This window comes from Vigna umbellata, chromosome 9, assembly GCF_029865625.1.
Source record: "Vigna umbellata cultivar VRB3 chromosome 9, Vumbellata_1.0, whole genome shotgun sequence".
In the NCBI taxonomy this organism is placed as follows: Eukaryota; Viridiplantae; Streptophyta; class Magnoliopsida; order Fabales; family Fabaceae; genus Vigna; species Vigna umbellata.
The window spans coordinates 2,999,693-3,071,781 of NC_142173.1; the positions used below are offsets into that span (position 1 = coordinate 2,999,693).

The 72,089-nt window shown below is 35.5% G+C and overlaps 2 protein-coding genes, 1 long non-coding RNA gene and 2 pseudogenes across 3 annotated transcripts; 2 read left to right on the forward strand and 3 right to left on the reverse strand.

Moving 5' to 3' along the window:
* Window positions 1-14,344: 14,344 nt before the first annotated feature.
* On the forward strand, window positions 14,345-16,209 carry LOC148192320 (uncharacterized). Its single transcript, XM_088099858.1, has 5 exons — window positions 14,345-14,844; window positions 14,917-15,043; window positions 15,122-15,400; window positions 15,492-15,596; window positions 15,676-16,209. The coding sequence occupies exons 1-5, from the start codon at window positions 14,345-14,347 to the stop codon at window positions 16,207-16,209; spliced, it is 1,545 nt and encodes a 514-aa protein (XP_087955984.1).
* A 766-nt stretch (window positions 16,210-16,975) lies between these two features.
* LOC148192321 (uncharacterized) lies at window positions 16,976-17,594 on the reverse strand. The gene is made up of 2 exons (XR_015781959.1): window positions 17,289-17,594; window positions 16,976-17,142 (listed from the first exon to the last, which is right to left on the reverse strand). It is a non-coding gene; the product is annotated as an uncharacterized LOC148192321 (long non-coding RNA).
* Window positions 17,595-27,263: 9,669 nt separating this feature from the next.
* Window positions 27,264-27,896, reverse strand: LOC148192322 (uncharacterized). The gene has a single exon (XM_088098588.1). The coding sequence runs from the start codon at window positions 27,894-27,896 to the stop codon at window positions 27,264-27,266; it is 633 nt and encodes a 210-aa protein (XP_087954714.1).
* A 20,798-nt stretch (window positions 27,897-48,694) lies between these two features.
* On the reverse strand, window positions 48,695-49,478 carry LOC148192323 (small ribosomal subunit protein uS5c pseudogene; annotated as a pseudogene).
* Window positions 49,479-53,884: 4,406 nt separating this feature from the next.
* On the forward strand, window positions 53,885-55,400 carry LOC148192324 (transcription termination factor MTERF15, mitochondrial pseudogene; annotated as a pseudogene).
* Window positions 55,401-72,089: the final 16,689 nt, after the last annotated feature.

Here is a 72,089-nt window from a genome sequence, read left to right on the forward strand (position 1 = left end):
TTATTATTGTACGAGAAGTTAGCTTGTTTGGCTTATGGATAATTATTTAAAAAATAAAATAAATTTTAAGTTTTTAAAAATTTGAATCTTTTTATTTAAGTTCTTTCTTTTAAATAATAGAAATTTAATTAAAATATTTTAAAAACGTAAGGAAAAAACCTTCAAATGAAAATTTAATTAAAAAAATTATATAAAATACAACACATAATTAAATTAATAAATAAATATTATATTTCATGAAATTAAATATTTAATACCATAAAATATATTTAATGAATATGTCCTAAACACAATGTTTTTATATTTAATATATATATATATATATATATATATATATATATATATATATATATTATAAGGATGTCTTGATGGAAAAATTTTCCTATTAAAGAATGATAAATTTTTATTACTGCTATAGAATTTGAAACAGAAGATAATAAAATTTTTAGCACATATTTCTTAGTATAAGTAATAATTATTTTTAAACACGTTAGATCAGTTAAGAATATAAAAAATTATAAAATAATAATAATAATGTGACTTCACACTATTATTCGAATGGACTCAGTTTTTTTTTCTTTTAGGATGTCGAAATAAGTTAAGGTATGTTACTTGGTTTTATAGTTAGAGTTTAGTTTAATTGAGTTAAGATATGTTATGTGTCAAGCTAGGTTATCTTTAAAAGTAATTTAATCATAGTATCTATTAAATATATTTTTGACTTGAACTAAACTATTTTAAAATTTATAAAATACTAAAACTCTTAAAATTGTCACCTTAATTCAGATTACATTCTTTGGATAAAATTTTGTCTTAAAACACTATAATAACTAAGAAGGGATGTTACACATTCATAGTTTTAATTTATATTATATCTTAATACATTCCTCACACACCTTAAATATCACTACTTTTTGTTAGAATATTTTGTAATTTTCTTCCTTAATGGAAAGTGATGATAATGTTGTTAAAATAAATTTTTTAATTTTATTAATTTTATTAATACTCAAGTTTCAATAGTACAAACACTACAAGAAATTGGTGTATTACCGAAGGGTTTTTACAGACGGCCTCTTGCCCTTCGGTAAAAGTGTGTTACCGACGGTCGGATAGATCATTACCGAAGGCCATGGTGAAATGCACTCATTACCGAAGGCCTTTTTTCGATGGTCTTTGGGCCGTCGGTATTGGCTTTGATGAATTAACTTACCGAAGGATATATGACCCTCGGTAAGGTGCTGGTGTAATTAAACCCCAGGGGACTTGGTTTCCCTCTGCTAACTTTCATTTTTCGAGCCAAAATTTACCCTTTCTTTCTTCGAACCCTCACCAGCATTCCCCCTTTGTCGGAGACATCAAGCCCTCACTAGCTTTCCCGTTTGTTCGAGCCATTGAACTGTCACCAACATTCCCCAAATTTGAGAGGTTTTGTTGTCGGACGTCGTCTCAGTCCTTCGCGCAAGCATTCTGCGGTGGCGGTTCGTTCTGTGGTTGCAGGGGCTGCGTGACAAATTCGTTGTCGGTGCGTCAGGAGGGTTTCGTGGAGGAGGCGACAACGGTGACGAGGGGCTTCGTGGTGCGTGGAGGGGGCAACAACCGAAGACAACACAGCTGCTCGACTTGTCTCGCGTCAATTTGTAAGTCTCTTCACTCCTCATTTCTCCTATTTTTCATCTTCTTTTCACTGTTTTGCTTTAATTTTTAGCTTTGTGAATTTGTTCTGAACTTGTTCTAAACCATTTAACCATAGAAAATATTAGTTGGATGTCATATTTTATAATTTTTACTAATTTTCCTATTTTTAGCTTTAATTCTGCTCATATGTTGTCTTGTAAAAGGTAGACATTCACATTATTCTTCACATTATTGTTCAAATGGCTTGATGAAATGGTACTGATTTCTAGCTCATACATCAGGTGATGGTACCCTATTGGAAAACATAGACATATGTATAGATGATTTAACGGATGGCAAAGTGTTCATTACTTTTTTTTATTTAATTTTCGTTCTATCCTATACTTGAGAAGTGTCCAGCAACACAAATTTGATCTTCCACTAGAACCATTTTTTTCATGCAAATGTAAAACTACAAATATGTTGTGCAGAATCGAAAGTTTTATTGAACATGCAATCCTTCATAAAAAACTTTATGTTGCTTGTCATATAGCTATTGCTTGAGCAAATTCTAGATAGATACAACTCCAATTTAGAAGTGAACTTTTTTTTGTGGTCATTTATTTTATCAGGCAAAATTGAACCTTGAGCTGGAAAAGTTGAGAATTGAGCTAAGACATGTCGAAGGACTTCATGTAGTAGCTCAAAGTGAGAAAGTTGAAGCATCCCAAAAGGTAACATCTGTTTTCTTATTGCCAAAAACACTTTCTTGTACCTAATAAGTACAATAATTTAATGGGACCCTTGCACCGTAGCATACCTAAGTTGTTTCCTTGTTAGGTTCTTTGCTTTGACATCCATAAAGATACATTACCCTATTATACCAATTGGAAGATGAATTCACCTTCCGTATTCGGATTTGAAGATGCTCTCTTTAGTGTAGTGTGTGCTTTCTTGCTGCCAAAGAGTGAAAGTGTTCTTCTTATAATAGTAGGGTTGGGCACCTTGGACTTAAAAAGAGACCTAAAGTTGAAAAATGAAGTCAGTTAACAAGGAAGAGGGAGAGGATTACCGAGCACGTTGTATGGGTGGTGTGTGAGCTTTGTTAGCAAAGGGTAACAATGTTCTTTGACTTGGTCTGAACTGTTTTTTTTGTGGAGATCAAGGTTGTTGAGAGTAATTAGGTGATTAAATATAGAGATATAAATTATAATTAAGTTTTTTTCTTTTTGTTTTCTCTATGAATTAAGTTATATAACATTAAAAAAAATCAGCAAAAACATGAAAATAGCTACTTTCATATCAGAAAAGAAAGAAAAAGTTTGGAGAATGCATGTTCGTTGTTAAATCAAATATGCGTGAGAGTTTAGATTTAAGAGTGTGAATATATGCTGATATGGGAAATATGAATATACATTTTCTGGGCCATCATAAATTCATAATGCAGGTATTAGAAATTAGAGGTCATAAATTTGTTTGGCAAGAAATTAGGAAATTCCACCATGGCTGCCTCTGGAATTTCTTCCTAGGTTAATGGAGGTGTTTTATGCAGTGAGGGGTTCCTGAAAGAATGAATGAAGTTGATTATGATTAGGATTCAGGCTTCAAATAAATGATGGTTTTTACTTGTCTAACAAAGGGTCATTTTTGTTAGTCAATGTTGCACTTTTTGAGATATTAATGAACGTGAGATATTTTTCTTTCACCTTTATGATCATGCTGCTTTTGTGCTTCTTTTAATTTCTTAGTCATGGTGCAACTCTTTCTTCTTGGCGGATGAATAAAAGTAGTATTCCCTTTATCTCCTTTTCTCATATTAATCATATTATTCTCTGTTTTTTATTACATTGTTTCTGCCATAAGCTACCACCTTATATTATCATTTTATTTCATAATACATGAATTATGTAGTCTTTATAATACAAAAAATAAAAAGCATGTTTAAATATATATAAAAAAAGCTTTATGAATTAACCCCATTTTTTGTTGTTGTTCCTAAAATGGTTAAGTTTGCTTTCAATTGTAGAAGTTGCTGGTGCTAAAGTAGTGGAGTGTGCTTGTGTGATTGGTCTCTCTGATCTCAAGGTAATGGCTAAACTGAATCACTGTTTTTGTAAGTTGTCTTTTAGTAGCTAGTCTTAGAATTATGTACCGTAGAGGTGAGTTGTTGATTCAAATTATTGCTTCAAATTATGTACCTTTTGGTGGCTACCCCGTTTGTCATGCATGTGTGAGTTAAGCTGAATATATTTGTATTGCTTTTGGTTCACATTAGACATTTTGTTTAACACTAAATATCATTGGAAAATTATTGCAATTGTAGTGTTGCGTTGAAGGTCGAGTGAAGCACAGTGTAGGGAAAAAGTGTGGTGTTAGGAGGCTGTCTTCGTCCAGGGAGGTTGTAGTGTGGAGGTAAGCTCTTTGTCTCTGAATGAAGTGAGCATTGGTGTAGAATTATGGTTAAATGTTGAATAAAAATGTGGTTGCATTACTAAAACAATGAGATTGTATTATTAGAGTGTTTTGAGTTCATCTTAGGAATTACATTGCTTGTATTACTGATCCTTGTTTGGGAAGGATTGAAACCACAGACTGTTATGGTCATATTAGGTTGAATGCTATTTTTTCTTATATTCCAAGCTATGTTGTATGTGTGAAATGTAGTGTTATGGCCAGATTGCTAAAGGGTATGAAGCTTTTAAATATATTAAAGTCCTAGACATTTGATTCAGTTTTGTTTGAGTATATTAGAATAAATGTTGTTGTGAAACCGATCATGATATCATGGTATGTGTGCATGTGATATAGGTACTTAGTTAGTTGTTACCTTTGATTTAGGTACTTAGTTAATTGTTACCTGTCTTGTTGATTCGTTTTCCAGTTTTAGCTCTTTGCTTTAGCCTATATAAAGGCTTGACTGGTCATTTAGAAACCAAAACACACAAACACGGTAGTTGAACGTGAATGCAATATGTTTTTAGTTTAATCCATTCATATTTGGCAAGTGACTTAATTGAAATAGGGCCTAGATCACATTAAGAATTCACATCAAATGATCAATTATGAAGAGAAATAATGCAAGGCCTAGAATGTTATTTTCATGAATGCACACACAAGAAAAAATGAAGTTCAAATTTGTCAAGCTTAACTTTTGTCAAAACTGTTCTTTGGAAGTGATTCATGATGTAAAAATCACTTAATTCAATGTATGAAACTATACGAACATGACTACAAATTATGCACTCAAGTTAGACAGTCTATTTATCATCTACAAATTAAGAGTTAAGTTAGCAAAATGAGAAATGTGCAAATCTGCAAAAACTAGTAAAAACAGAGGTAAAATTTATTCAAGGAACTTTAAAATGACTAAAGAAAGCTAGAAACCAAGTCAAATTAAATTGTACAGTAAACTCAAAATTTTACTACTCAACCTACAAAAACACTCTAAAACTAGGTTAAAGAAGGTAAAAGTAAGAACTAAACTAAAACAGAAAGAATACCAGTAAAGAAACAACCTAAGCAAGTCTTAAATGACTAAAGAAAACTTCAAAAGTCAGTAATTGTAAGAGATTCTAAAACTCACTAGTGAAAGCCTAAAAAGTATGCTAAACTAGTTTTAAAATGAGGATTGCACTAAACTGATATGTAGAACTGTTCAGACACTTTGCAAACAAGTTTTAAATGGTAAAAGAATGTCAAAACTAATATAATCAGTACAAACAATCAGAATTGCCAAATTCACCCAAACAAACCCAAAAAATGCTATATGAACCAAGTAAGAATAGGAATGTAAGTATGTAGACAAGTTCACAATGCTAAAATACTAATAAAGACTTAACTAATCACTACAAATCAGTAAGAAAACAAATTCTAACTATGGACGTAAAAATTAAAGCACTTGAACCAGTAAGAGTAAACCATATAAAACTGCACTAAGTTTAAAATTGAGTTCAAATCTCATTTGAACATGTTTCCATTCATCAAACTAAGTTGCTGAAGTGGTTAGTTATGATAATTAGACTTGTGATGAGAGGGTCGCACCTCCCACAAAAGTTGTGCATAAAAGAATGCAGTATAGTACTAGGAAGTGACTCCTAGGTCGTCTCTCAAGGACCAAATGTGGTTCAGTCTCAGATCAAACACATAGTGGGGGGGTTTTGAAAGATTTTTTTGTGAATGCAACTGAACTTAAATAAGACACTAATGCAAACGGAAATGTAAAAACGGTCTCAATCACAAAATTAAAGCGGTTGGTCACTAAAGCTAACATTACCTTTAAATTAAAGGAGTGAAAATTAAACAATTTAAAGGAGTGAAAATTAACTTTGTGATGATTAACATTGAAAGGAGAATATGGTAATCAAGCAAAGATCACTTAAAAATTAGCAAGCATTCAAACCTAAGTGTATGCAATATGAAAATTGTAACCAATTTAGGTGCAAGATTAAGCATTTAAAATAATATAAAAGTAGACCCTTCGAGCTCCTCTGGAAGTGACAGCAGCCCTATTCTAATTGAATGAAAATTGAATCCGTGTGCTTCCCATTCCAGCCCCCGTGCAGTACTCCTTCCAGCCGTGACTCTTCCATCCCATGCAAAGAAAATTGAAATAATTGAAATGCTTCCCTTTATTCTTCTTTGGCCGTGACACCTTCTTCCAGTAAAAACTCAAAACTTCTTCTCTCAAAATCAGCCACCATACACAATACACCTACCCTATCTAATCACCTCTTCATACTCAAGCAATTGGTTAGCGTGCTCACCATTCCAGCCCCCACCGTGACAGGATTTCTAAAATGAAAGAAAGAAATCCTCCACTTCTTGAATCAGCGTGCACACTTCAAAGCCAAATTGAATGTGCCTCCTTCCCTGCTTCCAGCTCAACGTACACTACTTTCCTAATAGAATTAATAAAAGAAATCATTCTCAACCATCACTCACTTTCTTCAATGCCCGTGTGTTGCTTCCAAACATGACACCATCTTTCAACACGTAACCGTGCACACCACTCTCTCTCTCTCGGTGGCTGTTGGAGCACACCTTATTCCATCCAGCAATGCCGTGACAACTACTCTTGTCTAATCACTCTATTGTTATTCTCTAAAGAAAGAAAGGGAGAATTAAATAAAAGCAAGGCTACTAAATTAAGAGTACTTACCAATTGAAACTGAATAAAGCTCAGGAGAAAACGGAAATAAGCTTGGAAGAAAAATGCTACTGAATGAAATAAGTCAATAAATTTAAGCATCATGGAAATGGAATAAAATAAATTAAACAAGGGAGCTGAACATTGATGTGACCGAGAATGGATGTGACAATTGCAATTAAAGATGTTGGAAGTGGAAGTAGCTTTTTAGAATAAAGTAGAAGAAAATTCCTTTCACCAAGCATGACCCCTTTGCTGAACGTAAAACCTTTCTCCAAAATTTGCAGCCGTGTCAACAACTCTCAGCGTTCTCCAAGACGTCACCGTATTTGCTTCAAAACCAAAAAGAATGTATTGCACCGTGCTTGCTTAGAAAGTAAAGAAATCTCCAAAGTATTAATCACGGTGATTCCCGAAAACTTCAAGGCACAAGCCCTCCAAAAACCAGAGAGTAAAATGGCCAAATGTCTAGTGGCGGCTGCAAACTTCACCCTTCTCCCTTCATTCATTCCAAACTCAAAAAAATAAAACGTTCCAAGAGAGAGCCCATTCCGTAAGGGTGGCGGCTGCACTCTTCTAAGGGCCGTGTGTCCCTTTTTAGGGTAGGGTCCACACATACAAAAACCCTAGGTCCAAGTCATTAATTTCTAATTTTTGGGTCTAATCTAATTTACCAAAAATTGACCCAAAATATAAAAGTTGATACAAAAAATTCTAAACTACTGAATTACATTTTAATTAATTCAACAATGTCTGTCTGGAGAGTCTTCAATTTATTTGGCACTCTTCCTGATGTCCCAAAATGTATTTCCGAAATTTTCCTGCACTTTAAGAATACACTTAATTAGCTCAGAAAACCCAAATTAGCACAATTACAAATTTTCGACCAAATTAAGCAAAATTCGGAAAACGAGGAAATAACAAACAATTAAACACAATTCCCTGGTTTATTTAAGTGCAATAAACTAAATATAATTCAATAAATAACGACTCATCAAAATAGACCACACTTAGTCTTTTGCACTCCTGGGCAAAACCAAGACGAAAACCAGGGAACTACTCAAACATCAGGGAGGTGACACAGACTCGACAGACAAACAACAAAGACTCCAAAACAGGAAGAGAAACAGAATTACACAGTTCTCCAGGAATCTGGACCAAGAAAGGAAGTAGACAATATCCAACACAGAATCAATCAGAGAAAGCAGATACTCATTAAATCATCCAAGCAATTCAAGACATGGCAAAATGATCAATCAGCTCAAGAGGTGAATCAAAAGCAACAAAAACTCACAGATGCACTATCAGTGTTTCTCTCAAGTGTATAAGGTAAAGAATTTCAACTCAATGCACTCAAGAAAGCAAACAACAACAGACTTGGCAAACCTCTAATATCAACACTCAAAACATATGCATGTTCAAATCAAAAGGTCTTTTCATGGTTGTAATGGGGCCAAGGACAAGGGAGGATATAATATGGATGAGAAGCTATAAACCAAAAGAAATAGAGGAGCAATGGGGAACAAGTGTAAACACAATCAACTCACACCCAGACCTCTAATTCAATCCTCTTCTTGACTCCATTATTCACAATTTTTTTTTTTCATTTTTTTCATATTTTTTTCTGCTGTCTTTTTTTTTTTTTTTTTTTTTTCAAAACAAAACTGTAAAAGACAAGATACACGTATATTTACAAAAACAAAACAAGAAGAGGAACCAACTAGCCAACTCATAAGAATCCCCAAGGAGACCACACTTGTTCCCAAAACACTTCCAAAGCTCCAAAATTCCCTAAGGTCAAGGTAATCATGGTTTTTCACTTAGGGCTAGTGTATGAGCTTCAAAACAAAGAAATGAGGGAAGTATAGGCTCAAAAAGGGTATTCAAAGGATCAGAACAAGGTAAGCTTATTTGGCTAGAGAGGCTCAACAACAAAACTGCCTTTATCACTTCCAAACATGCATATCAATCAAGAATTTTCAACAAGAGTCAAGCCAAGGCATATGTGCAAGCAATCAAGAGACATATCACACACAAGAAAGAACATAAAGTGGCTCAAATTCTCACACAGGGCATTTGTGTCACAATCAATTCAACTCTCAAACATCATGATCATCTTCCAAGCAAAGAAAAGCAAGGGATTTCAAACCAATAAGTATCAATCAAGTGAAGTGAAAGACGAGTCTACAACTTTAACACAGTCCAGAAATGAAGAGAATCATGCAAAATTGTATACAAGATAAAACAAAACTACCTAGAAAAGAAAAAATTTAACACGGAAAACAAAAACTAACGAAGAAAAATCAGAATCTCCCCCAATAGACCACACTTAAACTACACAGTGTCCTCAATGTGTCATAAGCATAAGATCAGAAATCATAACAGTCAACAGATCATGGACAAGTGCAATAAAAGTAGGGAAAGGGGGAGAAGAGAAAAGGAAAACTCCCCTGATCATGGTGGCAATTGCCAATTTTGGACTTTCAGGGAGATGTCTTCCACCACAGTATCCAGCAAGAAGGTTTTGAGGACGAACTGCTTCATCCTCCAGATTTGATCTAGCAGGGAGATATCATCCACAGCTGGATTTAAGAAGCAAAGATTGTTGATGAGCAGGTTCAGCTGGTGCCTATTGATCTTGAAGCTTTTGTCAGTGTTAGCACCTTTATTTTCCACTGTGGGTGTTTGTCTATCAAATTCATGTGTACCTCCTGCAACATGGTTAGTGCGATGTGTTTCCAAAGAAATGATATGCAGGGGTATAACACCCAATCCCAGTGTAACAGGCTGAACAACAGATATACTCTCAGAACATGAATCAATTTCAAATTCAAAAGCAATATCAACAACAGACTCAGATTCATGTTCAGTGCATGGAGAATAAACATTTGGATGTGATAGCAAAAAGTGGTTCTCATCATGCAGAGAAGGACAATTAAGAACAGACTCATCAACAATATAATCATCAACACACCTATCAACATCATAATCATGCATCGCACAATCATCAACAGAATAATCAATTTGAGGTATGTTCACCTCCACTTCGCTAAAGATTGGAATAGTGGTGGAGGATGAAAATGGTCTACCTGGCTCAAAATTGCTGCTTATACCTGCCTGCTCCTCAAAATACTCATCACTCTCCTCAGGTGCAAGAGTAGGGACATAGGATGATGGGAAAGTAGATTGCACCATAGTAAGTTCATGACTCTTCTCCCCATCTTCTATGTTGATGCCACTATCATCATCATCTGGAATCTGAACAGTCTGAAATGGTAACTCTGAATCTTGAGACTGTTCCTCAGTGAGTTGAGTGGCCATCTGCCCTATCTGATCAGTCATACTCTGAATGGCAGCTCCTATTTCTTGCTGGAACTGCATGTTCTCTTGCCGAAACTGAAGGTTCTGCATGGTCATCTGCTCCAACAACTCCTGCAATGTAGGCTCAGAAATAGAAGGCTGAGGAGCTGTTTCGGTAGAAGCATCATACTGCTGACTCTCGTATTGCTGGACTGGTGGAGGCATAAAAGTACTTTGGAATGGTGGTTCTTGATATTGATGCTGTGGACCATCATACCATCCCAAGGTAGGGTCATTCCATCCAAGACCGTTGCTGTAAGCATATTGCACAGGGGAAAATTTGCTCAGAAACTGATGCTCAAGATATCCCCAATCGGTAACGGATCTCAGAGGAAGAGAGTCATTCCAATCCTTAGCTGCTCCTTGTAATGAATGCGGAAATGCGCTCAAGAAAATGTAATCAAGAGGGACATCTGGAGGCTTCATTGAAGAGCACATGATGTGGAGCTCCTCCAAATGTCTGTGTGGGCATTCTCCTGCAAAACCATGAAACTTAGGCAGCAAATGTATCAGTCCAGGGGTGAGATCACAATGAAGATCATCCTCCTTAAGTGAAACCGGCTCACAAAGAGCACTCTCAGAAATTAGAGGATGAGTCGTATTGCTCTCAACATAGAAATCAGCAGAATATGAATTACAATCAGAGTAACATGCAGAAGGAGAATCATAATCAGAGGCACTAGCAAAACAAGCAGTATTCACGAAATCAAAATAGGTAGACATGGAAAAAGAAGAATACTAAAAATCACGAAACAAATAAAACACAACACATTTATACATGCAACACGCACACACAAAACAGAACCTCACATCACATCACAACACAAGACAAAACACAACACACACAAACACAACAAAAAGACCTAAGACTGAACCGTTGGTCCCCGGCAGCGGCGCCATTTTGATGAGAGGGTCGCACCTCCCACAAAAGTTGTGCATAAAAGAATGCAGTATAGTACTAGGAAGTGACTCCTAGGTCGTCTCTCAAGGACCAAATGTGGTTCAGTCTCAGATCAAACACATAGTGGGGGGGTTTTGAAAGATTTTTTTGTGAATGCAACTGAACTTAAATAAGACACTAATGCAAACGGAAATGTAAAAACGGTCTCAATCACAAAATTAAAGCGGTTGGTCACTAAAGCTAACATTACCTTTAAATTAAAGGAGTGAAAATTAAACAATTTAAAGGAGTGAAAATTAACTTTGTGATGATTAACATTGAAAGGAGAATATGGTAATCAAGCAAAGATCACTTAAAAATTAGCAAGCATTCAAACCTAAGTGTATGCAATATGAAAATTGTAACCAATTTAGGTGCAAGATTAAGCATTTAAAATAATATAAAAGTAGACCCTTGGAGCTCCTCTGGAAGTGACAGCAGCCCTATTCTAATTGAATGAAAATTGAATCCGTGTGCTTCCCATTCCAGCCCCCGTGCAGTACTCCTTCCAGCCGTGACTCTTCCATCCCATGCAAAGAAAATTGAAATAATTGAAATGCTTCCCTTTATTCTTCTTTGGCCGTGACACCTTCTTCCAGTAAAAACTCAAAACTTCTTCTCTCAAAATCAGCCACCATACACAATACACCTACCCTATCTAATCACCTCTTCATACTCAAGCAATTGGTTAGCGTGCTCACCATTCCAGCCCCCACCGTGACAGGATTTCTAAAATGAAAGAAAGAAATCCTCCACTTCTTGAATCAGCGTGCACACTTCAAAGCCAAATTGAATGTGCCTCCTTCCCTGCTTCCAGCTCAACGTACACTACTTTCCTAATAGAATTAATAAAAGAAATCATTCTCAACCATCACTCACTTTCTTCAATGCCCGTGTGTTGCTTCCAAACATGACACCATCTTTCAACACGTAACCGTGCACACCACTCTCTCTCTCTCGGTGGCTGTTGGAGCACACCTTATTCCATCCAGCAATGCCGTGACAACTACTCTTGTCTAATCACTCTATTGTTATTCTCTAAAGAAAGAAAGGGAGAATTAAATAAAAGCAAGGCTACTAAATTAAGAGTACTTACCAATTGAAACTGAATAAAGCTCAGGAGAAAACGGAAATAAGCTTGGAAGAAAAATGCTACTGAATGAAATAAGTCAATAAATTTAAGCATCATGGAAATGGAATAAAATAAATTAAACAAGGGAGCTGAACATTGATGTGACCGAGAATGGATGTGACAATTGCAATTAAAGATGTTGGAAGTGGAAGTAGCTTTTTAGAATAAAGTAGAAGAAAATTCCTTTCACCAAGCATGACCCCTTTGCTGAACGTAAAACCTTTCTCCAAAATTTGCAGCCGTGTCAACAACTCTCAGCGTTCTCCAAGACGTCACCGTATTTGCTTCAAAACCAAAAAGAATGTATTGCACCGTGCTTGCTTAGAAAGTAAAGAAATCTCCAAAGTATTAATCACGGTGATTCCCGAAAACTTCAAGGCACAAGCCCTCCAAAAACCAGAGAGTAAAATGGCCAAATGTCTAGTGGCGGCTGCAAACTTCACCCTTCTCCCTTCATTCATTCCAAACTCAAAAAAATAAAACGTTCCAAGAGAGAGCCCATTCCGTAAGGGTGGCGGCTGCACTCTTCTAAGGGCCGTGTGTCCCTTTTTAGGGTAGGGTCCACACATACAAAAACCCTAGGTCCAAGTCATTAATTTCTAATTTTTGGGTCTAATCTAATTTACCAAAAATTGACCCAAAATATAAAAGTTGATACAAAAAATTCTAAACTACTGAATTACATTTTAATTAATTCAACAATGTCTGTCTGGAGAGTCTTCAATTTATTTGGCACTCTTCCTGATGTCCCAAAATGTATTTCCGAAATTTTCCTGCACTTTAAGAATACACTTAATTAGCTCAGAAAACCCAAATTAGCACAATTACAAATTTTCGACCAAATTAAGCAAAATTCGGAAAACGAGGAAATAACAAACAATTAAACACAATTCCCTGGTTTATTTAAGTGCAATAAACTAAATATAATTCAATAAATAACGACTCATCAACTTGTTTGAGTAAACCACTACTAAACCTTAAAATGAGTACTAAAAATGTACTATAATGGTCAAAATGTGCAAACTGCACTAAACTAGCCTAAGAAACTTCAAAGAAATTGTCCTAACAAGTTTAGAATGGTAAAACCTAGCTAATTAGAAACTCACACTACAAAAACAACCTAGAACTCAAAATATGACATCCTTGAACCTAAAAGTAGTAACTAGAATAGGCTAAATGTGGTCATAATGCATATCGTATTAAAGTACTACCCAAAACAGTTATTAAACTATCTATACAAGGTTTAAAGTACTACCCAAGACATCTCTCCAATTGGCCAATGAGATGTGTCAAAGAATGGCACACTTACTTCATCAATGGTTACAAATTCCATACACATGAATGGTCTAAAGGAAAGAAAACATCAAATTGTGGTGTGTATGTCAAGGGCCTAACAGAGGGGTCTTATGATGATTTATACGGCATCATTCATAAAATATATGAGTTAGAGTACAACAGCACTACTTCTCCAAACAGAGTGGTACTCTTCTATTGTGAATGGTTTGATCCTTCTAGAGCTGGTACTAGAGTCGATCCACGCTTTAATATTGTCGAACTGAACCAGAGATTAAGATATGGGCCTTTTGATCCTTTCATTCTACCATCTAATGTGAGACAGGTTTATTATGTGCCATATCCACCATTTCGCAATATTGACAAGCGTGGTTGGGCCGTAGCAATACAAACGAAGCCTAGAGGTCGCATAGACTCAAATGAAGTTGAGGAAGATGTAGCCTACCAACTTGACCAAATGTCACAACCACAAGAAGCATTGGTCGACCCTGATGGTGATGGAGATGAATTAGAAGCAACAGTACAAGGTGATGAAGAACAAGAGGAAGAAGAAGAAGAAGAAGAAGAAGAAGAAGAAGAAGAAAATGAAGAAGAAGAAGATGAAGAAGATGATGATGACGATGAAGAAGAAGAACAAGAAGAAGAAGACGATGATGAAGATGAAGATGAAGATGATGATCATGATGACGATGATTGAATGTTGAACATCTATTGTAGCAAATTGGACTATCATTTCATTACCATTATCTAAAATACCATCTTTAATATGCAATTACTTGTACATTGACTTTGAAAACAATTCATCCTTCTTTATTTATTTATATTTATTCGCTTTGTTTGTAACCATTTCAATGCAGTAATGACAGGACAAGGTTCAGAGCGTCCTGATAAAGGAAAAGGGGTAGCAAGGCCTACAAAGAGGCAACGGCAGACACCAAAGTATGTACTTAGGGTGCCTGCTAGACTACCTACCCCTGCTCCCGGTAGTTCATCATCTGTGGGGCCTCCTCCTACCCCTAGTATACAGACTCCTACACCAGCAGTAGACCCCACTCCTCCTCCTCGTGCAGTACACCCTTCTACTACCACTGCAGTAGACCCTTCTCCTCCTCCTGCAGCACACCCTTCTACAACCCCTGCCACAGACCCTCTTCCTCCTCCTATTATTGCCACCCCCACTCCTCCCCCTATTGTTATTACCCCCACTCCTCTCTCTGACCCTACTTCTATACCTTCCTCATCTTCTGTACCTCCTTCTGAGACCGTCACACCACTTGGTGATCCAGATTCAAGTGGTGATGCTGAAGATCTTGACCCGCCCCTCCATGATCGACCATGGATTGAGCCCTATGGTAAAGGGTAAGTTTATAATCTGTTGATATCATTTGATGTTTAAACCATATTGTAATTGAAATGAGTTTTGTTATGCAGGTTTATTCCATCTAGGGTTGCTTCCCAGGCCATCACACGTTCAATAAAGCAACAGTCTTTAACTCCATGGCCTACTTGGGGAGCAATACCTAAGGACGACAGGAAGCCATTCTGGCAGCGCTTTCAGGTGAGCAATCTATTACACTAATGTTGGGAATATTTTAGTATGTTCTGTAATCAATGTTTGTTCTCTTTAATGTTACAGATGAAGGTGCAGTGGAAACCTGAACATGAAACTCAGATACACAGAAATTTCCACATGAAAGCATCTCATCGGCTGTCAGAGATGTTTAGGGATGCCCGGAATGCAGCACAGCGCCCTAACTGGCTGGGTGAGCACATTTGGAACTCTTTACTGGCCCATTGGAATACAGTAGAGTTCCGCAATAAGTGTGCCAAAGCCCAGCGGAACAGAGCGTCTGAAAGGGGTGGCACCCTGCATACTGGTGGGTCGATCACCATTCATGAGCATGCCATTCGTATGGTATAATCTCATTACATAACTTTTTCTTTCATACACAAGTTATGTATATTGTATTTCATATGTACGCTTGTAATTCTTAATTATGTTACAGGCACAGGCTCTAGGACGGGCGGTCCATGTTGATGAGGTCTTTGCACAGACTCATGTTCGGAAGGGAACTAATGAATTTGTTGATGAAAGATCTCGGAAGACTCATGTAAGCAAATAACACTATTACTAATTTTTTATTTCTGTTATACTGTCGTTCTCTGACATTGCTTTTAATGTTTCAACAGGAAGACTTTTCTACGAGACTTTCACAGGTTAGATCTGAACATGAGTCAGCTCCTACACCGGATGATGCCAGTAATGCAGATGATGACATCCGTAGGACGCAGTGCTGGATCGACACCGTTGGTGGGAAGAAAAAGGGACGAGTGTATGGTGCGGGACAGCTTGCTGCAAACTATACAGCATCCAGAGGAGGTACTCTGAAGCACCAGCCTTCTTCTTCCACCAGTACTCCTGACGAGGTTCTTCAACTCAGGCAGGAACTCCATCAACGTGACCAGGAGCTCACTGATCTCAGAGCAGAGTTTACAAATTTTAAGGCCCTGGTCATGACTGTCTTGCCTCAAACCTCACAGGACGTACAAAATATCCCTCCCACCCAATCACGACCGTCCTCATCACCTGCTGCCACTCAGCAGCCCACTTCAGTCCAACCCTCATCAGTCCAACCCTCATCAGTCCAACCCACACCAGTCCAACCATCAATAGAGGAGCAGGATGATGAAAATCATTTTGATGATAGTTATGTACATTATTAGGTTTCATTTTCTTATTACTTGTTAGACAAACATTTCGATATTAGAACATTTTGAGTTGATATCATTTGAATGTTAGATGTACTTACAGACTTTGGATGTTACAACATCCTTGTGTTACATTGTTTTATGTTTGAACTATAAATACATTATTTATACATTAATGGATGTCCTGTGGATTATTTGATGTGCCTTGGATATTGATCATTGATTGGATCTTTGAGATGCACATTATGCATGTTTGTATGTGTTTGAAAATTGTTATGCAGGTCTGTTTGTAAATTAAATTTGTTATACAGGTCTGGGTTGCAGAGGGAAAACCATTTCTCTAAAACCTGCTCTGCATTTTACCGAAGGCTTTTGCCCTTCGGTAAATGCCCTCGTCTGGCCATTACCGAAGGCTTCCGCCCTTCGGTAAATACCCTCGAATGCTCATTACCGAGGGCTTCTGCCCTTCGGAAATTACCGAGGGCTTTCGCCCTTCGGTAATTACCGAAGGCTTTCGCCCTTCGGTAATTACCGAGGGCTTTCGCCCTTCGGTAATTACCGAAGGCTTCTGGCCCTCGGTAATTACCGAAGGGGAGAAGCCCTCGGTAATGGTTAGCGACAAGGGATTTACCGAAGGATTTTTGGCCGTCGATAGGCCTTCGGTAAACATCCATTAGCGACGGCTTTTGGCATTTTCCGAGGGCTTCTGGCCTTCGGTAATGCCCTACTTTTTTGTAGTGAAAGGAAGACATAAAATGGAGGAAAGTAGTTACAAAATAAGTATGAAAATAATTCAACATTGTTTATCGATCAAGATTATTTCTGAAAATTGTGTAGGAATACAATTTCTTATATCAATTTTTCACTCAAAAGTTCTTAGAAATTACAACTTTTTCGTACACTCTTCCATGCATGTATTCATCACGTTATTTGCAAGATCATGAGCGCCTGATAAGAAAGTAAAATCAATGGTTAAAATTATAAGCGATAAGAAAGCAAATTAACAAAGTTATGAAAAAAATAATTAATAAAATAAAATCTAAATAAAAATGTAAAACTATTGAAACAAGTAAATATTTTGAGAGAGCACATACCAGTGTTGTAGGCAATGACCTTCATTAAGTCACAGCTAGTAAGACATTTAAATATAGGATCAGGGGATAATGTATTGCAGTGTGATTCACAATCTTTAATACATTTTTCATATTCAGAAGAGGCTTTACGTTTACATTTGAATACACATTGAATACTGCATAAAGAAGCATCATTTTTGCTATTTAATTCAGCATGTGTAAAACTCAAAAGAATCATCACCATAACTAAAACTCCAATAGCTTTTATCTCAACTTTTTCCATATCTCTTTCGTAAGTTTTCTAAGGATTCAAAATATGAATAGAAGAAAAAGTCTTTGGTATTGTTTTAAGAAAGCTAACCATGAATTTATAGAGAAATAATTATTATACGTTTTCACATTAAAAAATAATTAGTCAATAAAATTTATTTAAATAAAAATATTAATAACTTATTTATTATATAAAGATATAGTTACTTTATATGTAAGAACGTATGAGAAGAATATTAATAACTTATTTATTATCATATTTAAAGATATGTAAAAATATCTTTAAAATATTAATAACTTATTTATTATCATAATAACGTATGTAAAAATATTAATAACTTATTTATTATATAAAGATATAGTTACTTTATATGTAAGAACGTATGAGAAGAATATTAATAACTTATTTATTATCATATTTAAAGATATGTAAAAATATCTTTAAAATATTAATAACTTATTTATTATCATAATAACGTATGTAAAAATATTAATAACTTATTTATTTATTATATTATCATTTCCATTTCATCTCCCTCACTACAACATTTTCTCTGTCATCCCTACGGTAGTCCCAACTGAGAAACTCATAAACACTCGTTGTTAAACAATTTCTTACAAAAAATAATTTTATAATGAGTTTTCATTTTATAATTTTTCTCTTATCTAGTTTTATCTAATTTTCACAAACATAATTGTTAAACAATTTCTTACAAAAATTATTTACACTGAGTTTTCATTTTATAATTTTTGTCTTATCTAATTTTATCTAATTTTCACAAGCATAATGACATATGAAGAAATTCGTAATTGGCCTGGAGGGTTTTTTTAGAGATGATGATTCAACCTCCGTAGATGTTGAAATTAGAGAGGTTAGTGAAGATGATGAAATTGAAGAGATATTGAATGAACTTTTTCTTGAAGACGAATATGCCAATGACTCAACTCTTTACAAATATAAATTGTTTAACCACAAGTGTATATCGGGTTCGCTAACTTGAATTAGCAACAAATTGTGGTGTCGCTGGTTGCTGAGTGTAGGTAAGGGAAAGTATGTTGATGAGAGAGAAACAAATTGGATAAGTGAGGAAGGTCGATTTGGGTCAGGCGAGTGTTTATGATTTTTTCAGTTGGGACTACCGTAGGCATCACTACAGGAAAAACGTTAATTTCTGAAGGAATAATACCAACGGTCTTTGAGGCCTTCGGTAAAGTTGATTTACCGAAGGATGCACCGACGGTCATGTAAGTGGTTGATTACCGAAGGCTTTTTGAGTTTATCGAAGGCCCCATAGGCCGTCGGTATAAGCATCGACCTAGTGAAATGGAAATTTGGGATTTCCCTCTCCCATTCTCCAAATTTTACTTTCCACAGAAGCTTTCCCCAATTTTTCGTCTCTCACCCCAAAACACCCAAGCATCTTCCTCTAGCATGTAAAAATCAAAATTAACCACTTTTTTGCTGCAATTACTGTGTCGACGTTAGGATAGTGCCGGGGAGGAGGGTGGTGGTTGCGGGACTACATTATTCCGAGGGGGTTGTTCGAAGGTGGTGGTCGCGACGTGACGACGGTGTTGTGGCGACCAGAAGACGGTGTGCTCAGAACTTGAAGGAAATTGGTTGAGGGACTTTGTTGGAGGGGTCATTGTGGGCTTATGTGGTTGTCGTGATGTACAAAGGTTGCCATCGTCAAGGGCTTTCTCGGTTGAGGTAAGTTGTGCGTTTAAAAATTCATTATGAGTTACAATGTTCTTGAATCTGTTTGATGTTCTTGTGGCAGCAGTGTATGATGTTGTTTGATTGAGAAAGTTTATTGGTCTGTTGCCTTTGCTTCTAATGCGTGCAACTGTGTGCTCTAACTACACAAAACTTCAACTACGAAGTGAACCTTTAATATTGATTGAATGGTTTAAAGTGTACTTAGTAGAACTTGTAGGTTACAAATTTTAGGTCTAAGTCTAAGTCCAACCACCATAAAAACAATAGTTATACTAACCACTTATATCGAGCAATCCGTTTAATCGGTTTGATCTTAAATCAAGGGATTTGAGACGTTGAAGCCCACTTAGAGATGAGAGAAATTCATTGGAGAAACTGTTTCAAGTCAGCTTTAGGACTTGTAAAGTGGGTGGCCACGTAAATCCATCCTTCTTTGATAGAAACAAAATTGACAACATCTAATTATGAGTATACACACAAAATAAGGAGCATCCATATTTTCATTGATTCGAATCTACTTCGGTAAAATAAAGAATAAGCATAACTAACCTAAACGCCAAAAAATAGTCTCATTCAAGTGGTTCCCCTCCATCTCAAGAATCTCTAGAGACCTTATCTTTGATATATCTAGTAATATACATACTCATTACACTCATATATTTTCAACCAAAAAACATGATGATGATTTGAGATGTAGGAAGTGTAACATACTAAGAATTGATCTTGGAGTCAATTCATTGTATCCTAAATTTAAAGACTTTAGAGAAGAAAGTCCACTGAGAATGCAATATCACTGTCATTGAAGTTGTTGTAAGACAAGTGAAGGACCTCAAGATTCTTCAACATAGAGCATAAACCTGCAAGGTAAAGTATCTTACATTACATACATATATATATTATCCTGAAGCTTATCAGTATCCTTAGCTTTACAAATGAAATGGGAAAATTATTCCACCTTGGATATGATTATCTGAGTCAAATTCATTGTCAGACAAATAGAGTTCTTCTAGAGATGTGAATCCCTCTTAGAGATGGCAAAATGTCATTAGTCAAATAGTTCCAACTTATGTCAAGGACTTCTAATCTAACCAACTTTGATGATAGAGTTTCAAAATCTAAAGGAATACACATGTGTTAGTACTCAAAGGTAGTAGAAGAAGCCAACCAATTCTGAAGTAAAAATTAAAAAGATGCTTATCACACATAGAATCAACAATTGATAGTGGCAGTTCCCTTAAATGCCGAAAATTTCACTAATAATTGTTGCAGAATGGAGAAACAGCAGAGTAAAGGCTGGGTGGTTCAATTAAATGCATAAGAAGGTCCTAATCAACTAGACCTAGCTGCAGACTATCAACTAGGAGATATAAAGTGACCTAAAACCACTCAAAGACTAAAGCACAATGCAAAGCTCTACAAAAAACAGAAACAATGATAAAACTAGCAAAATGATCAACTCAACTACTCTAATTGAGATTTAATGATAATTTGTGATTGTTAGCACTTGAAACATGTATGCATGTATCAAATACACTTGTCTCAAGCATTAGAATCAATAAATTTTTGCCAAAAAGAGTGTGCTCATGATCAAACCATTAAAGTAAATGCCTTTTAGCACCTGTATAATGTTTCTTTTTCACATGTTTCAGTTCAAATCACAACCTAGCTTTTGTTACAACTCAAACCAATTACAAATGCAAAAATTCAAAAATCAAAGTTGGATTCAACTTTGCACTAGAAAAAATGAACTGTAAATTGAGGTTTTGAGTTGTGAAATTATAGAACAGTGGTTATAAGTCAAATTAGAATTTTAGAACAACTTTAAATCATCAAAACAAAGTCTTTTGAGCTATTTTTTGGCATAGAAATAGTAGATTCGAAAATTTGACCTTATAACAGCTAATAATGTAGGAAATTAAACAACTACACACCTCATTCTATGTTATAATGATTCAAACAGCTAGCGATCCATGCAAATGACTGTAGAAAGTGCAAATACACTAAACTAAGCTTGAAAACAACAAGTAAGCATGGTCAAACTCGAACTGGACATTGCAAGGACATTTAACACAGTGAAAACCATTACTTTTTGAGTTAAAATAGAAGTGTAGTAGTGATTTTGAGTTCCAGGCTGTTTCTAACTCATTTTAGAGTTTAAAGACAATTAAAATCATCAAATAAAGTTACTTGAACATTCATTTTTGTGTTTAAATCACTTGCATATGTTTTTTAGTATCAAACCACCAAACTAGGGACTTTTTCTAGTGCAGAATTTTTTTTCCAGCTAAGGTTTGATTCTTTTCTCTAGTTGCAGTGCATTTTTAGTCAGGAGGGTGGTCTGTTAACATCACGGTGTGTGGACGTTGTTGTGAGGAGGGTTCTTGTCTTCGTCAAGGGAGGCTCCTAGATGTGCAAAATAGTTTACTACTGCTAGGAATGTATTTTTGATTATGCTTATATGATGGAACCACTGTTAATAAATTGAAGTTGAAGAGGAACATTTTATATTTCATTGTGTGCGTTTTCTGCCTTAAATAAGCATGGATAGGAGTAATAATTTCGTAACTGTTACCCTCAGTCATTTTAAATCCATGAAGAACATAATAGCTCATCAAATCAGTAGCTTAATCCAATGAAAACTAAAACAAGGACCCGTTGAACGTTTTAGTATTGCAATATTTGAATCTGGTTTTGATTTTTAATAATTTGATATATGCAAAGGAATTTTTGTTTGGACTGTCTGCTGCATGAGCTTTGAGGTCATGAGTTACTCTTCCTTGTAGTATAATTGCACAAGAGTTGTAACCGAGAGAGTTATGTTCCTTCTTTGATAGCCAACCTATTACATTCAAATTATAACCTTCTTTACCAGTTTGGAACTAGAACAACGATAATGTAACCATAAAGGTTTACATTTGGCCAAAATACTTAACATACTGATGTGCAAACATATTTAAGGTTGTATGTGTAACACCCCAAAAATTAACATTTTTTTTTAACATCTCACACACAAATTATTTCATTAAAAATAAAAACCTCGTACAATATTACAATCATCCATTTAGGAGTAGTATAGTTCGTACTGGAAATACATTATTTTTTTTTACATCATTACAACACTCCTAAATTTATTTATTTATTTCTTTAAACTACTCTTCATTTTTCTACTGCTTCCTCCTTCACTTGAATTGGTTCGGACGTCGTTCCGGCATCTGCTCCCGTATAACATAAACGTTATACGATCATCGCAAAAAATAAGATTTTCCGGCACAAACAAACAAGTAAGGGTGAGCTACCATGCAACATTCAAAGAAAAGCATTACACTATTACTATACGTAACACATTCACCATAAATTCATGCAAGATGCAATTATCATACTAGACTCTATTATCCGGATATAATGTTGATGGAAGTCTCGGGTGGTCATGCACTTGTGGTGACATCAACAACATAGTTATGGCCAAATATAATATATCACATCACCCACAAGGTTAGTCCATTAACGTCTATGAACATACACTAGGACCTCCTACTACTCTCACCATATAACACATCCTTCTCTAATTGAGACTGGACAATTATTAGAGTTTTAGGATAACCACCAACAACAGGACCCTCAACATCAACATATACACTAATACCATACCAATATAGAATCTCTCCATGAGACTCAAATCATGCTCATATTCCTCAACTCATATCATACTATTACAAAATCTCCTCATAAAACTCATATCATGTTCAGATTCATAATTTCATATCAACATCATAAAATACATTCAACACAGAAATCATACAAGATAAATATATTACAAACAAATTAACAATAATAAAATGTTACTATAAATGGTCATCGGAGAAGAATCAAATATTTGACAATCATTAAAATAAACTTTAATAAAAAATTTTGGGGAAACAAGAAGTTGACTCTGGCAGAGCGAGTTAGACAACTTCTCATCCTTTCAGGCAGATGCAATAAAAATTAAATAGAACAATAAAAGTTCTGGGGAAACAAGAAGTTGAATCTGGCAGAGCCGGTTAGACAACTTCTAATCCATCCAAAAATACAAAAATAAACAATTAATAGTATATATATGGCATAACATAATCAACATCACATTTTACAACTATCACACTTGGATCTAAACACAGAAGCATGTTCTCATCCAAAATTCAAAATCATACAAAAACAAAATACTTCACATTCAAGATTTAAGATCAACCAAAAGCAACATATACAAGACTCAAAATAATACCAAACAAAATGTAACTCCCCTTACCTCTATTCCAGACTTCTCTTGCTCCGAATTTGTTTCCCCGAAAACTCTTCAGAACCTCTACTCTAAAATTTCTTCCTACTCCAGAAACTTCCTAATTTCTCCCTTTCTCATAATTCTCTCTACCTCTTCGTGCAAAAATTTCATTTCCCAAGCTTGCTATTTATAGGCCAAAATTTTGGCACTATTTGTTTTTTTTTTTTTTTTAGGTTTAATAGGTTCGGAGGTCCCTATATTTGGGGGTTCGTTTCAATTGGGTCCTCCAATTTTGAAAGTGATCATTTAGGTCCCTAATTTGGTAAATGTGATTCAATAATAGGATCTCCGTTAAATTGGTCACTTTCAAAATCATGTTTTTCGAGGATAATTGATATCTGCAAACCTTACCAAATCATGTTTTTCGAGGATAACAATTATCCTCAGCTTGCCACTTCATAACAAAGTTAACAGAGTTAACTCAATTTAACGCAGATCCTATTATTGAATCACATTTACCAAATTAGGGACCTAATTGATCACTTTCAAAATTGGAGGACCCAATTGAAACGAACCCCCAAATATAGGGACCTTCGAACCTATTAAACCTTTTTTTTACTATTCCTTATTTTATTAAAAATATTATTTTAATCCAAATTCTATCTGATCCTCTTTGCACCAACGTGGCTTCCTTATCCCTTTGGCACTATTCATTTTTTTTGTACTATTCACTTTTTACTATTCACTATTCACTATTCACTATTCACTTTTTATTATTCAATTTTCTTAAAAAAATTCTAAATAAGTTATCAAAATTTTGAAACTCTCCTTCTAGAATTACTATAATTTTATATCCAAAATTTACATTTTTCTATCCATTAAAATTATTACTACAAAAATAATTGATATGATTTATTACAATAGATAACATTTTTATTTATTTATTATTTTTATTATTATTTTTTTGGACTTTACATTCTCCCCAACAACAAAAATTTTCGACCTCGAAAATTCGACTCTAATTCCCATGTAGAGTCACCTGTTTTCCTATCCCAAACTACCCTGACTAAGTTGATAGTCTTCCCTCTAAGCTCCTTTGTTTCAGTGTCTTCTATACTAACAGGTTGCACTTTTACGGATAGATCCTCTCTGATTTGAATATCTTCTACTTCTAAAATGTGAGAAGGATCATGAACATATTTTCTTAGTTGAGAAACGTGAAAAACTGGATGGAGTTTGGCTAACTGAGGAGGTAACGTCATCTCGTAAGCGACAAGCCCAATTCTTCTCAAAATTTGATATGGACCAATGAACTTAGGAGAAAGTTTCTTCGAACGAAGAGCCCTTCCTACTCCTGTAGTTGAAGTCACCCGCAAAAAGACATGATCTCCGACTGCAAACTCCAATGGTCTCCTCCTTTGATCAGCATATGACTTTTGTCTGCTCTGCGAAGCCTTCATTCTTTCTCGTATCAACTTTACTTTGTCTGTTGTAGTAATTCAGGTCCTATCAGAGCCTTTTCACCGTCCTGGTACCAGCATAAAGGAGTTCGACATCGTCTTCCATACAGAGCCTCGTAAGGTGCCATTCCAATACTAGCATGAAAGCTATTGTTGTAGGTGAATTCCACTAGAGGAAGTACTTCATCCCAACTACCCAGATGATCCAATACACACGTTCTGAGTAGGTCTTCTAACGATTGGATGGTTCTTTCAGATTGTCCATCGGTTTGGGGATGATACGCAGAACTCATTCGTAACTTGCTGCCCATAGCTTCCTGTAGAGTTTGCCAGAATCTAGAAGTGAATCTTGGGTCTCGATCTGACACAATGCTTGAAGGGACGCCATGCAATCTTACTATCTCTTTTATGTACAGTTGTGCCAACTTAGCCATTGACATTTTCAGATTTATTGCTAAAAAGTGAGCAGTTTTTGTCAATCGGTCAATGATAACCCAGATAGAATCATTACCTCTTACTGTCCGTGGTAAATGCGTGACGAAATCCATAGCAATGCTATCCCATTTCCATTCTGGTATGTCTAATTGTTGTAGCAATCCTCCAGGTCTCTGATGTTCCACTTTTGCCTTCAAACAAATTAAACAAGCCGCTACAAATTGTGCTACTTCCTTCTTCATTCCTGGCCACCAAAAGGACTCCTTGAGATCTTGATACATTTTAGTCGTACCGGGATGTATGCTAAAACGACTTTTGTGTCCTTCTTCAAAGATTAGTCTTTTTATATCAGCATTGTCTGGTACACATATTCGACTTCTAAATCTTAATACATCATCAGATCCTAGCCTAAATTCTTTAGCCTTATCTGTACCGATCATTTTTGTTATCTTTTTCAAGCCAAGATCCGACAGTTGCTTCTCTTTAATTAAAATAAGAAAATCACTAGATATAGTCAGACTACTACATCTAATGAAATCTTCTCCAAACTCCATCTGTAACTTCAGGTCTCTGAACTTCTCCACCAACTCCTGTTCTTTGATCATCATATGAGAAACATGAATTGCCTTTCTACTCAAAGCATCGGCTACCACGTTTGCTTTTCCTGGATGATATAGGAGGTTGAAATCATAATCCTTCAAGAATTCCATCCACCGTCTTTGCCTCATATTCAACTCCTTTTGGTCGAATAAGTACTTCAAGCTTTTGTGATCGCTGAATACTTGAAATTGAGCTCCATAGAGATAGTGCCGCCAAATCTTTAAGGAAAATACCACCGCTGCCAATTCCAAATCATGAGTAGGATAGTTCTTCTCATGAGTCTTTAATTGTCTTGAAGCTTATGCCACCACTCTTCTTTCTTGCATGAGCACACAACCTAATCCCTGATGAGAAGCATCACAATAAACTTCAAACTTTTTACTTGGTTCAGGGATTACCAAAATCGGTGCACTAGTCAGCTTCTGCTTCAGCTCCAAAAAACTCTTCTCACACTTATCTGTCCAGACAAAAGGTTGATCTTTACGAGTTAGTTGGGTTAAAGGCGCTACTATTCTAGAGAAACTCTCTATAAACCTTCTATAGTAGCCGGCTAATCCCACAAAACTCCTTATTTCTGTTATAGTCTTCGGTCTTTCCCACTGCAACATTGCTTCAACTTTTGTTGGATCCACCGCTATGCCTTGAGATGATATAACATGTCCTAAGAATTTCACTTCTTGCATCCAAAACTCACATTTTGACATCTTTGCATACAATTTCTTCTCCCTCAAGATCCCAAGGATGGTCCTTAAGTGTTCAACATGTTCTGCTTGAGTCTTAGAATAGATAAGTATGTCATCTATAAAGACTATGACAAACTTGTCTAGGAATGGTCGAAAGATTCTGTTCATGAAATCCATGAATAGAGCATTAGTTACACCGAACGGCATAACTACATACTCGTAGTGTCCGTATCTGGATCTAAAAGCGGTCTTCTGTACATCTTCTGGCTTCACCAAAATTTGATGATATCCAGACCTGAGATCTATCTTTGAAAACACCTGAGCTCCATGCAACTGGTCCAGCAGATCATCAATCCTAGGTAGAGGATATTTGTTCTTAATGGTTAGTTTGTTCAACTGTCTGTAGTCGATACATAATCTAGAGCTTCCATCCTTCTTCTTTACCAACAGTACAGGTGCTCCCCAAGGTGACACACTTGGTCGAATAAATTGCTTCTCCATTAGCTCTTCAATTTGCTTCTTCAATTCATTTAACTCCGCCGGAGCCATTCGATATGGAGCTACTGATACTGGTCAAGCTCCGGGTATTAAATCAATGGAGAATTCTATTTCTCGTTGAGGAGGCAATCCTGGTACTTCTTCTGGGAACACATCACTAAACTCATTAACTATAGGAATATCAAGATTTTGTTCATTTTTCTCGACTTCCACATGAGTCAAGATAACGAAACACGAAGATCCTTCTTTGACTTCCTTTAACACTTGTTGTACTGACAGCAACTCCGCTTCTTCAGGATTAGGAAAAATCAACTCCTTTTTGCTACAATCTATAAGGATACGATTGACAGATAACCAATCCATTCCTAAGATTACATCTAAACCTTGTAAGGGTAAAGATATAAGATGTACTTTGAACCTACGTCCTTCTATAACTATCGGACATTGAGGACACATCCTCGATGTTTTTATCAGTTTAGAGGCTAGTGTAGATACCATGAGATCATATTGTAACTCTCTCACGGGTAGGTTCAACTCTTGAATAAGAGTTTCAGACAAAAAGGAGTGTGTTACTCCAGAATCAAATAGCACATTCAACTCTCTATCGGCTATCATACAACATCCAATGATGAGATTACCTGATTTTGCAGCTTCTGCTCCAGTCAAAGCATAGACCCTTCGAGTTGCTTGGGGCCTATTGTCAGTCATTCTCTGTTGAATCGGTTGTTGAGGTTGAGTTGCCTCTCTTTTAGAGGGACAGTTTCTAGCAAAACGACCTTCTGCTCCGCAAAGGAAACATTTGTTGTGTGAAAGAAGTTGTGGACAAACGCTCTTTAGATGAGGTCCTCCGCAAACGTAACATCGAATTATTTTATGTTGGGGTTGCAGTTGATGAGGATTCCTTTGAGGTTACGGTCTTTCATAAGGTCGGATCCTTATGTTCTGTCCAACTCGTGACCCTGTTGGTCCTCCTACCCTTGGTAACTTCTGAACTTCAACCTCACTTATTAACCTTTCCACAGCTTTGGCATGTTCCACTAAAGCAGCAAACTCCTTAATAGCTAAAGGATTCACAGCTAGTTGAATGTTTGCTCTCAATCCATTTTTGAATTTCCTGCACCTTCATTCTTCATTTGACGGTTGGGTGTAGAAACGAACCAAGTGTTTGAACCTGTCTGCATATTCAGCTACGGATTTGTTGCCTTGCACCAGCTGCAAGAACTCCACCTCTTTCAAATGTCTCACACTGTCCGGAAAGTACTCAGCATAAAATTTACTCTTAAAAATTTCCCAAGTCATAATCTCACCACTTTCCTCTAATACTAGCTTCGTGTTGTTCCACCAGTGTACTGCTTCCCCAGATAGCTGATACTCAGAATATGCCAACCTAGTTTCGGGTGGACACCTTTTCGCTTCAAAAATCTTTTCCATGTTCCTTATCCAGAGATCAGCCTCATCCGAACTTGTTTTCCCATTAAAAATTGCTGGACGATGTTGCAGAAAATTTTCTAAGGTCCATTCCTGAACTCTCTGAGGTTGAGCTTCCACATGGGTGCCATTCTCGGCTAGTTGTCTTAAGGTTTCCACATGTTGTCTTTGGCTTGCTTCAGAATTTAGTCTGGCCGTTTCTAACTGTTGTAGGGCCGTGGTGTGTTGTTGCATTAAAGCAGCTCCCTGTTGTTGAAGAGCGGATGTGATAGATTCTAAAGCCCTTGCAAGGCTGGGTACCTCAGGGGTTTCACGGTTGGGTTGTCTACGAGCCATTTCTCTCTGTTCACACAGAGAATTATTGTTATTATGAGTTATAATATGAGTTTGTAGGATTAATCCACAACTCTAAGGTCGTCTTAAGGATGAACCGCTCTGATACCACTAAATGTAACACCCCAAAAATTAACATTTTTTTTAACATCTCATACACAAATTATTTCATTAAAAATAAAAACCTCGTACAATATTACAATCATCCATTTAAGAGTAGTATAGTTCGTACTGGAAATACATTATTTTTTTTTACATCATTACAACACTCCTAAATTTATTTATTTATTTCTTTAAACTACTCTTCATTTTTCTGCTGCTTCCTCCTTCACTTGAATTGGTTCGGATGTCGTTCCGGCATCTGCTCCCGTATAACATAAACGTTATACGATCATCGCAAAAAATAAGATTTTCCGGCACAAACAAACAAGTAAAGGTGAGCTACCATGCAACATTCAAAGAAAAACATTACACTATTATTATACGTAATACATTCACCATAAATTCATGCAAGATGCAATTATCATACTAGACTCTATTATCCGGATATAATGTTGATGGAAGTCTCGGACGGTCATGCACTTGTTGTGACATCAACAACATAGTTGTGGCCAAATATAATATATCACATCACCCACAAGGTTAGTCCATTAACGTCTATGACCATAGACTAGGACCTCCTACTACTCTCACCATATAACACATCCTTCTCTAATTGAGACTGGACAATTATTAGAGTTTTAGGATAACCACCAACAAGAGGACCCTCAACATCAACATATACACTAATACCATACCAATATAGAATCTCTCCATGAGACTCATATCATGCTCATATTCCTCAACTCATATCATACTATTACAACATATCCTCATAAGACTCATATCATGTTCAGATTCATAATTTCATATCAACATCATAAAATACATTCAACACAGAAATCATACAAGATAAATATATTACAAACAAATTAACAATAATAAAATGTTACTATAAATGGTCATCGGAGAAGAATCAAATATTTTACAATCATTAAAATAAACTTTAATAAAAAATTTTGGGGAAACAAGAAGTTGACTCTGGCAGAGCCAGTTAGACAACTTCTCATCCTTTCAGGAAGATGCAATAAAAATTAAATAGAACAATAAAAGTTCTGGGGAAACAAGAAGTTGAATCTGGCAGAGCCGGTTAGACAACTTCTCATCCTTCCAGGAATACAATGTAATTAAATAATAAGAATAATAACAGGTTTGGGGAAATAAGAAGTTGAATCTGGCAGAGCCGGTTAGACAACTTCTAATCCTTCCAAAAATAAAAACGAATAAGGAAAACAATATAAAGTATGGGGAAACAAGAAGTTGAATCTGGCAGAGCCGGTTAGACAACTTCTAATCCATCCAAAAATAAAAACGAATAAGGAAAACAATATAAAGTATGGGGAAACAAGAAGTTGAATCTGGCAGAGCCAGTTAGACAACTTCTAATCCATCCAAAAATAAAAAACGAATAAGGAAAACACTATAAAGTATGGGGAAACAAGAAGTTGAATCTGGCAGAGCCGGTTAGACAACTTCTAATCCATCCAAAAATAAAAACGAATAAGGAAAACAATAAACATATGGCATAACATAATCAACATCACATTTTACAACTATCACACTTGGATCTAAACACAGAAACATGTTCTCATCCAAAATTCAAAATCATACAGAAACAAAATACTTCACATTCAAGATTTAAGATCAACCAAAAGCAACATATACAAGACTCAAAATAATACCAAACAAAATGTAACTCCCCTTACCTCTATTCCAGGCTTCTCTTGCTCCGAATTTGTTTCCCCGAAAACTCTTCAGAACCTCTACTCTAAAATTTCTTCCTACTCCAAAAACTTCCTAATTTCTTCCTTTCTCATAATTCTCTCTACCTCTTGGTGCAAAAATTTCATTTCCCAAGCTTGCTATTTATAGGCCAAAATTTTGGCACTATTTGTTTTTTTTTTTTTACTATTCCTTATTTTATTAAAAATATTATTTTAATCCAAATTCTATCTGATCCTCTTTGCACCAACGTGGCTTCCTTATCCCTTTGGCACTATTCATTTTTTTTACTATTCACTTTTTACTATTCACTATTCACTATTCACTTTTTATTATTCAATTTTCTTAAAAAAATTCTAAATAAGTTATCAAAATTTTGAAACTCTCCTTCTAGAATTACTATAATTTTATATCCAAAATTTACATTTTTCTATCCATGAAAATTATTACTACAAAAATAATTGATATGATTTATTACAATAGATAACATTTTTCTTTATTTTTTATTTTTATTATTATTTTTTTTTTGGACTTTACAGTATGCCCTCTATGTGTAGAGTCCTTGTTGCTATCATATCTCCTCCCTCTTTATTAGGTTTCCAGAGTACTAAGTCTTCTGTTGGTATGATTTAGATTCTGAAATCTAATTAGAAATCTTTAAATAAACTGTGACAATATTTATATGAATAAGTTGATGTTAAAAAGTAAAAAATTCTAGACATAATGTATTAAAAATGAAATAATGAGGTGTGGTTAGAGTAAATAATGAGGAAATGCAGTATAGGTTAAAGAGCAAAAGAGCAAATGACTTAATGTCTCTGAATTGGAAGTTATATGATTAAGTAAATGATTCATGGATAAAATATTAGAGGAAAGACCATCTTATCCTTATTAATTTTTTTATTTCTCTTCCACAAATTATTAAAGTGTTTTATTTAATTAAAGGGCTTGATTAATTAGTTAACAATTCGAGCTACTAGGAGCTAAATTCGAGACCTTTCAAAAGCTAGTTGAACTAGTTTTATTATCATTTGAAATGGTGAACTACAAGTCTCATTTTGTTGGTGTAGAAATCTCTGCATATGACAATCAAGTAATATTAGCCACCACAGAATTTGAATATATATATATATATATATATATATATATATATATATATATATATGTATGTATGTATATATAATATGAAGTGGTAATTGTGTATGATGAAGAAGTAAGTAGCTTTGTTTATAATCTGACCGTGAGTGGACAATAGAATTATCTTATATAACAAAACCAAATGAACATGGCTCATGGACCAAATTAATTCACGGACAGAGTTAGTGGAAACACATGTTACTTTGACAAGTCAATTGTTTGCATAAGTAGATTCTGGTAAATATTGTCAGAAACCTTAAAGTTAAAGTTGTTTAGGTTTGGGATGGATATAGGGTGTTTGATGATTAATCTTTTGTTGTTGTTGTATTTTGCTAATTAAAATTGTCCATTATTGTACAAGGTTTTGGGGTTTCAATTAGGAGCACATAACGTTTGGAAGCTTCAAACGGAGTGGGTTAAAGTTAGTTGCAAAAGTGTCATTGTTTAAGGGCTACACTCAGGTGTCGAAGACTTCATCATTTGCAGGTAGGTAAATGATGTCTTATTCTGTTTACCTTGCTTTATTTTGCTCCTGATTGATCTGTCTAAAAGCCTATAGCCATGCAACAATTTGATAAATAAACATGTTGGCCCCTCCTTTTGGTAAATAAAATTTTGTTTGTCTTCTCTCTTGTGTTGTCTGTGATGCATATTCTTCTTATATATAATCTCCACACCTTGTTCCCCACCCTTCAACCGAAATTCCCTCTTGGAAAAAGACCATGACAACACCCTTAAAAATTTCTTTCAATACAGGGTAAGACTTAAAATGAGTAACTATAAGGATGAAGTAGAGTACAAGGACAAACCAACATGCATATATGTTGGTTATATACTATCTTGAATCCCCCAAGTTACCAAACTAGAAGAAGGAACCAAAGTTATAGTTGTTTTATAGTTTATATATTAACTAAAAAACTGAAAATTCCTTACTAAGGCTAAAGTAGACCATCTCTTAGGTTAAACTTTATTAACTTTGCTCCAACTGGTAGTGGTTAAGGGCACTCCAGTGATTAATTTGGCCTTCAACATGTTAAAAGATATGTCTCTTAAAGTCTCCAACAACCTGTACATGAATTTGGACTTTAATTGTGAAAGTGAACTCTAAAGTCAAAGTTCAACATATGATTTTGGACTTCAATGGTGAAGTCTCAAAATTGAAGTACTTAAAACATAAAAAGTGTTCTAAAAATAGGTAAAAATTTCGAAATTCACCTAATATAACCAAAGAAAGTATATTGTTGTTATCCTAACAAGTTTAAAGTACTTAAATGAAGCTAATAGAGATGACAAATTGGATCAAGTAGCAAAATCTCAAAATTTCACTACCTAAAACCTAAAAAGAGTACTACTATATTGAACATCCTGACAAGTTTAAACTAGTAGAATGAAGCTAGGGAATTTGAAAAAACCAAAGAATTACCTCAACTTCAAAGTTTGAGTATGTAGAACCTAAAAAAGTAAGGGTGAGAAAGAGGCAATTCACCTAAAGTAGACTAACAATAACTAATGTTAATATCCTAACAAGTCTAAAGTAGTGAAATGACACTAGGAAAATACTCAAAAGCAAACAATTACCTAAAAGTCAAATTTTGAGTAGTTAGAACCTAAGAAAGTGTACTAAAAAGGTGAGAAATTGGTTTAAATCATGTTTGTACTTGTTGTGCTTGTACTTCCAGTGTTCCTTAGTGTTTCTTCATCATTTTAATCAGTGAATTTCGTTTGCTTGAGTTGAATTCCAGCTTGCATATTCATTTTCCAGTTTTGTCTAAAGTCACGTGCCTTATGTGTAGTGTTATTTTTGTCATGAAGTGTTGGTTTCATAACAAATACAATTGTGCCTTAGATATGCCTCCAACTTACCGAAGGCTTTTTCCCTTCAATAACTACCCACGTTAGGTAATTACCGAAGGCTTTTACCGAAGGCTTCTGGCCCTCGGTAATTAACGACAAGAGATTTACCGAGGGCTCTTTGACCGTGTAATTACCTTTTATCGACGGTTTCGGGCTGTTACCGAGGGCTTCTGGCCTTCGGTAATGCCCTTCTTTTTTGTAGTGCATGACTAAGAAAATGTTAGAGTGAGAAAGATAAAAGAGAAAAGGTAGAGAGGAATGAGGGAGGTGAACCAAACTTTCGGGGTTTCTTTTTTCTTTTTCATTTTTGGGAATGAAAATTATTAAAATGTCCTTAACCTTAAAACTTAGAATTCATGATCTATTAGGGTATTTTTGTCTACTAAAACCCGATACATATTACTAAAATGTACCAACTGAAAATATACTTATGCAAGTTAGCAAACCCATATATATATCCTTCGGTAATCAATGAATTTGTAGTAGTGAAAGAATCATCACCATAACTAAAACTCCAATAGCTTTTATCTCAACTTTTTCCATATCTCTTTTGTAAGTTTTCTAAGGATTCAAAATATGAATAGAAGGAAAAGTCTTTGGTATTGTTTTCAGAAAGCTAACCATGAATTTATAGAGAAATAATTATTATACTCTTTTCCATTAAAAGTTAATTAGTCAATAAAATTTATTTAAAAATAAAAATATTAATAACTTATTTATTATATAAAGATATAATTACTTTAAATGTAAATTTTGACAATGTTTCATATTTAAAATCCAATATTTAAATATAGAAAGCTAAACACGTAAGGAAAAAATATATTATACTTTTTCATTCTTAAGTATATTTAGTCAAAATAATATATTTTGACTTTAAATGTAATTAATTTGACCTTAAATACATTTAAGATATAATTACTTTAAATGTAAATTTTGACTATGTTTCATATTTAAAATCCAATATTTAAATATAGAAAGCTAAATATTTTAAATCCAATATTTAAATATTTAAATCCAATATATGTGTGTTTTTGTGTATATATATGTATAAATTTATATTACTTAATAAAAAATTAATTAATGCAATATTAAAAAAGTTAAAATATTTAATTTATCACTAGGAGTGTTTTGTTCTAATTTATTTTAGAGTTATTTAATGTGTCTATTAGATAGTAATATAATTCCTATTCTTTATGCAAAGTGTTATTTTTATTTCTTTTATTAAAGTGATATGTGGCAACGTATAATTGTTGCATAGTGGATAATCAATTTATATTATAATGATGTCATTTTATAGGGTAATATTGTCATCCTGAATGTAAGAAAGTAATATCCAAATTATGAAAAAATTATTAAGATAATATTTTGTGAAATACAAATATGAAAACTTTTTGTAATTTAAAATTAGAAGTATTAATTTCTTCAAATGTTATTTGTAGCGGTAAAACCCAGATAGAAGAAAAATATTTTATATTTTTATTTTATAATTTTGAATATTAGATATTTAATTATGGTATGGAATTAGGTGATTAAAGTATTTAGGAGTAGTATAAAAAGTTATTAATTAGTTTTAGTTTTATTTTCAAATTTTCAGATGGGTTCAGAGAAGAGAGTAAGTTATTTTTTTATATTAATTATATGATCCTTAAGTATAGGAAAGAGAAAACTTCTATTTTAGGTAGTCTTGCGCTTATATCATGTGTATTGGGTTTGGATGATTTTCTTGCGCTTATTCTTGTGTGATGGTTGTTTTCAGTGCATTTACCATGTAATGGTTGTTTTACGATACCTTAACGAATTTCAGTTTGCTTATGTATTGAGTGGGGAGTAGGGTTATGGGTTGTAGAGAAATCAATGATTCAAGGTTTCTGTTTGGGTTGCATTGGAAAAAGAAGGAAAATAGGGTATTAGGTTTCGAGTGTTGATGGGAGTAGTCTCTGGAAAATGAGAAAGATTCGGGAAAAAAAGAGGGTGGTTCACATGGAGGAGAGAGTGAGCGAGGCAGTACAGGAAACACGTGCATTACCGGCGGTCTTTTTTCGACGGCCTTATAGCCTTCGGTAATGGTGTGGTGATTTTAATCACCGACGGATATTGGGCCTTCGGTAATTTGCCGGATGATTAAAACCTAAACATTGGGATTCCCTCTCTCAGATCGATTTAATGGACTAAAAAACCTAGCTCCATCATTTCTGTTGTGATTCCCCCCACCCTTGGTCTCGTGGGTATTTAAAGCCATTGGTGCATCGTTGGTTCTTTATGGTGAATGTTCAAGTTCTTCTTTCGGTGGTGGTCGCCAGGTGGTTGAGCACGCCCGATTTGGTCGACCAGAGAATAGGTTTTCTCGCCGCTCTTTCTGTTGCGAATCCTCCCTCCTTCGTCTCGTGTGTATTTGAAGTGTTATTGCAATATTGGTTCTTCCCAGCAAAAGAAAAGGTTCTTGTTTCGGTGGTGGTGGTCGTTAGGTGGTTGAGCTTGCCCGATTGACTACGAAAGCACACGAGTTTGTGAGCTGAAGCAGTGCATTGAGGGATTTCCACAACAATTAGAGCTGAGGAGGTTCATTTGTATATCCCTACGTTTCATTTGCTGTTGTGTTTTATATAGGTTTCGTAAATTGATTGAATTTATTTCTGATCTAGCTGCCTGTAGACCCAAGTTATGTGGTTGCATATGGTATTTTTTTCTTCCGTGTCCACTGAGTGGGGTAGTACAACTTTACATATGTAGGAAATTAGTATTTTCTTTACTATGTGGTTGCATATGGTTTTTTATTGCACATCCACTTTTGTATCTTCAGTCAAACATCATTCAAAAGTGCTAGTAATGTAGTCAACCTTCACACAACTTCACTAACCTTTCTCTTACTTGCCATATACCCCTTTTGAGCGTTTTATGTTTCCTGAATTGATTAGGCTTAAAGGGTGATTCTTTGGGAGCAATAACTACTATGCTTGCTTGGTTTGATACTTTGGTTAAGCTTGTACTAAAGGGTGAGTGTTAGAAGGAACTAAAGTTTGGTTGCTATGTTTTTTGCCTTAGTTGGTTTGTGCTTTTATATGTGCAAAGTGTGTGGCTCTTTGAATTGGTTTAGTTTTAGATCTGACCAGGTCACAGTTATTAGTTCCACATATTTGATTCTTATCATTTCTGGTTCTATATCGAAACATTTGGCAGTTTCTTAGGCTTTGTAATTGGTGAAGATTTTTGACTTGAACAAAGGGCATATAGATTATTTGTATTTTATGATAGAACTTCAGTTCAACATATTCTATTTCACAGTGCAAGCCTTAGTTGGTCATTTACCACTTCATATAAGCTTCCCTTGTGATCCAAAGCTACAAACTAAAATAGTGTCACCTGTGATCTTTTTTAATTACCATTTTCTTGTCCTTCTTCATTTTCACTTTGTCCAAGGCAAGAAGCTAAATGTGAGACAGAGGGTTTCACACTCAGCTGCCAAAAACAAAAACAACATGTAAAACAACCTGAGTAGCCAAAACCCATGTGCTTGTACAACAAAAACTAGACTATTTTACAAGCTCCGGTTGATATTTGGATTTTACCTCACATATTACATAGTTTGGTTTATCTTCCCATCATCAACTTTGATACTTTATGAACTTAATTTTACCTCACATATTATAACTAACAATCGGGAATAAAGTCAAAGAATTGTTAATCTTTTCCTTTTCCCTTTGGCTAAATTATTTCCTTTTTTATATTCTAAGTACAAAAGTAAGAAAGAGTGCAAGTGCATACAATTTTCATTGATGCCTTTACTCTTTCAACCTTGTCTTTTACAAGTTACTTGAATGTGCATGATCCTAGCACCTACGTATTACTCAACCATAGTTCAAGGTAACCTCAATAATGTTTAGTTGTCAATTAAGGCCAACTTGTATACATCTCAAGCATCTTTGGTATTTTATTGATTGAATATTGATCATAGCATTTTGCTGTGCATATTTTCTCTAACATCCATCAAACCTAAAAATTTTCCCATTTCTATTGGATGCCGCTAATTATTTAGAAATATATATATATATATATATATATATATATATATATATATATATATATATATATATATATATATATATATATATAAAAGCATGCTTTCCAATACATGCCTGCAACTCTTTTATTACCTTCCAATTTGATAAGAAGATGAACAAGTGGACTCAAACTCTAGATTTCCATTTGTTTAAATTATTCTTATCACCAGATTTTCAAGTACTTCAAAGTAAATCAAATATATGATCATTATTTTCAGAAGCTCAGCAGTTGATGGACTGTTACCCCAAGAGCAGTGACAAGAAAACATTAAAGAGGTGGTTTTTTTATTGATAAAAGAGTAGGGGAAGTAGAGATCTGATAGAAATTAGTTTGATCTTTCTCAATACTTCTTAAAGTTATTACATTGTTACGTTTTTTATTGCCCTAACTGGTTATTGGTTTAGTGTTAAGATTTGGATTGATGTTTATATTGTTGGTTTGTGCTAATCTTAAGTGTTGTGGTGCAGTTTCCAACTTAGAGACCTTATTCATTTGTGGTAGCATCTTTAGGAAGAGGAGCTGAAACAAAATCTGGGTTGAATAGGGAACTTTCAACCAGCTACAAGTGCTAACTTCAGTTCAAAAATCTACAACCTGTGAGTTTCTTTTAATTCATGTCATCCATAATGAATTTCCTACCATTCCAGCTCTGCATTATTGAACTTGATCATGCTTGACTATTCAGGTTGAATTTTAATTATTTGTTATGATTGATGTTTTTGCTTCTGTTGTCAATTGTGTGAATTTGTTCCAGCTTTCAATTTTCATTTTCAATCCGTGTTTAGGTGGTTGTGTAGCAAGATATTAACCTATAAGGAAATGATACAATGTCTAGCCTTGGTGATATGAGCTAAACATGCCAAAACTTGAATTTGATTGCACAAAATCTGCATAAAAAGTCAAACTGGACCCTATAACCTCTTCTAAAAGACTTAAACCTTCCAAAACTGGTTCAAACATTCCTGTAGACATAGTGAAGGCAACAAGTAAATGTATACAAGGTATAACAACAACCCAACCTTTTAACATTTAAGTATAGTCAATTTCATTACACCAATTCATGATGTAAGAAGGTAATATACCTATTATTCTTAGACAAAGCAAATGTATAACGTCCAACTAATCTTGATTCTTCTTAATCCATGTTCAGCTTCTCAATATATCTGCAAAACTCTTCATTTAATGTCTCTACAACCCTCAACCTTTTTATCATTTCTAGAAGCTCTAAGTCCTTCTCGAGAAGATTCTCTGAATTTTTAACTTGATCACTTAAAAGGCAATTTGCACCTTTTATCTGTTGCAACTCTTTATCCATCCTCTCAATAGACTCATTCAGATAAACATTCTCAGCTTCTTTCACCTCAATCTTTTTGCTTAACATATCAAGTTCCAGTTTAATTGAAGGTATTGATTTTCTTTCAATGATAAGCACAATATAAAAGTGTTTAAAGTACTTTACCAAAACATCGTTTTGAAAAGGGGAAGCATGAATTGAAATACAAAAGATATTGACGTGAAAAATAATAACTGTTAACAAACATGCTCTGTTCTGTGAACGTCACTTTCTCAATATAATATAATACCATATTTTTATAAGTATTAATAACTATAATTATTAAATATATTTATTGAAATTATTATCTTAAACACTGGAAAACGTTGATTATTCAAACTTAAGATTTGTCAACTTGTTAGTAATCACGTTCTTAGAATAAAACACTTCAATTAATTAATCAATCTAACCTAAATGCACTAAGGAATTGCTACCTACTTATTGAGATATGAAATTTATCTGAGTTTTATAATATTATGGATTTTGTAGCTTAACAATATTAGCATGCGATATAGATCGTTTTCAAATAGAAGAGGCTAGCCAAAGATAAACCCAGTTTTTCCAAAGTCTGATTCTGTGTTTTACACAACTTAATTCCAAACTAGTTTAAATAGCTTAATGATGCAGAAATAAAGTACTTCATAATTTTGATGTTCCAGCCCCTAAATTCATTAGAAACAAGCAACTCTACCACCCAAATTTTGACTCATGTAAGCAAATAACAATGGTACTGATATTAATTTTTCATTCTATTATTGTATCATTCCCTAACATTGCTTTTAATGTTTGAATAGGAAGAATTTTCTACGAGACTTTCACAGGTTAGATCCAAACATGGGTCAACTCCTACACCGGATGATGCAACTAATGAGGACGACAACATCCGTAGGACACAGTGCTGGATCGATGTCGTTGGTGGGAAGAAAAATGGACGAGTGTACGGTGCAGGACAACTTGCTGCAAACTATACAACATCAAGAGGAGGTACTATGAATCACCAACCTTCTTCTTCTACCACTACTGCTGAAGAGACCATCGAGCGCTTGACACAACTACTACAACAACGTGACCAGGAAAATCATGAATTGAGAGAAAATTACAGTGACTTGAGAACATAGTTTACAAACTTCAAGTCCCTGGTAATGAGAGTGCTGCCTGATGCTTCAGACATTCATTCCACTGTCCCTCCAACCACACCACGACCCTCCCTATCACCCGCTGTCCCTCAGCAGCCCACATCAGTTCAGCCCACACCAGTCCAGCCATCTACAGAGCAATAGGATGATGAAGACATTCTATGATGACTATGTAGATTTAGTTTTATTTTGTTAATGAACATAGTTGTTAGAACATTTTTTATGTTACATTAGGATTGTATTACATTACATTTGCTAGATGAACATATTGTTTTATGTTTTATGTTTAATGTTTGATTTCCAATTACAAATTCTTAAATTTCAACAATACAAATGAAATTTAAGAATGTATATTATGGAGGTCTGTCTGTGGTTTGAAAATGTTATACACATCTGTCTGTGCTGTGAACATGTATGCAGGTTTGTGTGGTTTGATAATAAAAACAAATATCACTTACTTCTGTCTGGTTTTTACCGAGGGTCTTTATCCCTTGATAATTACCGAGGGCTTTTGCCCCTTAGTAATTACCGAATGCTTTTGTCCCTCGATAATTACCGATGGACAAAAGCCGTCGGTAAATGTTAGCGACAAAAGTTTTACCGACTGTGTTTTGGCCGTCGATAAGCCTTCGATAAAAGATCATTACTGACGGCTTATGACTGTTTCTGAAGGATTATGGCCTTCGATAATACCCTTCTTTTTTGTAGTGAGGGTTCATTAGGGGTTTTGGTGGTTCTGCAAGGGTTGTTTCATGGGGAGAAAGGAAGAGTATTCGAATGTTTTAGATAATAGAGGAAAGAAACAGGAGAGAAAGGAGGAAGAAATAAAGAAGAAATAGTGGGAGGAGTTCGGTTTGTATGGAGAGAAAACAAAATTGGATTGATGTGTGGAGGGGTCTGTGTTTAAATGGAGCAAGATGTGAGCTAATATATATGTGTGCGTGAATGATAGAAGAGTGTGGTGTGCCAGTTTGTTTAGGAATTGAATAGAATGGTTGGGATTTAAAGAAAATTAATGTTTAATTCTAGTTAGGACCCGTGGAAAGAGAAGAAGGACAAGAGTTAGATTTGTTTCTCACTTTGATTTAATTTGGAAGTAGTTTTACTTATGTGCAGCATGTAAATCTTAAAGAAAAGGAAAGTAAAGATGTGCATGGGTTATATTTCACCACAGGACTACGTAAAATAGGAGAGAGTCTGTGAGGGAATGTTGAGAGGGTAAGGGTCCCGTGTGGGTCCTACGGTGTTAAATAAAGAAATTCATATTTTAATAAAAGGTGTTGTACTATGCTGCTCTTAGGAAAATCAAGATTTATAAATAATATATTATATTATATTATATATTAACATATAATATATAATTCTTTTATGATCTTTGTATATTATATATTAGATTTCATTCCGTTTTTATAATCTTTGTATATTATATAATAATATATAACTTTTATGCAAATTATTATATAACGGATATATAACAGTAAAGAAACTTAACAAGGTTAAGTTATAATTAATATTATATTATTATATATGTATTAAAACTATTAAGTTCAGGGGATTAAACTTTTAGCTGGAATACTTGTTGTTTTCTTAGTAATATAAGTTAAGTGATGGTACGAATAATTTTCATAATTTAATTAATACGAGGGATTTTTATGTATATAGAATAAATAATAAAAGTTGAATATTTCTAGGTATTGTGGTAGTAGTTCATAAAAGTCGTTATAATTGTATATGTTTTATGGTGATTTATTTGAAGTCGTATTATTTTATAAGATGTAGTATTGTATATGAAGTTGTAGTATTTTATAGGCTTAAATGCTTACTTTATCCCCATGTTAAGGGGTGAATTTCTGTTTAGTACCCGATTTTAAAAATGAAGACATTGGGTCCCTATGTTATGAAAAGTATATGAATAAAGTCCACAAAGAAAGAACAAGTTCAACAAATCATCAAAGAAAAAACTGAACAAGAGAGAGAAAAAGTTGGACAGCAGAAGAGAAAACAGAAAAAGTACGACCACATCAGCATGGACTTAACGCCGTTGCTGTCAACTTAACGGACATGACCTTATTCATACACTTTTTATAACATAGGGACCCAATGTCTTCATTTTTAAAACCGGGTACTAAACAAAAATTCACCTCTTAACATGAGGACGAAGTAAGCATTTAAGCCTATTTTATATGGTAAAACCTTGTGTTTGACGAGTTAATATCTATTAGTGAGAAGTGTGGAATGTATTGAGAATATGTATTTATGAGGTGAGCGTTTGGAAGTTAGTGGCATGGGTTGGTGGTGTTTTGGTTAATGGGTTGTTAAGTTGATTTACTTAATTGAATAATTATTTTGAGTTGTGAAACTTTGAAACTGATGGATAAAGGTTATGTTGATAGTACTTATGAAAGGTAATGTGGTTGTGTTATAAATCTTGTAATTGTGGGGAAAGGCATATTATTGAGATTATGGATGTAATGTGTTGAGAATTGTGTTTAAACCTGATGATTGGTGGTATAATATATGTTAGTGAGAATGTGTATTGGAGTTGTGATGCGAATATAGAACTATACATGTTATTGAGAATGGGTATTAATATGTGATGTGGATATGAAGCTATGTTATTTCCTTGTATTGTTGTCGATCATGTGTGAGCTTTTCGTACTGCTCTACGTTAATAATGTGATGTGTTGGACTCTTGTTTAGAGATATTGATTCGAGTGTCACTTCCCTCTACGCGGGGAGGTGGATGTCTCGCCCAAAAGACTTCGGCTCGTGCTGAGTATAGTGCACTAGTGCGCGTGGTACCAGTGCTTTTACTCGTTAGTCCTTGAGAAGTCGGGGAGATAGGTCAGAAGTCGCGATGGAAGACGAGTCGAATTGCCCTGTTAGTGAGAACAGGTTCTTGTTAGTGATAACAGGTCATGACGACACAGTAGAAGGAAACGACATTGGTTCATGAATGGTGTGACTATGATAATATGATGTGATGGAATATGTTATATGATTATATTACTCTGTGATTAAAATGAAATATGTTTTGTGGTATGTTATGATATTTCTGGTTGCTCACCCTGAAATGTTGTGGTTGTGGTTTCCACCTACGATGATCGTACTTGTACGAGTTGCAGATAAAACTAGGTCGAAGTAGCTGATGTAAGAGTTGGGATATTTGATTTCGGGAATTATTGTTTTTTAAAGTTTTCAGACTTGATAATTTTATTGTAAAAGAGATTATTTGAGATTTTTATTTTGAACAAATAACGTTTATTATTATGTTTTGCTTCTGCATTGTAATCGAATAAAATTTGATTATCCGAAATAATTTTTTTATAGAAAAATTTTGAATAAAAAATTTACAACGTGACATCTCAAAAATCGGGGTGTTACATTTGGTATCAGAGCCAGGTTTTTGAAAAAACTTTTTTAGACTTTGGGGAGTAAGCTCGTCTAGCTTTTGTTGTGTGACTTTAATGCTTGTGTATTTGTATGAATATGTTGAGTCTCTTGTGAAAAATAGTAGATCAGGTTATGTTCTTCAAGTTTAGATAGCAATATTGGGTATCTAACTAGAAGTATTAAGAACAGAAAACGTCTTGATAAGAGTAGTGAGAGTGCACACTCATGACTCGATATTATAGATGGTTTTGCTTTCATAATTAATTCTGAAGTTTTGAGAAAGAAAAAGTTGTGAATCCAGTGTTGTTGTTTTTAGTGATTTTTGGCATGTTCTTTTCTTTATGGTAGTGTTTGATGTTCTATAGTGGATAAAATAAAAATATCTTTTATTTTTATTTTATAATTTTAAATATTAGATACTTAATTATGGTATGGAATTAGGTGACTAAAGTATTTAGGAGTAGTATAAAAAGTTATTAATTAGTTTTAGTTTTATTTTTAAATTTTCAGAATGGGTTCAGAGAAGAGAGTAAGTTATTTTTTATATTAATTATATGATCCTTAAGTTTAGGAAAGGGAAAACGTCTGTTTTAGGTAGTCTCCGTGAATCAAGATAGAATTAGTTTTTAATGTATCTTTTGGCCATTAAAGATAGAAGTGTTATCACTCCGGTAAGTGTACCAAATCGTATCAAGTAATAATAAATGGTAAGACCAAGTGTCGTTTTCCAAGAGACTCACAACACTAAACAGTATGTAATCGCTTAACTAATTAAGACTTAAGAACAATTTTTGGGGTTTTTGAATGCAAATGCAATAAAAATAAACATGAATGCAAATTTGATCAATTAAGGCTAAACACAAGAATGAATGGATGAAGTTGATGATATTGTTGTTGGGTTTAGATTTCACCTAATTTACTCTCATGCATATATGAATTCATCTTCTTCATTAATGTTAATGCCACTTTCTAATTTACCTTAAACCCAATGTCTCGGTGAAGAAAGCCTACTCCTAATTACTAGTTCACAATGTCTTGTCTCCCTAGCAATTAATCATGCATTACATTCGCACAGAAATTTAAAGGGAACCAACCCTCGTATCCCTATGTCTAGGTAATATTGCTTTTGAGAGAATTTTCCCAGTTCTAGATTTTCCCATATGTGTCCATATCAACAAAATCAATAATCATGCAATTGAATGAGTTAAACAAAGCATGCATAGAGCATAGAGGAAAAACCCTAACAATTAATGAAGTTAAGCATTTATAAAATAAATCAATTCAATACATGAGACTTTAGAGGTTACATCTTCCCCAATAAAAAATAAAATTTAGTTCACCATAATCATGGAGAAACTAGATGAACAATGGAATGGAAGAGATAGAAAAACCCTAGAAACTGAAGAAGAGACTCCTGCATCCCCAAATTTGCCTCTAGAGGAGCAAAATGTGTGTTTATATGCTTATGCCATCAAAAGATACAATCCCTAGAACGTGCAAGTCCTTAAATAGAACATAAAAATAACAGAAAACGGGTCCAAGCCCACGAAACTGGCGCTCACTGCCCCAAAAGGGCGCCCAACGGTAGCTGCGGCACTAAACTGACGCTCAGCTATGGTGCTCATGAGACAAAAGAAATTGGCGCTCAACGCCCTTTTTCTACGCCCAACGTCCTTTTTCTGCACTTTGTTGAATTTGCATTCTGGTTGACTTTTTTGCACTCTTGTTGACTTTTATGCATTCTGGTTGATTTTTTTGCATTCCAACTATTTGGTACTTTAACTCTTGTTTCAAATCATTCCAATAGCCTAAAAAATCAAGGGAATTTAGTGATAAAATCATCAAGTATAACCTCAACTCTCTTATTCACAAAACTAAAGTAAAAACATGAGTTCAAGCTAGTTTCTAAGTCATAAAGGGTGTTTTTAATATCAAAATTAAGTATAAAAATAAAAGTATTTCAATCGTTATATTTAGGAGTAGTATAAAAAGTTATTAATTAGTTTTAGTTTTATTTTTAAATTTTCAGAATGGGTTCCGAGAAGAGAGTAAGTTATTTTTTATATTAATTATATGATCCTTAAGTTTAGGAGAGAGAAAACATTTGTTTTAGGTAGTCTCCGCGAATCAAGATAGAATTAGTTTTTAGTGTATCTTTTGGCCATTTAAAGATAGAAGCAAGGGAAGAATTAAACGAAAAATATTTTATGGATACCGAGATAGATTCTGAGCCGTTGAAGATTAGGGTACAGTCTGTTTGAGTTATAGATTAGGTTAAAAATATAAGAAAGCACACGACAGTCGGGAGAGTGGAGGAAACAAGCCTAACCCTATATTCAGTACACTACAAAAAAGAAGGGCATTATCGAAGGCCAAGAGCCCTCGGAAACAGCCCAAAACCGTCGGTAAAAGGTAATTACAGATGGCTTATCGACGGTCAAAGAGCCCCCGGTAAATCCCTTGTCGCTAACATTTACCGAGGGCTTCCGCCCTTCGGTAATTATCGAGGGCCAAAAGCCTTCGGTAATTACCGAGGGCCAAAAGCCTTCGGTAATTACCGAGGGCCAAAAGCCTTCGGTAATTACCGAAGGGCGTTCTCAACCTTGTCCTGTCATGCAGCACTGGACTTTGCATTTGGAAACATAAACCTCCAAAAACCTATATTTGCAACATATAATAGTCTTTAATATGCACCACAAACCACAAAAAGGTACAAAAAATATCAAGTACCACTACAACTGAAATTGAGCATTAAAACAATATTGTATCCACTAAAACAGTCACAATCTCAACATTTATACATAGTCCAACAACAACCTTTAACAACAATAATACCTACTTGACATAAAACAATATCTCCAAAAGCTATAAACTACTCAATCAGATTAATAAATGTCAAATAGCCAAGGATTTTTATGCAGAATATACCATCAAAAAAACCAGATTTTTATGCAGGTTATACAGCAAAATAGTAAGGTATTTTTGCAGAATTTTACACCAAAACAACAAAGATTTTATGCAGAATTTACAGCAATACAGCAAAGCTTTTCTGCAGAATTTTGTAACTAAGACAGCAAATGTTTTTTTGCAGAGTTTTATAACTAAAACAAGAAGGTTTTCTGCAGAGTTTTATAATTAAAACAACAAGATTTTCTACAGAGTTTTATAACTAAGACAATAAGGTTTTCTGCATGTATTGACTCCAGTTCAGCAATTAAGATCATACTCCCATTTAGCAAACAAATAAGTGCAGTGCAAAAATCATTTACTTCAATGTTATATCAATTTTTCATGCCTAATTAAACCATTTCTCATGCTTTTGCACATTCTTTTTATATCAATAATACTTATGCTTGCTTAACATAACACTTACTTTATCCTTTTCATTATATGTTAACTTGATTCCATACAATTAACTTAGCTTAGATATTATACGTGATCAACATAACATACCTATCTTTGCTTTGACCGAAAGTTATACTTAGTAATTCATACCAACTTAAATACCATAGAAAATAATTAGCCACATATCAAACTCTTAGGTATGTGAAATAATCACACCCTAGACAATCAAGATTCAATCATTAACCATAAACTACCAACAAGATGTTGTAACATGATATAATTCCATTCAAATACATATATATATATATATATATATAGTACAACAGAGTTTAGATGCAAGTAAAAAATAAAGCAATCTTTTCAGTAATTATACATTCACACCAAGCAAATGAAATTTTATTAACTTCCATAGAACTTAGTCAATCAAATGTAAAATGAGTTACAGTGAAACAATTTACTATGTTAACAATCAAATTCCAGATTTCATCAAAAGAACTCAATTAATTCACCCTTACACTACATTTTAACAAAACACACAATTATTTCCCCAAAAGAACTCAATTATTTCCTCAAAAGTAATTAATATTATACTTGCAAAAAAGTGATTTAGCCAGTGAGCCAACTAATGTACAATCTTTGAATTCAAATTCACCAGTACTCTATATGCTTTAAACACTTGTATCCTATGTAAAGAACCAAACACTTCTTTTGGATCCTCTGTGAAGAACAACAACAATAATATCATATTCATCATGTTCTATTAACAATCCTAATAAACATATAGCATAAAAGGTCTAATTACTTTAACTTCCTAACCAACAAAATCATGTGTATAGATACACAAATTCTCAATGAAAGGGAATTTAGTTGTTTTACCTTTGTGGTCGAGAAAGACCAAATAAAACTTGGAGCCAGATAATGCCATATACTGCAACTCCTATTCTTTGATGACTATTGTTGAAGAGGTTGTTGAAATTTTTTATGGACATGATTGCTCCAACTGTGGCAAGCAGCACAACAATCATCTACTGAATAGAAATTCAAAAGTATATATATCATGTTAAAAAGGAAAATGGCATCAGTGAAAGAAATACTTTAGACATAAAAGGTTATTTAATAAAATGCCTTTCTCGTCCTCAAAGTATCCACATATGTCTTTTTTCAATAAACTAGGAGGTAATCACCAATGCATAATCTCATTAGGTACTAACAAGCTTTAGGGTAAAAAATGAACTAAAATTCGGAATCTAACAGTAAATCAATGCTACAACTAACCTTATAAAACTAATATATGGCCATTAACAGATCCAGAGGCTTTCCAAATGAATTGGATTTAAAGTTAGAGGTTAAAAAGGGCAAACAAGTTCTGAATTCATTTATATATCCCCTTCAACTCATATAGACATGTACTAACAATACTAATTATGCATTCAATTGAGCAAGGTGAAGATAAAAGTAGATAGATATTTTGAAAATACTATTACAAGAAGCATATAGGCCATATTGAAAATACTGTTTACAACTCTTTTGGCCATTTTCACAGCACTTATTTTCTCACTACCGTAAATTCTTGTTCTATGATTTTGTAGATCATTGTTTTTCAAGTTAAAGTAAAAGAACTTACAGTAGAAACAATCAATTATTACATTTGATTTGGAGTTGTGATGTAATGTGGACTTAGATATACTTGTGGGGAAAAGAACTATAACATTCTAAGCAAAAACTGAATGTGTACCTGTGGGGAAAAGTGGAGTACTTAGTCATTGGCACCTTCACGATGTTCCTCCTGGCATTGGATGCAGACTTTTGAATGGCGGCGACGACTTCCTTGGTCTTGCCAACTCCGATGCAATCTTGGCCATTTTTGTTGCCGACAATGAAGACAGCTCTGAAGCGCAACTGCTTCCCTCCCTTAACAACTTTCGTCACCCTTCTCACCTGGACCACCCTATCTTCGAACCCGTCGTAGACCTTCTCCTTCTTCGAGTTGGACCCGAACCCCGTGTCCCGCTTCACCAGGGCGTCCATTTCGAAGACGTCATTCCCGAGCACGGAAATGCCGTTGAAGGTGGGGCCGTAGAGCTCCTCGTAGGTTGCGGCGATCTCGTCCTCCGTCTTGAGGGGGCCATCGTCGAAGGAGGGAGGGCCGACAAATCCCTCCGCAGGCTCCAGGGGGTTGAAGTCAATGTCTTCCAATGGGTTGACGTTGTCGGAGGTGTCGATGTCATCGGAGGGTTTGCATTTGGCGTAGAGGAGGAAGGGGTGGTGTTGGGGTTTGGCGAAGAGGAGGGAGACGGTGTGCGGCGGCGAGGGGAGGAGAGAGAAGCAGGAAGAAGCGGGAATTGCGAAAAAATGGCCACCGTTGAGATTAGGGTCGAGAGGTTTTGGGAGGGAGAAGATTTCACAATACTGAATTTGGGAGAATGGGATAGCGAAATCCCAAATTCTCATTTCACTCAATTGAACCTTTTGCCGAAGGGCGTATTCCTTCGGTACTGTCACTGCCTTATCGAAGGATAAAAGACCGTCGGTATTAATCCTTCGGTAATAATCATATTTCTTGTAGTGGTAGTAGAAATGGTGAGAGTTTGTGAGAGAGTGTAAGACCACATCTTCTCTAGTGCAAGTCCGTGAGCAAAACAAGGGAGCATGAAGCTTAGAGACTAACCATTGGAAAGGAAAGCATTTGGGGGTGGCTAGGATATATCATGCGTATTGGGTTTGGATGATTTTCTTGCGCTTATTCTCGTTTGCAAATGCCATTGAATAACAAACTCAAAGTTGTGAGAATACGTCTTACAAAAACAGGTAATATGGCTCGAATAGCTACTATTAAAAGTGGTTGCATTAAGACATGACAATTTTGAAACTTTAAACCATCTAACTTGAAATCATGCATAGAAAGAAGGCTACTAATATTCAATGAATAACCTTGTGGAACCTTCATACTATGTAAACCTTGACAAAAAAATTTCGTTTCTTTTTTTGAAAGACTGTGACAAGCAGGAGGAAGATAGGTGCGTCTTCCTATGGATTCCAGATGTAACTCCGAACATATTCACATGTCAACCAAGTCTTGTCATGCTTTCACTCCATTTTTTGTCTTTCCTTTTACGTTTTGTAAAGTCCCAACAACATTATCACATACATTTTATTCAACATGCATCACGTCCATGCAATGTCGCACATCAAGTTTACACCAATATGGAAGATTAAAGAATATTGTTCACTTTTTCCAAATGTTTTTCTCTATAATCTTCTTTTTATGTTTTCCAAAGACAACATCAATGTTCCTCACCTAGTTGTATACTTCTTCCCCATTATGTGGTCTGGACACTACATCACATTCAGGATGTCCATTAAACGCTTTTTTCAATCTACGATAAGGGTGATTTTGAGGAAGAAATCCTCGGTGTCTTGTATACACAGTTTTTTGTCCATGCTTCAGTTGAAGATAACTAGTATTTTCTCCACAAATCGGACATGCAAAATGACCTTTAACACTATAACCACTCAAGTTTCCATATGCTGGGAAATCTTTTATGGTGTAAAACAACATTGCACATAAACGAAAGTTTTCTTCTGAATATGAATCAAAGACTTCGACGCCCAGTTCCCACAACATTTTTAAATAATCAACTAACGGTTTTAAATAAACATCAATGTCATTTCCAGGTGTTCTAGGACCCGATATCATCATAGACAACATCATGTATTTTCTCTTCATGCACAACATAGGAGATAAATTGTAAATGATCAATAGAACTGACCATGAGCTATGTTTGCCACTTAAGTTGCCATAAGGATTCATCCCATCGTTACAAGTGCAAGTCTTAAGTTTCTTGGCTCTGCACTAAATTCGGGAAATGTTTCATCAATCTTCTTCCATTGTTGGGAATCAACTGGGTGTCGAAGAAGACTATCACATTTTCTTCCATCAACGTGTCACATAAGATTCTTCGCATCTTCTTTAATAGAAAACAATCATTTCAACCTAGGTACTATAGGTAAGTACCACATGACCTTAACCGGTTGACCATCATTGTCTTCATCGTTATTTCTGTCAAGTTTCTTCTTAAATCGTGACGAAACACACGTCAGACACACCTTATTGAAGCGTACTGATCTCTACACAATACACAATCATTGGGACATGTATGTATCTTTTGGTATTCCAAACCCATTGGACATAGAATTTTCTTCGCGTCGTAATTACGTATAGGTAACGTGTTTTTTTCTAGAAGCATCTCCTTCAGCAACGCCAACAATTCCGTGAAACTTTTTTCAGTCCATCCGTTTCTTGCTTTCAAACAAAACAATTTCAAAGTTTTCGACAACCGTGTAAAATTGATGCATTTTGGATACAACTCTTGCTCTGAATTGTTCTTAAGACTTTCATATAAATGAGCTCTTCCAAAATTTTCTTCGCCAACGTCACGAACCATTTCTTCTAAATGATCACTTATTCATTCGTCGACATAATTTGAACCTCTTAACGTTGTTGGCTTATATAACACTTCCCCATGCCAGGTCCAGACTGTAGAACTTCTCATTATTTCATGGATGAACAAATGATCACGGATGTTATCCAAGTCTTCAAATACTTGATTGAGACAACGAACACAAGGGAAAAAATATGTTCGTTCACTGGTTTTGCGTGTTCTTTAACATATTCTATGAAGTCAAAAACCCCTCGCTCATACTCTTCACTAATACAATGCTGATGAATCCAGCTTCGATCCATACTACTTTGAGTAATATTAAAACAACGAAAGTAAAGAACTCACGTCAAAAAATGAAACTAACTTACATCTAGAACCAACAAAAAATACATATCATACGTTGAAGGAAAAAAAACTATCATACTTACACGAACACAAATATATATCGTAATACATATATCATACGTCTGGAATCCACAAACACAACATCGAACACGGACACATATATCATACGTAAGAGACATTGATGGAAAAAAAACCAACCTCAAAATGGTGTCGCTAGAGAAGATGCACTTCGCTGACCACGTACGCAAAAAGCCTAAAGATAAACGAAAATGAATCGGTCAAACCAAATGAAAAAAAAAAGTAAATGAGTATCAAATAACATTCAAAAGACATAAACGACTTAAAACACCTCTCTAACCCTCTAATCAAAATATAGGCATATACAAATAAAGAACAACATCAAGATATCCCATCTCTTGTAGTCTTTAATCACTTTGAACAATCCTCAAAGTGCAGAACGCCGCACCTTCTCTTCCTGTAGTGACAACAGGGCAACCACAATCTTCACTAGATTGAGAGAAGAAGTTGATCACGTATCAGACACCTCAAGTGCAGGCTGATCAATCAGTCAATGCGCACATATTCTTGCTCGTCAAGCAATCACCAAAGAATGAACACCTCAGTCTTTCTTGATGGATTCTTGTAGCTTTAGCACATTCTACCAGAGATCAATAATCTGAAACAATTCAATCAAAACGTTAGATTCACAAAGGTCTTTGCAGAAATCAAATTCCCATCTGTATATAGTCTTTTACAAAACTGACGCTCCTAAGTTGATTATGCTACTAATAGAGTCGATTATACTCAGACAGTTAATAACAGTCAAACCAACTTAATTGATTTCACATTTAATACAATTGGCTCACCATCAATGCTGAGTCAAAGATATAAAATATAGTCGTTAGACATCACAAGCATTAACAGAATTTCAAAACATAACTAACTAAGTCGAGTAGCTTGCACATACAGTCAACTTTGTAACACTTCAATACTGTTTTGAGAAACTTTCTTTCCAAAAATACTCACAGCACACTTTGAAAAAGTTTGTGCAAAGCCACGAGTTTTAATCGACTTACTTCATAATGAAGTTGACTTAAAACTGTTGTTTTGCTACACATGTTAAGTTTAACTAAAGTGTATGTGGTTTTCCTTTTCTAAAACATATGTCATGCATTCATAGATAAGATCTCATGTAAAATACAGTGAATTGCAGCAATGACAGAATCAACACAAACATGGTCTAAAATAATCATAAACATGAAAGTTATGAACAATTAACACATAAACAACACAATTTGTTATTAATTATGTTGTCATCATAAAAAACCAGAAGTTCTTTGAGATTGTAAGGTTTGGCTAAACCAGTGCTCCCCTTATCAATAATCTCAACAATCACCCCATTTTTTTATGATGCACAACCATGATTAATAAACAACCACGTTGTACAAATCAAATCATATCATATCAAAATGTATCAGAGCAATTGATCAACAAATGATCAAAATGTATCAGAGCAAACATTGAAATATTCTCATTTTTTATTCAGAGCAAAAAACATATCAATTCATATCGGAACATATCAGAGTATATCAGAGCAAACAAAATGTATATCAGTGCTCAAACAAAATGTATATCAGAGCTCAAAATGAATATCAAAGCTCAAAATGAATATCATAGCATTCTCCCAGCATTCTCCCCTTTTGTGCATTAGCAAAAAAGGTATGCCTTATGATAATGATATGATGACAAACAGTTGTTCAGAGATGGATCAGTAAATCATATTAATCAAACAATGATGCTCGCCCTGTCATAGATAATCACATGATAAAGATATAATCTCCCACTTAAGTGTAGGCATGTGAAATTATGTAAGATCCTATCCAATGCTCCCCCTGCCATTATCACTAGTAAAAAAACGGTTTTTGAACTCGTCCTATAGGCTTCGATTTAGGAGAAACCGAAGCCTATCAAAACGCGATGACATTTTTGTAGTTTAGGCGAACTTATACGCCTCGGTTCAAGGGGACCCGAAGCATATAAGGCATATTACCTCGGTTGATAGTAAATCCGATGCCTAAAAGCCCATCTTTTGAAGTCTGCGTAGAGCCTATGATTTCGATTTGTTCAGAACCAGTGCAAAACCATGTTTATGCCTCGGTTTAGGCGGGAACCGAGGCGTATAACCATTTCACTTTTTTTTATTTTTTTCTGAGGACTATATGCCTCGGTGGAGAGTAGAACCGAGGTAGTATTGCTTAACTCTCATCAAGAAAAAAGAGATAACCTACAGTGTTTCATTTCCTTCTTCCTCGAGAAACAACTGTTCTTCCTCTCTCGCGCAGAAAACTCTCGCTTCTGGTTTAGTTGGTGCCTTCATTGCGGTGGCGAACCTATTCCAGAAGTACGATTTCCCCTCTTCCCTTATCCCCTCCTTCCTCTCCTGCAACCCTTCCCTTCTCCACTCCCCTCTCCCTTAACTTCATCATTCCCTCACCACCCTTTTTTCTATCTACATCCCCCAAAACCACCTTGTTTCCCTCCTCACTACCAATCCCTCCCTTCTCCACCATTCCTTCCACCACACCCTTCAATCCTGTCTCCCCCATCTCTAAATGTGCTTCCCCATACTCTACCCTTCCACCCTCCTCAACTTCCTCCTCTCTTCCACAAAGTTACATCTCGACCAGCTCCAATTCTCACCCAAGCTCAACGCGCTTAAAACTAATGTCGCGTTTTCCGACGCTACCGTGCCCAACATTCTGGAAGGGTTCCCCGATGTGGTTGTCACGGGCGAGAACGAAATCACGAGCGTGATAGATTTTTCTCACGGGGTTCGGAATTCCCCGGGACGAGATTGATCTCGTTGTCCGTTCGGTGTTGAGCAGAGGCTGCTGCCGTTGTTTCGGGAAATCAAGGAGCTAGGGTTTTCCAATCGTGAGATGAGGAGAGAGATCTCGCTGGACCTGAGGATTCTGGGGATGGAAATTGGAGAGCTTACATGGTGTTTGAGACTGATAGAGAGTTTGAAATGCAGAGAAAGTATCAGAGAGGGTTATAGGTTCGGGTCTGATGAGAGTGTGTTTTGAGGTGAAATTAAGAGTGGATTGTTTGTGTGGGTATGGTTTGACTCGAACGGATGCTCTGAAGGTTATTTGGAAGGAGCCTAGGGTGATTTGTTACGGGGTTGGGGATGTTGCAAGGAAAGTTGAGTTTCTGGTGGAGAGGATGAAATGTAGTGTGGAGTGTTTGGCTAAGGTGCCTAAATACTTGGGTGTGAGTTTTGAGAAGCAGATTGTGGCCAAGTATAGTGTGGTGGAGTGTTTGAGGAGGAAGGGTGCCATTGGGTTTGAGTTTGGGTTGAAGGATTTGGTTATGCCTTCTAGGCTTAGGTTCTATAATCTTTATGTGAAGCCATACCCGGAGTGTGAAAAGATTTATGGAAGGTTTTCTGGATGTGGTGTTCAAGTTAAGACGAAGCATCTTGCGGGACTATGGAAACGTTTTAAACTGCGTAAAGACGCACTGCTTCGGTTTAAAGGGACCGAGGCATAAAGTCTTGCCAAAAAAAATAAAAAAAATAAAAAAATTCTACTGCTTCGGCTAAATTTGAACCGAGCAAAATTCTACTATTTTATGCCTCAGTTCTGAACCAAGGAAAAAAATCTACCACTTTTTACCGCGCCTGGATATGTCTCGGTTCAAGAACCGTTGCCTATGAGCAAAAATAATCGCTGTCGTTTCTCCTAACTGCACTAGTGTATGCATGCTTTATAATCAAAACCCAAATGCACAATGCAGTTTTCACAGAACATTTCAGATCATGTATAAGCATGTGACAATATTGTATCATATCAGAAATTGTGCAAACACATCAATGAAGCATAGATACAATATCAATCAACAATCTCAATATAACCTCTTAAGCATTTCAATCAATCAAAGAACAAAGATATATTGAATAAGAAACAATTAATAATATGTGATCAATAAACAGAATAGCAGAATTCCAAATCATGAAATTTATAACCCCTGTTAAACAGTAATCGATTGATCCCCAGTTGCAATCGACTTCATTGCTTTCCATTTGAGTTAATCTCCAGTTGTTCATCTAGAAGCAATGTTCCTGCAAAACCTTTCAAGATCTTTTCTAGATCAAGCATTTTAGAATTATTGTAATGCAAGAATTATTACAGGTATAATGTGTGTGTGTAAATGTATGAATGCAATGATAAACAGTAAAGCAATCAACTTCATACATAACATAATTGACTTTAATCAGATTAAGTCACGTTTATAGTACTGATTTATGATAAACAAAATATTTGATTTCATTAATATTGATCTGTAATTACAATCAGATAACCAAAACACAGTATGGCATAAGAAGCCAACTTCAAACTAACACGAAAAACATTAAGCAAGTATCTAGAAACACACAACCTAAACACAAGACAATCAAAATGTACGACACTGTACAATGTTTTCTTCAGCACTATTCTTTCCACTTTCAGAATCATCAATAGAAGTATCTCCAAAAGCATTTATTCTCAGTGCATAGTCCATCTTCCGATGCAGCTCAGTGAATGATCTTTGAAGCATCATCATTTTCTCGTCAAGTCTTTTGAATCTTTTATCCACAAATTCTTCAAATCTTGTTTGAGGCCAAAATTCATATCTTGATAAATTAATATTTACAGGATTCATTTCATCAGTACCAGGAATGTACTCATCCTTGAATATCCACCCTTCCTAAGAACAACTCTTCTAAAACATTTTTCTTATTGCAGCAAATTGTTCTTTCATGTGTGATATCCACATTCTGTATTCTCAAAATTTTACTTATGAACACTCCATATGGTATATGATACTCCTTTTGTTTTGCAAACTTTAACATATAATCAATTATCACCAAAGACCAATATGTTTCAGTACTAGTTTGCAATGCATAAAGCAGGTACACATGTTCACCATTCAGTATGGATCGATCCTCACCCCTAGGAAGTAGAATCCAGGTGATCATGCATGCGCATAAGCATTCATCGTTGCGTAAATTCTTATGATCAAAGGATTCATATTTCCCTACCATGTCAGGATTTTTCAAGAAGTTATTGTAGATATCAGTTTCGTAGAATCCTGGTATCCCCTTATGTGCATTCAGTCCTTCTTGTTGAAATCCCGCTACATACTTCCAGATGGAATAATCAATACTCATCTTCACACCCTTTACTCTGGACGTGAGACAATTTTCCTTCGTTTTCAAATTAGAGTAGAATACCTTCACAAGGTTTGGATAACAGTCCCCTTGAAGTTCAACAAATTTTGTCAAGGCAACTTTCTCCAATCATTCTTGAAATAAGAAGCCTTCACTGCGGAAAAACGAAATACTTAAACACTTGTGTCTGATCACTTCTTGGTACCCCGATTGGCATATGAAATCAGTGCGTTGATCATCATCACTGAACCACCCAAAAGGGTCAGCTTTTCTTCTAGAAATCAGTAACATGTAATCGACTATGTACTTAATCCAATCGATTAAAAGTCGTAAAAAATGATTTTCACAGAAAACAATCTCAATGAAACAAACATCAATTATACATTCAATAAGTATTCATTCAAAAAAGTATCATGCATGATGCAGTGAGATAATAATTGTTACCACTTGTAGATACTCAAGAACTTTGATATCATCCAGTTAGTTCATCCTTGATTTGTGCACTGCTATAGTAGCCTCTGCTATCCTGCAAAACAATTAAAATGTTTCGATGCTGGTACCCATTTGAATTTGGTTCCTTGCTTGTCAGTTGAAGACAGATGTTCCTTAGGAATCCATCTATATAAACCTTTAGGAACTTCAACCTTTCTATATAAGCAGTTTCTAACATTATGTCTAAGGTTATTACAATAGTAACATGCATGTGTGACAGGTTTGCTTAAATCAACAAATTTCTTTGAATTTGTCCTATTAGATTGAGCTTTGTAACAATACCTTGTCTATATACTGCTCTACCCGAGGACCTTAAAACAACATTCAGATTATCTCTACCCTGTGTAAACTTAGCTAGCTTGCTAGTTAAGTAATCAATTTGCTCTAAATGTGCAGGGCATTTTTCACAGTTCTTTTCTACTGTTATAGTCTCAGTAATCACAGTTTTAGCATATTCTAAAGTAGCATCTAATTCCTTTTGAAGTTTTTCATTATCATCAATCAGATTATTAATCCTATACTCATAGTCTTTTCTTTCAGAGTTTAATCGATTGACCTTATATTGCAATCGCATGGCTTTAGCATGGATCTCTTGAAATGCATCAAGCAGTATGTCGTATTTGACCTCAATTGGCTCATTCTTGAACTCTCCATCACTTTCACAGTCATTTAGTCCCGAGCCAACCATGAAGCATATATTTGATTCTTCTTCGCGATCACAATCTTCATCACTTGAAGAGTCTGAGTCACTGTTCTCCCAAGCGATGTACACGCTTTTCTGCTTTATGTTCTTGTCTTCAGGAAATTTCCTACTTGCTCTTTGCTTCAATTTCAGGTCAGGGTGATGAGTCAATATTCTCTTCATTTCACTTAGCTTATTGTGCTAGATTTATTCAGAGAATTGAGCTAGAATGTCCAATATTTTCCCACTTTCACTAATTGTGCTTAATTTGACCAGAAATTCTTATTTTAATTAATTTGAATTATCTGGGGATAATTATTTGATTTATTAATTACAGGTAAATTTTGGAAATAATATTTAGGACGAAAAGGTTTTTGGTTTCCTTATTGGCTGCAAGTAGAGACGTCGAGGGGTGCTTCAAGAAGGGCAGCATCCGTCCAACACTTTATTCAAATGGGATGCACACGTGGAGGCTCATTTTACTTTTTGGCTTGGATGTGCTTCAGAGAAAAGGTGGTGCAACAAGAAATAATTGGGGAGCTGTGTGCTTAATTTATTAGAAGGAAGAGGGGTCACGGCCCACACTTGGAACCACGCGTCCAGGAGCTTCCTCTCGGTGCAACACACATCCATGTTCACGGTCCACAGCAGTAGCGTCACATGGGTGCAAAAAGAGAACGCATCCAACACGGCCCACATCTTCATTTTTCCAGCAAGGGGCAGCCACGTTAGTACCGGGGATGGCATCCAGCATTTTCCAACAACACGGGCCACACTTCCAAGCACGAGCCAGCAAGAAGTGTTGACACAGAGAGCAGAAGTGGCAAAAAGAAGAAGCAGAACAGCGTCCAGAAATCCAACGTCCAAGCAGCTCACGGTCTTGCATGGGAGAAGAGAGCCCAATGATGATTAGAAGTGAAGGTGTTGAACGTCCATGTGCACGAGAAGCATCCAGCAACGTAAGGAGGTGCGTGATCCAGCAAAGAAGTGAAGACGTGGTGCATGGGAAAACAATTCACGCATTCACACAAGCTGGGTCCAGTAGGAGCAGATTGGTCACGCTTCCAGGCAGCAAATTGAAGAGGTGCACCTAGCACATTAATGCCCAGCAAAAGCAAAGTCACGGAGAGCAAAAAGAAGTTATGATGCGTTTAGCAAAGAGGAGCAACTTCGTATCCGGAGGTGAATGGTAGCAGCAGGGGTGCAGAAGGGAAATGAAGATGCTACATCTTCTCGCGTCCAGCAGCTTGGAGAGACACACGAGGAGAACACACAGCCGCTACATCCTTGAGGGCTTTTCTTTCTTTTAATATGGTTTACACGGACGAGCAGGGGAAGGAGGTTTTGGGAGTGATGTAAGGTAGAGAAAGAAAAAAAGGAAGAACGGAGATTGAGAATGGAGGGTTACGGCTAGGGATTCTTTTTTCTTTTTCTTTGCATTGAGCTATTGTCCAGCATGTTGTGAGCAGTCGCCACTTACATTAATCTCGGCTTTTGAACGTTTGCACAGGAGAGGATGATGGTTAAGATAGGAAGTTGAGCTGCAGCTGCCACATCTATTAGACTTTGCTTTGGAATGTGGTCGAGGGAGCTTTTATGTTTTGCTTAGAAGAATGTAGGAGGAGAGAATAGGAGCTGGAACCCGTGAGGTAGAAAGAAAGAAGCGCGAAAGTAGAAGGAAGTGTGCTAACACATTGAACGGTGTTGGCTAGAAGAGTCATGGAGATGAAATGAGAAGTAGATTAGGTGGGACTAGGTGTTGTCTCGTTCAGAGGGCAGCACGAAAGCTTTCATTTTTCTTTCTTTCACTGTTAACATTTATTTAGTGCCATTTCCTTGATGAATTAATGCTTAGTTTAATTGTTGTTGCATTTTTATTTTATTCAAACACATTTGCCTTCAAGTTGTTCGATTCGATTTATTTTTGGAGCTGCATAGTGATTTTATTAGGGGGAATTCATTTTCCTTTCTTTCAGAAAAAGTGACGTTTTAAATTTTAGGACATGTTAGGTTTTTATTTACTTATTGCTAATTTCGTTTTAGAGGTTTCTTTGGGTTTTAATTGGAGAAATAGGAAAATCACACACGGTGGCATTTAAAAAGGATTGACGTATTTTTAGTTAAGTGTTTTTATATTAATATGTTGCATTTCACTTGTTATCTTGTTTTAAGGTGTTGTTTCAATTTCGGTTTTCTTTTACTGATGCTTCTACTTTTCAGTTTAATGTTTTCATTTACTTTAATGTTTCCAATTGTATTCAGTTGTGTTTAATTCTCATTTTTAATTTCGTTTTTTGCATTCACAAAACTCTTCACCAACCCCCCACTTTGTGTTTGATCTGAGACTCGAACCACAATTTGGTCCTTGAGAGACGACCTAGGAGTCACTTCCTAGCACTATACTGCATTATTAATGCACATCAAATTTGATGGGCCGCGACAGCCCGCATCAAAATTTGGCGCCACTGTTGGGGACCAAAGGTTCAGTCTTAGGTTTTGGTTGTGTTAGTTGTGTTTTGTCTTGTGTTGAGATGTGATGTTCTGTTTTTGTATACGTGCCGTATGTGTTTTTTCTGTTAAATAAAAAAAATGTGTTGTGTTTTAGTCGTTTTGTAATTTTTAGTATTTTTATTTTTCCATGTCTACCTATTCTGATTATGTGAATACTGCATATTCTGTCTGTGCCTATGACAATGATTCTCCTTCTACATCTAACTCTGAGTATAGTACTCATGTTTATTCTGCTGATTTTTATAATGAGAACAATATAGCTCATCCTCAAACTTCTGAGAGCTCCCTTTGGGAGCCGGTTCCACCTAATGAGGATGGTGATCATTTAGTTCTCACCACTGGACTGATAAATTTGCTGCCCCAGTTTCACGGTCTTGTAGATGAATGCCCACATGAACATTTGGATAGGTTTTATCGAATTTGCCCTTTAATGAAACTTCCAAATGTCCCGGATAATCTAGTTTTCTTAAGGGCATTCCCGCACTCATTAGAAGGAGCAACAAAAGATTGGAAAGACTTTCCTCCTCCAGGATCAGTTACCAGATGGGAAGATCTTGAGCATAAATTTCTGAGCAAATTCTCCCATGTGCAAGATGGATACATCAACGGTCCTGGATGGAATGACCCTACCTTGGGATGGTATAATGCTCCACAACATCAGTATCAAGAACCACCATTCCAGATACTTTTATGCCTCCGCCAGTCCAGCAATACGAGAGTCAGTAGTATGGTGATCCTGCCCAAATAGCTCCTCAACTTCTACTTCTGAGCCTAAATTGGAGAAGCTACTGAAGCAGATGACAGTGCAAAATATTCAGTTTCAGCAAGAAACCATGAAGTTTCATCACGAAACACAAGCTGCCATTCAGAGTTTGAATGATCAGATAGGGCAGATGGCTATTCAGCTCAATCAGGAACAGTCTCATGATTTAGAGGAATCATCATTTCAGACTGTTCAGATTCCTGATGATGATAGTGTCATCCACACAGTAGAGGGGGAGTAGAGTCATGAGCTTACGACTGTGCCACCTACTTTCCCACCCTCCTATGGCCCCACTCTTGCACATAAGGAGACTGATGAAGATTTTGAGGACCAGGCAGGTATAAGCAATAATTTTGAGTCAGGTAGACCATTTTCATCTTCCACTACTTTTCCAATCTTTAGGGAAGTGGAGGTAAACATACCTCAAATTGATTATTCTGTTGATGATTATGCTATTGATGATTATACTGTTGAGGGGTATGTTGATGATTATATTGTTGATGAGCATGTTTTTAATTTCCCCTCTTTGCATGATGAGAATCACTTTTTGCTATCACATCCGAATGTTTATTCTCCATGCATTGAACATGAATCTGAGTTTGTGTTTGATATTGTTTCTGAATTTGAAATTGATTCATGTTCTGAGGATGTATTTGAGGCTCAATATGATGAATTGGGATTGGGTGTTATACCCCTGCATGTAATTTCTGTAGAGACACATTGCACTAACCATGTTGTAGGAGGTACACATGAATTTGACCAACATGCACCCATGCTGGAAGACAAAGGTGCCAGTATACATAACAGTTCGAAGATCAATAGGTAACAGCTGAACCTGCTCATCAACAATCACTTTTTAGATCCAGCTATGGAAGACATTTCCCTGCTAGATCAAATTTAGAGGATGAAGCAGTTCATCCTCAAAACTTCCGTGCTGGATCATGTAGTGGAAGACATCTCCCTGATATAGTCCAAAATTGGCAGCTTCCACCATAACCCAGGGGAGTTTTCTTTTTCCTTCTTCCCCGTTTTCCTACTTTTATTGCACTTGTCCGTGATCTGTTTACTGTTTTGATTGCTGATCTTATGCTTAGAACACATTGAGGACATTGTGTAGTTTAAGTATGGTCTATTGGGGGAGATTCTGATTTTTTTCTTTGTTAGTTTTTGTTTTCTGTATTAAATTTTTTCTGTTTTAAGTTGTTTTTATCGTAACTTATGTACAGTTTTACATGTTCTCTTGATTTCTGGATTTTGGTTAAAGTTGTAGACTCATCTTTCACTTCATTTGACTGATACTTATGGCTTGAAATCTTTGGTTTTCTTTGCGTGGAAAGATGATTATGATATTTGAGAGGTTGATTGATTGTGACAGAAAATACCCTATGCGAGATTTGAGCCACTTTATTTCTTTTTTGTGTGTGATATGTCTCTTGATTGCTTGCGCATATGCCTTGGCTTGACTCTTGTTGTTAACTCTTGATTGATATGCATGTTTAGACGTGATAAAGGCATTTTTCTTCTTGAGCCTCTCTAGCCAAATAAGCTTACCTTGTTCTGATTCTTTGAAAACCCTTTTTGAGCCTATACTTTCCTCATTTCTTTGTTTTGAAGCTCATACACTAGCCTTAAGTGAAAAACCATGATTACCTTAACCTTAGGGAATTTTGGAGCTTTGGAAGTGTTTTGGAAACAAGTGTGGCCTCCTTAGGGATTCTTATGAGTTGGCTAGTTGGTTCCTCTTCTTGTTTTGTTTTTGTAAATATATGTGTATCTTGTCTTTTACAGTTTTGTTTTGAAAAGAGAGAAAAGAAAAGAGAAAAAAATAAAAAATAAAAATAGAAAAAAAAATGAATGAAAAAAAATGTGAATAAGGGAGTCAAGAAGAGGATTGAATTAGAGGTCTGGGTATGATTTTACTGTTTTACACTTGTTCCCCATTGCTCCTCTATTTCTTTTGGTTTGTAACTTGTCATCCATATTTTATCCTCCCTTATCCTTGGCCCCATTACAACCATGAAAAGACCTTTTGATTTGAACATGCATATGTTTTGAGTGTTGATATTAGAGGCTTGCCAAGTTTGTTGTTGTTTGCTTTCTTGAGGGCATTGTGTTGAAATTCTTTACCTTATACACTTGAGAGAAACACTGATAGTGCATCTGTGAGGTTTTGTTACTTTTGATTCACCTCTTGAGCTGATTGATTATTTTACCGTGTTTGAAATGCTTGGATGATTTCATGAGTATCCGCTTTCCTTGATTCTATGTTGGATATTATCTACTACTTTTCTCTGTCCAGATTCCTTGAGGACTGTGTAATTTTGTTTGTTTCCTTGTTAGTTTTTGTTTTCTGTGCGTTGAGGGCGCCTAGGCGTGAATCGGTGCTCGAAGGTTGGCATTCAGCGTCCCTGAAAGCACACCCAGGCATGGGTGCGAGAATTCCAGCGCTGAGGGCCCTAGAAAAGGGAGCCCAAGCGTGGTTGTGAAACATCCAACACTGAGGGCCCAGAAAAGGGTGCCTAAGCATCCTACGACCTTCAACAACCTTCTCTTTTGGTGCTCTTTCTATCCTTTTTGTGTTCCAACTTCTTGAGATTTTAATTCCTTTTCCAATTCATCCCAATTTTCTACAAAACCAAGGGAATTTAGTGATAAAATCCTCAAGTATAAGCTCAAGTCTTTTATTCATCAAAATAATTGGAAAGGAATAGAACTAGCAAGTTTCTAAGTCAACAAGGATTGATTTAGTATAAAAATTGCATATCAGATCAGCCTTAGATACATGGTCAAATGATGGAGTAAGGATAGAGATACGATCATGTGTTAGTACTCCAAGGTAAGACCTAAAAACATCTACATTTGGTCCAAATGCTACTCTGGTGACCACGTCAAATGACAGGTGTCCTCTCACCTGCATTTCTTCTAAGTATAAGTTGTCTTAATCTCGTCGCTCCTTTGGTGGGTCTAGATGGAACGACTTCATACCCTAATGAATGTGGTTCCTCAGCCATATATTTGTCACAATAAATAAGATGAAAGATTAATAAAAGACTTATAAAATAACATATATTGTCTAACAAAAGCCATACATTTTTACACAAATATGAAATTCATACATAATCATATGGATTGGTCATATGTATATTCCCTCATTGTGATCTTCCCGAATTGCATGTACAACATCAACTAGAGGGTCATCATCCAAATTTATTGTTGTTTTAAATGGATGGTTGTCAACAATATGAAGATTACTTATATTTGTCTTCTTTATCATCAATTTGTCTTTTTCCGTTAAGAGTGACATACCAATGGTCAGACGTAGGATCTTTGACATAAAAAACCTGACTTGCTTGATATGCCATGATAAAGGGTTCGCCTCCATAACCAACCTTTCGAAAATCAACTAGTGTTATACCAAGTTCATCTATTTTGACACCTCTCTTATTGTCAATCCACTTACATTTGAAGAGTGCAACAAAAAACTTACTGTAATCAACCTCCCATATCTCTTCTATTTTACCATAATATCTCATTGATCCAACTACAGGATTTTGATCTTTGGATGTGGAAAATTGTAGGGACTCAGCTTCTAGACTGACGCCACTATTTTGTATCGTGCTTTTATCATCCAAAGTCTTTGTATAGAATGTGAAATTATTAATTTCATAGCCTTTACAACTTACAACATCAAAATTTAAACCATTTTCTAGCCACAACAAAGTCTCAAAAGACCCTGATTCTTTCAAAACTTCAGATTTGAACCAGGACAAGAATGTTCTGTTACGCTCCATCAACTGTCATTTCTCTTATTGTCTTGGATACTTGTCCTTTACAACGACTTTGTATGCTTGGAAAAATGGGATCACCTCATATGTGTTGTTTAATATGTACAAATGTGCTTGCATCAACTCTTCACAACTTTTCGTCATCACATTCACACCTCATAGGCTTTTACTTCTAGAACATCGATTCAACCATGATGTCCGAGGAATTCCTATCGGATTTGCTTTAGTCATATAATCACAGCAAAACTCGATACTTTCTTCAGCAATATACCTTTCAGTCATTGAACCTTCTAGACGATATTGATTTTTGCGTACCCTTTCAAAATCTTCATATAACGCTCAATATGATACACCCATCTTAAGTATAGTGGTCCATACAACTTGATTTCTCTGACCAAATGAACAATTAAATACACCATGATGTCAAAAAAGGATGGAGGGAAAAAAATTTCTAGCTGACACAAGATGATAATAATGTCGCCTTGAAGTTCATCTAACTTTGTAGGATCGATGACTTTACTACAAATTAACGAGAAAAATGAGCACAATCGAGTTATGGTCCGCCTAAATTTTTTGGGCAAAATTCCACGAATTGCCACTGGTAACAATTGTTCCATTAAGACGTGACAATCGTGAGACTTTAGTCCAACAAGCGTTAAGTCTTGCATTGACACTAAGATCTTGGTATTTGAAGAGTATCCTTGTGGTGCCTTGATACTCTTTAAACAAAGGCAAAAACTTATCTTCTATTGTCTGGACATTGCGTAACATACAGGGGACAAATCAATATGTTTATCAATCTCTTTTGCTACCAACTCTTCTCGGATCTTCATGTTAACCAAATTCAAACGAGCATTCACTCCATCTTTTGTTTTTGCTTGAATGTTGAGTAGTGTACCAATCAATCTATCACACACATTCTTCTCTACATGCATTACATTTATGCAATGTCTAACATATAACTTTCACCAATATGGAAGATCAAACAATATTGATTTCTTCTTCCAAGGGGTCGTTACAGATGACTTCTTGGACGTTTTCCCAAATACATGATGCACTTTATTAACTTTTAACGGACTTCAAGGCTAGTAAGTGGAATTGGTGCATCATCTTTCTCTTGTTGTCCATTGAATGTCTTTTTAACCTTCGATATGGATGATTAGGTTGTAAAAATCTTCGATGACACATATACATTGTCTTCCTTCCCTGTTTTAATTGCTGAGCTGTAGTGTTTTCTACACATATAGGACATGCTTTATGACCCTTCACACTGTACCCCGACAAATTACCGTAAGCTGGGAAGTCATTAATGGTGCAAAATAACATGACATTCATCATGAAAGTTTCAGAAGCAAAGGCATCAAATATTTCACTCCCACCAACCCACAACAACTTCAAGTCTTCAACTAGGAGCCTAAGATAAACATCTATGTCAACATTCACACCATCATGTACTTTCTTTTCATGCACAACCTAGGAGATAAATTGTAAATTATCAGTATAACGGGCTAACAGCTGTGATTAAAACTTAAATTACCAAATGGGTTCATTCCATCAATAGCTAAACCAAACCTAAGATTTCTACATTCTTGACCAAATTGGGGGAATTCTTGTTCAATATTTTTCCATTCCTTTGAATCAAATGGATGCCGAAGCAGTCCATCAATGGTTCTCTCATCTGCATGCAATCTTAGGTTTTTAGCGTCTTTCGAATTCGCGAACAAACGCTTAAGTTTGGCCATGAGTAGAAGGTATCAAACTACTTTCAAAGAAGAACCACTTTTTTCTGTGTAACCACTATCTTCACTGTTGTTTTTAGACTTGTATCATGTTAACCCACATTTTGGACAGTTTGTCAAAACTTCATACTCATTCCTATATAATATGCAATCATTCAGACATGCATGTATCCATTTACATACTACACCCATCGGACAAAGCATTTTTTTTGCATCCCAATTACGAGTATGTAATGTATTTCCATGTGGCAGCATTTCATTCAATAGCGACAACAATTCTGTAAAACTCTTATCAGTCCATCCATTGGTCGCCTTTAAATTCATGAGTTTTAACACCGTTGACAACCGTGTGAATTTAGTTGAACCCACATATAAAGAAGTCTCTGCATTAGTGGACATCGTTTCATATACATGCGCTTGGGAAAGCTTCTACGCCAACATCGCGAATCATGTCGTCTAAGTTGTCTTCTTCTGGTTGATCTTCTATGGTGGAATCGAATACATTTTAAGTTGGAGAGACAGTTGCAAAGTCTATTAATTCGTCGTGCCATATCCATGTTATATAATGTTGTACGAAACCATCATAGATAAGATGTTCCCAAATATTGGTTGCATTCATTTTCCTCCCATTCTAACATTTGACATAGGGACATCTAAACTTGACTTCATCATCACTTGTACTCGCATTACGTTGCGCGAACTGTATGAATTAATCCAATGTTGATCCGTACGCATATTTACTGAAATTGTTTACACAATTTCAATAATCTTGAATGATCACTTTGATCATTTTTGTATTCAAGGTCTGACCTTATCCCATTCAAGAAGATTCACTTTTTTTAGTTTATTAAACATATATATTTTAAACAATATATCTAAAATTTCACAAAAAGTTTTCAACATTTCGCATTGCTCTTCAAGTTACACGAAATGAAAGCGATTATAAATCACAATCAAATAAGCACCCGAAGATCAATACAAAACACAACTGCAAATTTTCATGAAATTTAAGACATGTATATTAAAATTTATATGTATTAATAAACTATGAAAAAGTTATTACTCTTCTTAAACTGTCCAACCGGATAATTCAAGATTAATTACTTGTAAATTATTATTACCATGTCCTCCCTATTCATTTGTAAAAAGTACCTTTGTTCAAAAAAATTTGTATTGAATCTCAAAGGGGAAACTAAGGCTAATTCACAAACAATAATATATATTCAAGCAAACAAATAATTACATATGGAACATCATTCTAACCATCAAATGGCAATAAAACTGCTAGTCCTATAACTAATATATCAATCTCACAACAATAATTATCAAACACATATTGATATTAATCACCAAATAATAATAAAATTCATAATCATATCACCAATATATCAATCTCACAACAATAATTATCAAATTAATATTCATCTTAATCACCAAATAACAATAAAATTGATAATTCAATCACCAATATATCAATATCAAAATAATTATCAAACACATATTATCAAACACAAAAAAAAACTTGTGAAATGAACTAACTAGTAGCGAAGTGGAGAGCAATGCGCGAAAGATATGGAGGTAGCGTGGAGAGCAGTTCGTTTGGTTGGAGACTCCAAGGCAATAACGGAGTTCCTTTATGTGGCATCGGTGGAGACGTTGGGGCAACGGTGGAGGGAGCAGCAGCAGAGAGAGTAGTGATGTAGAAACGTTGTTGGAGGAGTGAGATGCACAACCCTCGGTGTGACAAAAATGGAGGCCCCGTGGTCGTTGAAGGTAGTGGCAGAGGGAGCAGCGGTATCGTTGGAGGCAATGAGATGCACAACCGTGAGCGCGACACAAATGGAGCCACTATGGTGGAGTCCTTGGAGGTTGTTCAGACCTCGATAAATGTACCAAATCGTATCAAGTAATATAAAATTGTAAGCCAAGTATCGTATCCCAGAAGACTCATGACACTAAATAGACATGTAATACCTCAACAAATTACGACTTAAGAATAACTTCATTCGTTTAAAATGCAAAATACAGAAAAAGTAAATATGAATCCAATTTCATCAATTACGGCAAAACACAAAGGTGAGTGAATGATATTGATAATATGAGATGAGTATGTTGTTGGGATTTATATTTCACCGTCCTTACTCTCATGCATATATGAATTTATCTTCTTCATTCAATTGTTAGTATCACTCTCTAAATTACTTAAAACCCGATCACTCGGCGAAGAAAGTCCAACCTTAATTATTAGACCACAATCCCTTGAATCCCTAATAATTAATTCTGCATTACGAACAGAAGTTTAAGACAACCGAACCTCCTATCCCCATCCCTGGGCAATATTTCTTTTGGGAGATATTCTCCATATCGTGGTTTCTAGGTATTTCCTAATAACAAAGAAGATCATAAAATCATGCCATGAATGGTTAAAACATAACAAGCATAAAGAAAAGGAAAAAACCCCTAACAATTAATGAAAGAAGCATATAGCAATTCAAAACAAATTCAAATACATGAGAGTTTAAAGGTTACATCTTCCCTAACAACAAATAAGATTAGTTCTCCATTGTCATGAAGAAACTAGGTGTACAATGGAATGAAAGTGATAGAAAAATCCTAGAAACTAAAGAGGAGAGCTCTTGCATCCAATTCTGCCTCCAAAGAGTCGAAAAGTGTGATTTGCGTCTCTACCATCCTAAGATCCAAACCCCAACATATACAGGTCCTTAAATAGATCAGAAAATAAAGTCCAAGCCCAAGATGTTGGTGCTCCACGCTGCTACTTAGGGTGCCTAGGTGAGCTTGCGAGAGAAGTGGCGCTCAGCGACCCTTGAAGGGCCCCCAAGCGTGGTGCGGCACATGAAGTCTGGCGCTCAACGCCCCTGAAAGGGCGCCCAGGCATGGCTCCACGACATATCGCGCTGGGGGCCTCAAAAAAGGGCCCCTAATCGTCCTGCGGCCTTTCTATAGCCTTCTCTTTTGGTGCTTTTTCTGTCCTTCGGAGTTCCAACTGCTTGCTACTTTAACTCCTCTTCTAAATAATTCCAATATCCTACAAAATCAAGGGAAATTAGTAATAAAATCATCAAGTCTAACCTCAACTCTCTTCAATCACAAAATAAACTTGAAGCAAGGAATCAATAAAGTTTCTAAGTCAAAAAGGGTTAAATTAATATAAAAATTGAATCACTAATAATGGTAACTTCAACCGTTATTAGAAGCCGACGGAGAGAGCAGTGGAGAAGCGACATAGAAACAGGCAACAACGCAATGAGAAGAAGACACACGAGGAAGCAATGAACAGTGCGTTTTGTTTTAACTCTCGAAAATTTTAACCTACGAATGAGATACTACCTCGGTTCCTCAAATAACCGAGGCAGTAGGCACTCTACTGCCTTAGTTGTATAGTATATTGATGCATAAACCTTAAGAAAAACTCAAAATACATTCTGTAATGGCAATTTTGAAATTATAGCCAGCGTATATGCCTCGGTCTGTGGGCAAACCGAACCATAAAGCCCCTACGACATCGGCTAAGCGAAAACCGAGGCAATATAGGTTGCCAAAGTGGATTTTGGAACGTTCAATTTGAGACGTTGACTAGTTGTGGCAGGACATATTGCCTCGGTTCTGAGCACAACCAAGGCAGTATTCCCTACTCTAGGATTTTTCAGAGGATGTTAGTGCTTGCAGAGGGATTTTGCGGAGTTATATGCTTCAGTTGACAAGATAACCAAGGTAGAATGTTATTCCCAAAAAGGTGTCAGACAAAAACTCTGATTTGAAGATGGGGTAGTTGGTTGGCGAAGGGTTTTATGCCTCAATTTCCTTTTTAACCGAGGCAATAAAGCCTTTAGGCATCAATTATTTATGAATCGAGGCATATACTTTGGCTTTTATTACGAAACTGCCACCGTGTTTTTATACGCTTCAATTTTTACGAAATCGAAGCGTATATAGCGCATTAGAAACCCTTGTTTTTACTAGCGGTATATAATCATTTAAGTATATCTAGCCAATATTAGATTTTGTAGAGAATTTTAATAAAATGATTTAAGATAATATTTTGGATACTATAAATTACATTAAAATATTATATATATTTGGATGTTTACAATGTTAAAAAAACTTAATAATTTTATAAAATTTGTGATAAAATATTTTATTTTTAATATTTTTATTATAGAAAAAATATTACAAAGTGTTTTGGTTGAATTGGTCCGAGTGTCGATCGTCCTTCTTTGCTTTATTCTCTTTTGATCTTCAATTCTTCCCGAGAACGCGATCCACTCCAATTGGTTGTTGACTTGTAAAAGACACTCCGACGCTCAAGTCAGATATCTTTCATAAAGAGGTTTATATTTTATTCGGACAGAAAAGGATCATTGTACCTGGACATCAGTTGTCTACTTATAAGGCTTGTAACAGTCACGTCCATTGATTAACCATTAGTGCAATATATTTTAGGTAATCAAACCCAATAATTAAATCATTAATGTCGTATATTTGTAGAGTGTAAGGCAAACTGACCTATTAGTACCTGCTTAATGACAATCAATTACGATCGATATACTTTATATAATACATAAGCCCCCCAAGTCCGAGCAAGCTCTTTGTTAAAAGAGCTGCGTAGGGATTATTATGAGCTTTAAAAGAGGTCGCTCACATTGTCTTTAGGGAGTCTATCTTCAATGTTTTAAGTCTTCATTGCTCTATGTACCGAGTGGCGAACTCTAGGAGTTCTCTTTGGATTTGTTAGTTAGGCTGAACAAAAAATGCTAAGAGTTCTCTTTGAAATTTTTTCCTCTACAAGAGATTTTCACTCCAAAAAATATGTTTTTAAATAAAGTAAACGCTTCAATATTTATTTTTATAATGAATGACATTGGAACCTGACAAAGCTAAACCTATTGAGTAGTTGATTGATAAGAGTTCTTTTCTGAACTTCCTGCGTTGAGTGCAGATTTCTGAAGGCATTTTTCTGACTTCCCTCCGCACGGCTTAAGGCAGGAGTCATTTTTCTGACTTCCTGTGTCGAGCGGAGATTTCTGAAGCCATTTTTCTGACTTCCTATGTTGAGCTGTGATTTCTGAA

Bases quoted from the DNA above. Each gene is read 5' to 3' on its own strand.
- LOC148192320 (XM_088099858.1), top strand. From the start codon at position 14,345: ATGACAGGACAAGGTTCAGAGCGTCCTGATAAAGGAAAAGGGGTAGCA. The intron at 14,845-14,916 runs GTAAGTTTATAA...TTTGTTATGCAG, and splicing joins ATTGAGCCCTATGGTAAAGG to GTTTATTCCATCTAGGGTTG. The intron at 15,044-15,121 runs GTGAGCAATCTA...TTAATGTTACAG, and splicing joins CATTCTGGCAGCGCTTTCAG to ATGAAGGTGCAGTGGAAACC.
- LOC148192322 (XM_088098588.1), bottom strand. From the start codon at position 27,896: ATGACTGACAATAGGCCCCAAGCAACTCGAAGGGTCTATGCTTTGACT.